This window comes from Lineus longissimus, chromosome 8, assembly GCF_910592395.1.
Source record: "Lineus longissimus chromosome 8, tnLinLong1.2, whole genome shotgun sequence".
NCBI lineage: Eukaryota > Metazoa > Nemertea > Pilidiophora > Heteronemertea > Lineidae > Lineus > Lineus longissimus.
The window spans coordinates 15,093,894-15,165,982 of record NC_088315.1 but is presented as its reverse complement, the minus strand read 5'-3'; the positions used below and the strand labels follow the sequence as shown (position 1 = coordinate 15,165,982).

Sequence of the window (72,089 nt, the reverse complement as noted above, 5' to 3'; positions counted from 1 at the left end):
AAAGAATGTCACTGGTCGATATCTTTGAGCTAATTGACAAGAAGAGGAAAGAGTCACAAATTCTGCCCAAAGAAGATGCCATGGTCCAGCAAGAAAATGGCCCAGACATCCTTGAATCGGAATTCCTCTTCATGTCATATACAGGTGTTGATCGGAAACACTTCTTCCCCGTTGCAACCATGGTCATCAGCAAAGGAATCCTTGATATTTCTGGTGAAAAGCTAAGAAATGCCTATGATTCCTCCAGATACGTATCTTGACAAAGAAACAGAAGAAGTGGGAAAGCTACTTGTAATCAGATATGCAGGGTGTAATGGACTATTTGGTATGAGCGAAGAAGACATACCAGAGATAGGGACTGTCAGTGGTCCTAAATCACTGATACAGAAAGTGAGGAAGGCAGAAAGCACCACAATCAGTCGTACAAAGGTCAAAGCCACGCAGAAAACCAGTCAGGCTGCAAAAAAGACGAACAGGCGTATGAGAGAGGTCAGAAAGGAATCGAAAATATTAAACTCCCACAAGTCAGATTATAACAACTGTCAAGCCATTCTTACTCCTGATGGAAGTAAACACAGTGTGGCCAAGCACAGTGCCACTTCAGCTGCTATTCTCAAGTTATTGACCAGTACATATACCAACGAAGATGATCATGACGATGTTCAGCTGGATATGAATGCCGTCAAAGACAAGAAGGCCAGACAGAAAGTCTGTGAGGCAAACAGACTAGTTTACACTAAAATAAAGCTGAAAAACACACCAGCTGATCTTGCATCATCCATAAGCGCAATCACGATAGAATTTGCAGGGAAAAAGTTTTCCTTAAAAGGGAAATCCGGCAAGCAGTTTGTTGACGGTGTGTCCACCCAGGTCATGCGTCCGCTTCTCCGTACATTCAAGCATGCCTCACGCGTGGTCGTGTGTTAAGAAAAGTACAGTTACATACCAGATGTACTGAAAGGACCCACCAGAAGCAAGAGAACTGCAGCTACCAAGAAGAAAACGAAACTGACCGTGTCACACCTGAAGGCTGATAATGAAATTATCAGTAGAGAGAAAGCTGATAAATTTGCCATTACAAACACCACTGCCGGGAAAAAGCTAATCAGCACATGGCTTGCTGCAAATGTTGAAGAATTACAAATCAATCGTGAACTGCTATTGGACATTGACAGTGAATATATAAAAAAAGGCTGCGAGTGTGGTGCGCAGACAACCTGCTCTTGCGTAACATTCTCAATCCCAATTCGAGTTTCTTTCACGCCAAATGGATTCCAAAGAAAAATAGAATTGCCAACCACTCAAACAAAGGGTGAAGCAGAACTCGCGCAGATAGATTGGTTGGAAGATATTCTCCCTGGTCTGGAAGAGGGTAGAAGGGTGATGGCTGTTGTCACTTCAGGGGACATCGATGCTGTTGTACTTCATTTATTATCTCTTGCCGTTTTGAACTGGCCCCGAGACCAAGACAGCAACTTTATCCATCCTCTGTTTGTCCTGTTAAGGAAGCCCAACAAGCGCTACGACATGTATAACATTACAGGAATTGCTGAAAGCTTGGAACAAAAACTCAAGTCTAGGGATGCAGCAACTATAGTCTCCTTGGTCCTTTCGCTAGGAGGGAATGATTTTCTCCTGAAGTTCTTCGGTGTGCAGCACGAAACCTGGCTTGACATGGTTATACGACAATGCTTCAAAACGCTTTTCAGCATTCAATGCACCGGTGACAGATTAACATCAGTTAAGCTGAATGCTGATGCGTACAAAACATTGGTAAAATCCATTTACTGCCAAAAGATCTCAATCCTGACAAACTAACATTCGATGCAGTCAGACAACTTTCCCTGCAGCAGAAAGAAGAATTCAAACCCAACTGGAAATGGATGCCAGCATCATCAGTCCTAGACCAGCTGGTCACCCATACAAATGGGGCATTTGAATATTTACTCATTATGGGCAAACCGAATGCACCAGTGCCGCCAGTCCCCTGCATTAGCATTGATGATGAATTCAACTTAACATACAACCTTGGTCCAGAAATGAAATACGACACGAAAGAGGAGTTATTAGTTCTTTCAAGGGATGCATTATCATTAATGGTGGAAGGAGCTTCTACAAAGCCAACAACAAAGAGGAAGCAGCCTTCAAAGCGAAAGGAGATCACCAGCACTCCAACAAAGAATGAACAATTTAAGAGAAGAGACAAGAAAGCAACACCAAGGTTATACATTTCGCCCATTCAGAAAAAAAGTTTACATTGCACTTCAATATTGTACATGATGTAACACCAGAAAATATCATGTAGTTTTAAGACATAACAAAGATGCTTTTACAACATTCAATTCTGTCTAAGTGTGAGTAGCTCCACACAACTCTGTCCTTGACAACCAATTCAACATTTTGTAATTTGACATTGGAATTTGGTCAGTAAATATGGTAGAAGGCACAGTTTCAATCAATTCTACAAATATTCCAAGTCACATAAATCATGCAGCAAGGTAGTCCTTGGGCATTGCAATGGATCTAGTGTGGGACCATGAAATGTCTTATTCTTCATATATTTTTCAGCCCCCCCCCCTTTACATAAAACATTCATTCATCCTTTCAGAAAGCCAGCAAAGCCATTGGTTGCGAGTTCTCCAGCTGTTCATGAAATAGACTGATGTAAGAGCTGAGGCTGCTACACCAAGAAAAGGTAACCACGTTGATTAAGAGGAACAAACGATGGGCATCGTGTGATGATATCATATAGAACACTCTTTTTATGAAATATTTATTTTCATGGGAAGTTTCAAATTCGTTAAACTTTTTAAAAACATTTTAGTAAGATGGGATTAGAACTACAGTACAAATTTCGTGATACAGACAATAATGATAAAATTTGATGTCATAGACAATATGATTGCATCCTCAAACTGATATTAAATAAACTGCAGATGTGGTCGAAAAGTAATTAACCAAATTTTCAAAGTGTCTCTGAGCATAGATTTTAGAACTGTTTGACTTTTCAATATCCGAGAGGATACGAAACTATTAAACCAGCCGAGGATACCTTTGTGAGAAGAGTTTACTTCCCATTCCTTCAGTTAGTTTGAGGGTGTTTTTTAAATCTTTCTGAACGTGTAAATCTGGAAAATCAACCTACATGACGCCTTTTTTACGTACGCAGTATAAGGATGTGCTTCTTAAGTTGATGGATCAGCTTTGGTCACTTTGCAACAAACCATTTGGGTAGAATTACTTATTTTAGGAATATCAAGTTAAAATGGCCGAAACCTCTAGATATTTTCAACTAGTGACTTGATTTGATTTTTTGTCCATGAATAATTCAAAATGTATCTTTAATCACCAAATATTTCATTGTATATGTATATTATTATAGTGTACTGATATTATGTTTCTAAGTTTTGGAATGCCTCTGCTTACGAGGTTTTGTCAGAAAAGAACCTCCTACTCTGGAATCGTTGCCACGGTGGATGTTGATGAGCTGGATATGTTGAACTAGCCCATCATTTTCTTTGTGGTCAAGGGGGGGGGGGGGGTTCTTTTGGTCTCTGTTGGTGTATTAACAAGACGATTAACATAAATTATCATATGTTTGGAAGTCATGTGCAATGTGGCTCCTTGTCATTGGTCCCATGTTGCTGAAGCATTGGTTGTGAATAGCCAGTCTGCATGAAAATTTGGGGTGTTTTTTTCCGTAACCTTGATTTTGAGGGAGGGTTTGCCCCCTGCCCAATTGAGATATGGGCCTAATCTATATTCAACTTACTGGTACCAACACTTCATAAGGAAAAAAAGATGTAACTCATGATGATCTCCTGACTGTTGCATAGGAATCTGAAATTAATGAAGACAATGTCTTTTTTAAAAGTCTTTATTTCTTAATGGAATTGAGCTCTGATTTAAAAAAATAAAGGAGGTAAATGTACTGAAATTCTTTTAGTATTGATTTTTTTGTTCAATTTGGTAAGGTCAAGTCATTCAGGCCTCACCATGTGTGTTTGGGAAAATAAATATATGTCCCTGCCTTTCCTAATCTTTTCCACAGGTCAATAAATGTAATTTCTATACGCTGTTGCCATTTGTTCCCATATGGATGGTTTGATGATGCTGCTTCTGAAGTTAAACCCATACCTATCTATACTATAATGCGCGTTGTGGCCGCTATTTAGGAGGCGATTTTTGTTTCAAAATTGGGCTTTGGAAATGCGTCGAATTCTTGCAACCTTTGGCTTCGTAGGTCTGGATCATATGTAAGAGTGTCACTGAGGGTGTCATACGTCGAATATCTTCGTGGTTTTAGAATAAATAACAACTTTTCAGAGAGCACGTCGACTGGAGAGCTCCGCTCATTCTCAAAAGCATACACAAACTTCACGCATATTCTCCCTGCCACATCAGTATTAGCTTCCAGCACGTATGTAGTGCTATACAACCTGGTCCATGGTGCAGGGTATTAGCAGGGAGATTAATGATTAGCCTGTTCTATTTTAGTTCTATTCGAGAAACACTGACCTGAGTGATAAGGCAAATTCTGGAGAGTGGCCTACCGGAACATGCAGTCAGGGTATCAATAAAAAGTTATGCCAGGATGGACAAAATATGTACAGTGGCCAGCGCTTGCTCTTTGTTTTATTCTTTACTGACTGATGTTGTCAGTTTGAATTGCGTTCTGCATCTCTCCATGCGCCTGGCTTTGGTCCGACAGTGGCATTGGGTACGGGAGTGGGTAGGTGATATGCCTAATATGTGAGGGCCTTATTTGGAACAGGACCTGCTGTCACTGGTCTCAATGCATTGTGCAAAATAGCGTACTCCAATCAATCTATTGGGGGTTGCATGTAGATAGCGGCAATAAGTCCCTAAATGCAGTTAATTTCGTGTTTAACCTTTAATAAAACTTCAGTAACGTTAGAAATTTAATGTAGCTCAATCATCGTGCCCATTTAACTAATGTATATTACATTTCAACTTTGCCATGGGTATATGCTAGTACTAATAATGTACACACTGAACATTGTCAGTACTTAAACTTCAGAAGCCCTATACATACATACCCATTTTTGGAGGCAGCATGCATTGCCAGACTCTGCTATGCTTGCTACTACATGCCTATTCCCTGTAACATAAACATTCCAATCTCCCAGACACGCGGCAGAGATAGATAAGGTGTCACGTTTGACCTCAAATGAATAAACTGTTCTGGGTTCGACACGTGGTTGTCATCAAGAGTGTCCTAGTTGGCTCAAGTTGAGCAAGGCCTCTGCATTGCCATAATACATTAATTTACCAAATCACGTGACATGCCTGTGGTGCTGGTTCTTTAATGCCTTCCAAGTCAGAAGAATATGTGAAGGATATTTTCAATAGTGATTAAATTTTGTGCAGAATTAGAACAAGCCTAACAACCTTCGAAGTAACCACAGTATCAGTAACCACAACAGATAGAATACTGTCCTCAACTCTCACACCATTCCGTCAACAATGACCACTGCCATCCCCTAGAGGTCAGCAGCTGCTATTGACATGGTGGCCCTGCCACCACCAATGTCCCCAAATGTTTCATTTGTGTAACTGTCTCAATTAACCCTTTGCAACACAGGAGCATATGGGATAGGCCATAAAATGCTACCACACCCACAGTTGTACCACATACGCTGATAAGAGAAAAGAATCATTTTTTAACCAGTAGCGATTGTCGTGCCATCTCCAGTCAATGTCCACCAGATGAGGAATAGAGGTATCTTAACACACAACAATCATCCGATCAAAGTGGCCAGGGCAGGGCCGGGGAGGGGAGTACACAGAGAAAACCCCCAAAAATGTATTGCCATCAAAAAGCTGTGAAAAAATTGAAAAATGTACTTCTATTATTCAGTGCTCTTTTCCCAAGAGCAAACAACCCACCTGCAACATATCTTCTATTCATAGCTGTACAATATTTCTTTTACTTGTGACTTGGGCATGCATCCATCTCGGCCCTCTGTCGGTCTCAGCTTACTTAACCACCCTACCTCAAATTGCTGGCCACCCTACCTTGTGTTGCACACTGGTAAAACGTCATGAAAATCAAGGTTATCACCCTACCTTGAGAAAACCCTGTGGATATCACTGTTGATGTATCCTTGCTAGGAGTACCTACCCAAACATTTTCATGAAAATCCGACCAAAATCACGGGTCCTATTTCATGTTTTATATTTGGCCAAACCAAGAATAATTTTTGAACGAAATTTGGTGTGAATCGCCCCTGGGCCCAAGGGTACATGTGTACGGAGTTTAATGACGAAGACGACGGACGCTACGTCATCGCATAGGCATACAAATGAGCCATAGCCGTCGGTGCCTTGCTATCCGTAATCTCAGACAGGACTAAAAGCAGAATATCGTTTTGATACAGAGTTCACCACTATGTATCAAAATGTCTGTCACCAAAATTCTGTCGCACTGAGATTTTTCATATATCGGTTGCTTCGGTTAAAACTAACCGAGGGTAGTAATTTCACGGCTAAGTGACGTGGTAGACGGGTACATGTATAGTATCAATACGCTTGCTACTTGCCTTCACCCATATAGCGCCATCAATTTCATAAATAACGAATCATGCTATCAAGCTGTGGCATGTTACCAACATTGAATAGTTCATTCGTTTTCCTACATCCGGATCCGCTAATTATGATACAAGCACAAAATCCCAACCCGCGTTTGAACAGAGTTTATGCATTATCATAAAGGTACACCTTAGATTCGAAGAGCTAAAGTTAATGGAATGACAAGATAAAGACGCTATATATGACGTGGCATCCAAGTACCATAATGGAACCTCATTGAAAATCTTTATGATATAGGCGCCTGATATCAAACTGATTCCCGCCGCAACGCCTACAGTAAACGAAATAACAACTGCCGAAAACAAAGGAATGACGATTTTGACATGGCTGTCCGTAAAAACACTCTATAGATTTGACTTTAAAAAAACCGTAGGCGCACCCGCGTTTGAACAGATTTATGCATTTTCATAATGGTACACCTTAGATTCCAAGGGCTAAAGTTAATGGAATGACAAGATAATAACGCTATATGAAAGTATCTAATGACGTGGCATCCATTAAAGTACCATAATGGGACCTCATTGAAAATCTTTATGATATAGGCGTCTGGGCCCAGTTGTTCAAAAGCACAAAAGTCACGTTATCTCTAACGGTTACGTCAAGTATCCTTGAAGAATCCTTGAAGAGGACGTTATTTCTTTCAGTTGAACCAATTAACATTTTCAGTCACATTAAGACTTGACGTCTCCGTAAAGCTAAGGTTGCTTTGAACAACTCAGCCCTGATCATCAAACTGATTCCCACCGCAACACCTACAGTAAACGTAATAATAACTGCCGAGAACGACGATTTCAACATGGCTGTCCGTGAAATCACCCTAGATTTGACTTTAAAAAAACCGTAGGGCTTTCGATCCAAGCGGGAGAGCTAGATGGCCAAATAATTCATCAAGTCATTAAATTCGATCGAAGCCGATCTTTGATGTTCAGATTTATGGTGGAAGTGCACTATTTCAAATCAATTCCAAGGGGTTTAATACATAGAATAAAAGGTTTTATGTCTGAACTTACATGTTAGCTGGCAGCAACTTCAGGATTACTAACAAAAGTTGTACACTGTAGACCCACCGGTTTGCCGTATCCATAAAACACAAATAAATGTATCCTTTAGCCTCTTCTTTGTCATCGAGGGCTGCTGCATAAGCAAGACATAAGCGGCTGCAGAGAGGCCATCCAAACATGGCGACTGGCTTCTATGAAATGGCGTGCAGACTGTGCTTTCTCAACAACAGGCACATGTCTTAGCAACAAGAAGGTTGAACTAAAAATACGTTCTCTCACTGCAATCTATCACTCGCTATCAACTTATATGATAGGTTAGACATTTGGAGTTACTGTTTACCTGTAGTCTGTAACAGATGCTGCAGCCGCACCAAATTAAAAGCACACGTGTCCTGAATGCTCACCAGATTACTCAGTAATGTCATGTTTTGTTTATATAAAAAAAGCAGTCTGGTCAGATCAAAGCAATCTCTTCTTGCCGACACCGTGTCCTAGTTTTTCATAAGCATGACCGATTGTTGACTGCCTAATTGATAACATGACTGCCTGTGGTGAAGTTGAGACTGGGGTGAACTAAGTACCTTGGCCGAAGTTGACTGTATCACGGTCTTTATGCTAACTTATCAAACATGGGGTTGTTCAAAATCCCTTTTGATACGCCTACACACAACATGAACTAAACCATTTATCATATAGGCCTACCCTAAGTGAAGTGATCCGGCAGACAAAATAGTTGCAGGCTTTATTTTGAGAGAAATGTGCGAAAGATGCATTAAACATTTATCGCCTAACCTGAGCGTGCAATACAAACGTTCAATAAAAATATTTTATTGGGCTTACTGGACTTTGCGCAACGAAACGAAACGAGCGAAATGGGGGAGCGACCATTATGTTTTACCCCGGTACTCTAGCCTTCGATCGAAGAAGGTACGACAAACAATTAATTAATCAAACCCTTATGAGGTTCATTCATTTGAAGTAGAGAGGGTAACGTACATTGTGTACACAAATCAAACACACACGCAGTGCTTGCATGCATTGCAGAGAACGACTTTTGAGTGATGACCCACACCCACCCAGGCAGCTGAGACACATGTCTTGTTGGACATACCTACCCATTTTTACTAAATAAAAGCATAACTTCATCACACTTTTCGGGGTTGAAAATGTACTCACGTAAATTAACAAAATTATTGGAAGCTCAAATGTCTGAATGTGATGTATGCGCGTAATGTATACTCTCAGCAAGCGAATAGTTGTGATCGTCGGTTTTGATACGAATCGTTTCCTGTATGGCCGTTACAAGCCGTTGTCTGAATATGATGTGAACGTGTTTACCGTTCAATGCTGCTCCCTGTGACGCTGTACCCGCAAATGTTCAATGAAAAAATGCTGGATAATGACTTACACGGCTTGTTCGCATCGTAAACATAGTGGTACCCGCGTAAACTGTATTTGCGTTTGGCCTAATTTTAAACGATTACTCCCCATGTAACCACGATCTAGGATGGACAGGCTGTGTATTATGAATAGGAAAAGTCACCTAGGTACCGTTGCGTAGAATAGTTTTTTGGCGAAATATTGCGCAAAGTCCAGTAAGCCATTTTATTGCACGAGAATGCTCGAGATCATTTCTCGTGCAATCCAGACTCTTACTGTTGAAAGACCGTCGACTTTTACGTCATTTTCATTGGCCACGTTTTTCTAGATTATTGCATTGGAATTCAGCCAAGCCGCGAAGTCGCGACATTTTTTCGCGCCCTAATAGGGCCGTTTAGACGACGCGAATAGGGCCGTTAAGACGACGCGATAGGGCCGTTTAGACACGCGAAAAAATCCGGATGCGTCCCGAATCCGGATTAATTTTTCGTCGTGTAAACGCAAAAAGATCCGGATCAATGTGGTTGCATCCGGACTAAAAAGGTATCAGGGCCGTTTAGACGACAGGCGAAAAGACCGCATTCGGATCGAATCTGGATGAATCCGGATTAAAACCACCCAAGGCGATGGTACCTTTTTAGTCCGGATGCAACCACATTGATCCGGATCTTTTTGCGTTTACACGACGAAAAATTAATCCGGATTCGGGACGCATCCGGATTTTTTCGCGTCGTCTAAACGGCCCTATCATCGCCTTGGGTGGTTTTAATCCGGATTCATCCAGATTCGATCCGAATGCGGTCTTTTCGCCTGTCGTCTAAACGGCCCTGATGTCATGAGATCGTGACGTCGTCAACTCAAGCGTTACGTCTTCTTCGACTTTTTCACGTCATGAGGGATTCGCGTCGAAAATGCCAAAACTTGCCCTTTTATATTCATTTTCTTGCTATTATGGCAATATTTGTGGTATATGATAAATAAACTGCACTCGTGTCTGATCATCGTCATCAGATCGCACCAGATGATTTTCTACGGCCTGAAAGCTCTCGACTTAGTTTCAGGTACAGTCCTACAAGAAAGTAAATGTCCACCGTTTAAAAAAAATATCACAGAGATAAAGTAAGATAATTGAACGCAGTTTTCAGCATGGAATGGTATATTCAGTTGGTCATATATCCGTTGTATTTGGGGACCAGCTTATCCTGTTTCTTCATTATGTAACATGCAATTTTAAAAACATCCAAATAATTTGGTTTTTGGAGAGGCGAGTTTATATTACGGCACAGCGTCCGTCGTCCGTCGTCGTTGTCGTCCGTTATAGCAAGGCACGTTTTATAACTACTGGAGCTATCGACTTGATGTTTAGTACGTATGTTACCCTATGTAATGACACCTGGACTAAATTTCCTACTTTGGCCACCAGGTGGCTTAAACCGACAATACAGAAAGTGCTATATCTCCCTACATGTAACTAAGGGCTCGATCAGCGCCATTTTTTTATCAAAGGTACATGTAATGACGATACATGATATACCACATGGATTTTTGCTTCTCCTCTGTAAGATTGACACAAAATTCATCCTATTGTGGTCAACAAGCCAAATTTCATTCCACTTGCAAGGCTATATTCAGTTATATTGTTATGATAATGCACTAAATCACGAGTGTGTCCATGATTGTGTTCGTTTCCGTCTTGTACAATCAAGGGTCGCCAGTGACTTGCCCATACGACACGAAGGATTCTGCTGCCTTGGTGTAGATGTCCGATGGGAATTCGCATGCGATGTAGTCAACCATAACCCTTAGTGGGTCAAGACGGTTTCATGACTACTGCAATCAATCACACAAGGAAATCACTTTGGAAAAGGCAACCTTTGTATTCGTCTTGCATGTTGCAGCAACGGTTTGGTATCAGCGGTTGGGGGTTACATGTTGGAAATTAATCCTTTACCTAAACCATTAACTGTAAGTTAACCTACAACCTGCATTTTTATATCAAATATCAACCTTTCTTGCAACACCGACTAGGCTTCGTATCTATTTTTGGACGACCATTGCGTTGGAACCGGTGCCGAGCAATTTATCTTCCACGTCTTCACCGCAAATAGCGGTACAAGTGTATGTGCTGATGTGGCATGGTAGGGTATGGGGTTTTTTTATTTCTATTTCTATAATTCCAACTTGTATCGTTTGTTTTTTCAGGTTATCGGAACACACGCACGTACATGCATGTACATTCTAGGCCGCCCGCATGTTTGGACATGGGCTACGTGCATTTGTTAATAGCCCTCATGATCCAGCACTTCCGGTGTTCTGCTATAGACCGACGACAGCGCCACTGGTTCGCCGTATGCTATTAATAATGTTTCTGGCAGACTTCTGAAGGGTGTTTCGGACGTTAGCATTTCTCTTTTAAAAACATGGACGCTTCTGTTTTTGTTCATGCAGTTCAGCTTTAAGTGCCCTAAATTGCAGACTGTAAAATTGGAAGAGGTGTCACCAAGCACTGAACCCGGTCACGATCCGAATTCGTTCGATTCGGATCATCCACGGATAACTCCAATGCTTCCTATAGTTTAGTACACGGCCCTTACATAAATATAAAACAGCAGATACTGCCGAAACCAATGTGTTACCCAGAGCAAGTGTGTGACGGCTTGAGCAAATTATATCCATCCTTCCCCAGGGAAATTACTAACTATATTGTAAAATTTACCAATAAAATATCCCAATCCAAGTTGATAAATAAATAGATAAAACCAATGCTAAATATTCTCAATAACCCAAACAAGATCTCGAAGTATGAATAGAATTTCAAGCCGTCTGTAAAGCCCGCAGCACACCAGCCGCCAACTTCGGAGTTCACTGGCGTTTTTTTGCCGCAAGAGTCCTGAACGCCTGACAAATCCCTAATCTGCTACCAACGGCGTCGGCGAACGCCACTTGCCGCCACTTGCCGCAACTAAACGCCAAATATCTAACATGTTTGATTTTTGACGCGTGTCGCCGCGTTTGAATGCAAGAAGAAGCCAGGGCCCAGTTCCTGAAATAGCGCTCGACTAAGCGTGGCGCTACCCCTAGCACCACGCTAGCCAGTGATAGCTGGCGTGGCGCTAGATAATGGTTCCAGCATCAGCGTTAGGCCCAGCGTTAGGTAGCGCTGGGCCTAGCAGGACTTGGCGCTCGTTGCTAGGGATTTTGATCATGTGACAGGAGGTAGGGTCCCCATCTTTGTAAATTCAAGATGGCAGCCATGGAGGCAAAAAATGATACCAAAAAAGTTAGATTGCCAAATTTTAGTCAAGCTGAGATGGTCACACTGACCCAATACGCAATAGAAGAACTTTCAAGCCTCAGGGCCAAGTTTGGGCCACTCATCACACATGAGATTAAGGTTTCACGACGGGAAGCCATAGCAAATGTCATCAGCTCTCTTGGAGTGGCCCAGAGAAGCTGGGAGAAAGTAAGAGAAAAGTGGAACAAGATGGTTTCTCAGGCGAAGACCTATAATTATGAGAGAAAGAAGCATGCATGAGGCACTGGAGGGGGCCCTGCATTAAAGATCGACCCAATTAAAGAGCGAATAGCAGAGGCTTTTAAAGATGATCCGAGTTTTCAAGGAATAACTGGAGGCACTGAAAGTGCCATGCCAGCACCCCCAGCAAAAAGACAGGGTAAGTTTGTCATTCTCAGATTCCATTTCTAAGCAGCCACAACAATCAATTGGCTTGGCCTACAGACAATTTCTACTTATAATTTTGTTTGCATGTTGAATTAAGGCTAGCATATCATAGTTATAGTAGGCACAGCGAGCCAGATTCCATGTTTTATATGTGCGCCTAGCTCGCACACATTTTGCAAATAATCATAAGAAACAACTAGTTTTAAAACAGTGCTGCATGCTCAACAACATCAAAGAAACCCCAGGTGTGTTACCTTATTCGAATCTTGGTTATTTCAAAAACCTAAATGTATCCTTGATTATGGGTGTCTTTTTCAGATTATTCTGAAATGAGCACTTTAATCACAGCAATATCACAGAAATAGTATTTTTTTGCGTTTTTGCGTTGTTACTGTCGTTGAAGAATAAACTTTACTTGAAAAGACTCAAGTAACCGATCCATTGCGAGGGGCCATCTCAATGTTAATCTCCCAATGCTAATTACATTATTATTTTTCCAGACAGAAGAGAGGTGGCCCATTCCCCTAAACCAAGTACTAGTACTGGTATAACATCTGAATTGGCCCTTGAGAAACCAGAATGCAACCTTGAACTATTTCCAAGTTCATATGGCAAAGCCAAAGGTAAGGCTGCATGCTGTGCCTGTGAGAAACTAATGACTTTTAGCCAAGGGGATAATAAATAATAATAACTGCATGTATTTCGAGTTAAAACATAAATACTTTAATGTAATCCATCACAGATCTATCACAGTTATTTGCTTTCAAAATACATGTGTATGTTTATAAGTCAGTAGGCCTACCTTCTGCCATCTAGCTGCCATCATCATGACTATTTTATGTAAACTTTTCTTTCCAGTTGACACCATCGACAGTGACTATGGGCAAGGATCTCTGTCCCTTTTTCACGCTAATATTAGACCACTGGATGAAATCACAGGTAAGCAAGCAATCGGTTTTATCTTACTACAAGTTATAAATGTCATAAGGGACCATCTCAAAAGTATTTTGAGCCAAGAAGCCTAAAGCGGCTTAGATTTTAGAGCCATTTCATTTACCCAGTACATGAGTGGCCAATTCATCAATACTAGACATCAAGTATATATGTGCATAAACATTGTTTTTGAGGTCAAGCAAGAAGTGCATCAAAGAAAGAAAAGGAGACTGTCACAAAAGAAAGTAAGTTACACGTCCCCCCCCCCCCCCCCCCCCCATGCACACACACGCACTCCCTCTCCACGGACTCATTTGCAATGCAATGAAGTCTGCGGGCTAATAGGGCCTAAGCCATTTGTTCATTAATTCAAGAATCGTGGTTTTTGCTCTATATAGGAACTAGGTTTTTGGATCCAAAGTAACTTAGTTTTTGAAGTTAAAACCATAAGGGCCCACCTTGCAGCCTTTAGTGTAAACTAAACTATGTTGAGATAGTCCCCTCACTTATTTTGATCAGGCATTTGCAGGATTTAAATCCTTCTTTCAGAAAATGGGACCGCCACTCCAAAGAAGAAGAGCTATGCTGATGTTCTTTCTTTACACATTGATGTCCTGCAGACGACCCTGGAGAATGAAAGGATGAAAGGGGAGAGACTGAAGGATGAGATGGCAGCGGCCAAAGTGAGAAAACTCGCCATGTGAGGAGTTGGAGGCCCTCCAGAAGAAGAAGCTGATACTTGAAATCCAAATATTGCAGCAATCTATTGAGACAGGTGTGACATGCCGGCCACAAAGTGAAATTGACAAGCTTCTGGAGTCAATTTGTACGCGGACCAATGAGCAATGAGGACAATGTACTATGTGTTTTATTAGCAAGTTAGCAGGAATTAAACAGGTTATGATTGTAAACATTGTCTACATGTTTCCTTATTGTCTCTTGCAGCCTAGAAGAAGGTATTGGCCAAGTGGTCTCTTGCCAGGCGCCCATCCTCTGGTCCATCTTAGGGTTCATCATCCATTTCAATGCGAGGGAATCGATCTGCTGGTGGCAACCTTTCATTCCTGTCAATGGCAATGTTGTTTAGGATGGCGCAGGCAGTGATAATCCTGCACACTCCATCTGGCTGCATTCGCACTTCTGCATGAAGAACATGAAACCTTCGCTTTAAAACTCCGAATGAATGCTCAACCTTCACTCTTGTCCGTTTGTTGGCCCGGTTGTATCTTGTCTGATGTTGATTTGCAGGATGCAAGTAAGGAGTCATCAAGAATGGTCGGCATGCATACCCACTGTCTCCCAAAAGTACTCCATTCTGTCCCAGTGCATTGTAGGTTTCCATGTATCTGCAGATCTGTGATGTCCTGAATATGAATGCGTCATGGGTGCTGCCAGGCCATCTAGCCACAACATTGGTAAACTTAGAAAAAAAATATTCATTTTTATTTTCCTCAGCTTCAATTGTGATCTTTGAGCTGCCCCCTAGCCCCATATGCTTGATGTTGTTATAGGAGATAGTCTCGCACAACCAGACTCGAGAAATTGATTGGCCTTGCTGCAGAATGTACTTTTAACAATGTAAACACACAACATGGCCGGTCATGTCAAAATTTGAGCATTTGCATCCAATGTTTTTGTTAATTTTGGCAAACCTACATCATATGGATTGGTAAGAATGGGTTTTAGTGATAGCTTTATATAAAATCTACATGGTAAAACATTTAGGCCTATGCAAGGCCTATGAACTTACCCAAGTGGTCACCGATGAAGTGACAATTAATGGAGTGGTAGTGGTTCCTGTTCACATAGGCTGCTTCATAGTCATGGCCATCACCTGGATGTATGTCTGGCAATTGTATTTCAACGTGGGTGCCATCGATTGTACCAATGACTCTTGGAAATCTAGCCTTTTGGTAGAAAGAAGCATCACGGCTGCTTCTGCGTCTGTGGGCCAACGAATAAACTGTTCCTTAAGCTTGTTTAGAGCATTTGTAACACCAAACAGTCCTTGAAGCTCTCGACTTTGACACCCCAAAAGAATCGCCTACTAGCTGCAGGAAGCGAATAGCGAATGGCCATTAAGACTGGAGTCACAGGGGAGAGGCCATTTTGGAAATCTGTGGAAGTTAGCGCTCACTAGCAGAACTTAGAGGAGGGTCCTTGGGCTGATAACTTTAGCGTCGATTCGTCACAAGATAGCACCAGCGCTAGGCTTTGGAACCCATCTGGCGCCACGCTAGTCGTAGCGTGGCGCCAGATAGGACATAGCGCCACGCTAAGGCTTAGCGCTGGCCTAACGCCATTTCAGGAACTGGGCCCAGGTGTGCTACGGATGGCCGCCCGACTTGGCGTCAGCGGCGAGGATATGGCCGATCAGCTTGCGTCTCGATTCACATGATTTCAAAATGGCAGCCTAAAGTGGCGGAAAAGACGGTACTGGACGCCGATTCTGGGCAGGTGTGCGCTGACCGAGATCCACTGGCCGCCAACTTTGGCGTCGAGGCGTCAGCTTAACGCTTCTTGTCGCCAAAGTTGGCGGCTAGTGTGCTGCGGGCTTTACAGAGGTGCCACTACAAGATGCAGGTCGGCTTTTAGTGAATCTGCCTGGAAATTTCTTGCGGAAACAAAGTTATCGGTGAAAAGGGGCTACCACATGTTACCTTACATTGTGAATACATTGTGAATATCTTGTGAATATCGATTAAACTTTAATCAATGAATTGCTTGTTACATAATGAAGAGTCCGGATGAGCTGGGCCTAAGTACAAATGATATACGACCAACTAGATATACCATTCTCTGCTGAAAACCGCAATCAATTATCCTTTTCAACTCTAATCGACGCCCTTGAAAATTTCAAGTCCTAGATTTTGTCGAGGCATCAGCCCTTCGTCGGATTGCCTAAATATTTGTAGATTATTTTTTTCTCTGGCACGACTGTTCTCTCTGGCACGACTGTTCGAAATGGATTTCTACCCAAGTCCGCACATGCAAGGCTGGGAAAAATAGTGGTTTTCCGTTGTCTATGTTCTGCCGCTGCTCCGCTCGTCACTTTCGATTTGGTTGCAATTGTTCTCCGAATTGTAGATTCGGAACTAGTAATCACAAGCATTGTATCCGTATCCAGCAGTAAACTAGACATACAAAAATCCGAATACGATGATCGGTTTCGTAGCTTTTATTTAACCAGCAAAGATTAAGTGTCGTAAAACACCGGAATAATCAGAAGTGTTCAAAAACCGTTAAAAATACATGAAATCGGTATAACACACATACAACACATTACAAATTAACAGAACTAAATGCGAATCTGAACTGTGGCGGGATCAATTGTTTTTTTGGCCCAATTGACAAGTCACAGAACCATTAACAGAACTAAACTAAACACAACTTTTAACATGTAATTACACATATCAACGGTACACAAGTGTAAACTTAACTGTCAACGTCATTAAAAACATGTTAGATGGGTAGTTTTATAACATGGTGAATCCGAGCAAACAACCTTTTAACAAAATTATAAATCTTTAAGTAAACATCGTCCTCGATCTTAGATTAGAGATATCTGAATTTTCTTGCCTTGCATAAGCCCAGACCAAAAAAAATTGACGACACGATTTTTTTCAAAGGATGGGGCATTCTACGCAGTCATATTGCAATGCGGTAGGCGTCGACTTTGAACTAGAAATGTCAAGAGCAAGAACGAACTTTACATGGTTTCCTGGCACTGGACTGATACTGCATTCCTTGGGGCTCTCCGCCTGCGTGATCGCATCGTGACTAAAATTGCAGCGGCAACAGCTATCACGAGAATCATGGCTCCTCCGCCAATGCTGATCAGAAGAAGATATTTGCGAGGAAGGGCAGCTGGAATAGAAAATGGAACATGTACCAAAGTGAATACGAAAATTGAGCAGCCATCAAGATTAAAAAACACCCGCGAAATAATTGATCATGGAAGATCAGTTTAAGGCAATGTTGACCACATTGGGTAGAAGGAAAACACATTGAACCTGATGAAAATATATTAGGAAGTTGTGAACGAAGTTTAATAAATAAATTCCTGTCGCGCCAATGCCAATTTCCTTCACGAAAGGTTATGCGTTGTATCGGGTATAGTTTACTATCATTTCTACATTTTGGCAATAACATCCCTCAATACCACTCAACATCCAGGAAGGCGACTTTGCAGGATGAAATCAAAATTGATAAGCATTGTATCCCTTACATTCTTTCATATTATGTGGAATGGATACCGCAATAAGCACTGGCAAGATTGTCGGTCTCCCGATTGTGGAATGAAGGTATTTTTTGTTCCTGGAATTGGTCAGCGAACAGAAACCGAAAACTGAGCGTCACTTCGAAAAGGATTAACTTGAGTAAAAAAACACATTCAAAAGCGTTCCAGGGAGAAGTTTGAATGTGGAATAACCATCTGATCCGCTCGGCTCCAATACAGGCGCAAACTGCTCCAGTGTAGTGTTACCATAGCACTGTAAAGTAAGCGGTCGTATGGTGTTTAAATGATTGTCGGACCGACTGCACAACCCGCAATGATTTCTGTACTTACAGTCAGATTTATCAGTTCTCACGGAAAGACTTCCTCTGGAGTTCGAATCTGCAATAATCTGTACAGGTCCAGTGTAAAGAGCTTCCAATCTAGTCGACCCAGATTGCAGTTCCCGGACTTCACGCTGCAGGATAGTGTCGCCTTCCAATGATGCAATGGCTCTTTTCCTTCTCTCAACACCACCGGAACAGTCAACCTGCAATGCATTATTTCAAAAAAATAAAAGCTTTCACTCGGTTCTATATCAGACGTGAAACATCACGACACACATTACCAATGCACAGTCGATTGGTCGATTTAAATTACAGCTTATTATCATCAAGGCAATTGCTAAATTTACAACAGCGACCCTTGATCCACATTCCAGGGAGTCATAAATCTTCAAAAATAATCGCCGCACCAACGTATGTTACTTGCCATGATGCGCATACGGGAGCCCTGGCAAGTGCAATTGCCGTTGGTTTTCGGAGGGCAAATCTATTCCAGTGCCTTGCGACCAATTACAGCTAGCCATACAAACGCGTGCTATTTTGGAAAAAGGCCGTCTACGTTGATGACCAACCTCTCCATCCGGGCACCAATTGTTTAGCAGTTCAAAACGGCTACCTCAGCCCCTTGTAACACCCCTACGCCACAGGCCGCGTCACCTCCAAAATCTGGGCCGACTTGGTATGTCGGACATCCGACCCGTCTAGCTGGCCATTACGTGTCACTGTTTCTACAAGAGCAACACTAGCATTTCACGGTCCAATGCCCACCACACAATACACCTTCGCAATGTAAACATCCGTCATGCACGTACTCCAGTTTCACCGATCTGAACAGCGACTAATGATTTTGAAATCCGAGCGGAATATACAAAAGAAAAGCTTGTTTTTGGTGGCAGTTTGTCGTTTGCCAAAAAATCTGTGTAGGTATGTGTAGGTATCCACGTTTAGAAACGCGATAATGTAATCGACTGTGCTGATCGATGATGATCAATGACGACATGATTAATTCAATGCTGTCATGGGTTGATTCGATGCAGAAAAGAAACCACAAAACAGGTTTTCTCAGTCGTGAGTCAACAGCCAAAGTCTTCGCGGCATTTTAATCGAGGCTGGAAGATTCGACTTATGTACAAGACGGGAAAAAACCAGTCCCACATTTGATGACGTATTCGACAAAAAATATAAGTATACGTACAAGTTTTGCGTTTCGCATCCCAGACTATAATGAGAATGCAACTGGAGACGAAAAAGGTCATGGAAGCCGAAACTAACCAAGACGAGCAAAACAACTTACCGGGTCACAATCTTCGTCATTCCTGCAAACCTCGACGGCACAGTGAAAGAACACAAATTGCGTATCCTCGAATTGAAGCATTGGGAAGTAACCAGTTCTAGATACCTCTGCATCAGCTGGATCGGGATAGAACGTGTTCTTCGCGTTAAGGTAGGAGTCCACGACTGGGCAACTGAAAGAGAAGAGTTTCCTGAACAATCTTTTTTCTGTAGTTGGTATGTTAGGTTTTACCCATGTATCGAATTCAACAGTGCTGGAACGTCCACCACGTTTCAAAACTCGTAATGTCACACAACTTGCGAAGGTGTAACAGGTAATGTGGTAAAAAGGTATCAACTGGGTCCTTCAGTCACACATTTAGAATTTATCCAAACAAGATGCATACCCTTCATAAAGCAGCAGAATGGACGATGTAGCCGGGTTGGACAATTCTGGTCGGTTTGAGGCAATGCAAACTTCTGGCCTGATGGAGTGGTACACGCTCTTGTCTTCAGTCATCTCTATGATGAGCATTGTTGGCTGGCCTTGTCTGATGCCCTGCACGGTTGCGTCCCGGCCGAATTCATCATGAACATCCATTGTTAAGACAGGGTGCACTTCATCTCCCTCGGACGCCATAGAGGCAAACCTGAAAAGGACAGAAGGTCATTGTAACGTTTGCAGAGCGACGAGTCTTGCTGCCTGTACACAGGCATCACGGGAGAAACAAACTTCGGCATTTCGCAGTTATATTGCAGGATTCTCTAATATATGGCCTCTATGCCGGTAGAATTTAACGTTAGATTACTCACCCGACAACTTCCGTTCCGGTTTCGGTGAACACATGCGAGATAATGTCGTATTGACAGTAAAGATGGACGCTCTCATCCGACATACTCCTTCCGATGGCAGTAGTTTGGAGGACCATCCAGTTGTTGTAACTGATGTGGCGATTCTGCAATATAAAAGAAGCTTGAAGTGATCAACAGGTATCGACACGTATTCGTAAGAGCAGTTTTACAGAAGGGAATTAATAGCGTGTTCGATTTCACGCGCCGCGCTTTGTTAAGCGACGGATCTCCCGTATTGAAGCGCATGCCCAGTATGAATTGAGCCCGCACGCTCACGCACCAGGCTCGAGGAACTCTCGGGTAAAGTAGCGTAAAAAAGAATGACCAGATACCAGACCGGGTGTGCGTCAACTACAAAAACTACTCCCCTTATTAACCATTTTTTATCAAATCATTTTTTTTCAAATCCTAACGTCAATTTCTTCCAACACATATTCTTTTTTGTCAAAGAACTGCAGTCTGTTGCAATACCGCACATTTGTGTACATCGCAAAGCTGGCATTTACAAGATCGTCCGCCATTTTCTCAAAAATCGGCCCTTTTATGCAGATGCACGTTAAGGCCCCCAGCTCTACTAATTACCTGTTCGTAAAACATGCCACATCTTAGCCAGTTACGTGGCAGTTTGTATTAAAATTACAAATGTTTATATTGGAATGGTATCTTTGATTTCATGATTATGTGAAGGTCATTACAAGTGCTGTAAACGGACGAGCATGAATAACCTCCGAATTACAAAAAGCTTCTCCTGAACAGTTCACCCGGGAGTTGGGTCTTTTAACGTGAAAGAGAAACGCGACTTTTCCCGATCAACTTGTTTTACCGATCAACTTGTTTTAATGAGGCTAACTTACGACACTGGGATTTATTACTATTTATTTCAGTTGGGGGTCTTTTGTAAGTGGACCAGAAGGGACCCTGGCCTGTTACAATTGGCTAAATTTTGTCCGTCTTAGGAAAGTTTACAATGATTAGCATTGGGAATAAACTGATCACTTGTTACCCAACCACTAAGACTTTTATCGATCGATTTGGCGATACTTTTATGTCTAGGTCTAGGTTGGTAACGAATCCTCAAAAAAGTCTCTTCGACGAAGTGAAATCCAATTGGGCCTGCCATTCTGAAATCTTTGCATGAAGGCAAATGGCATAAACAAATTGGTGCCGCCAACCTATTATGCTCTTCAAAATTTTTCAATCGTGCTGCACAACGACAATGAGCATAATATCTACATGGGCTTAGGTTGCCGATCCAAGACGTTCCTGAAATTGCAAGTCTGGAGTATATTCCATTTGTATCTACACCCGTACACTACCAGATGTATATTTACCACTGCAAATCGATATAGAGCTTAAAGCAATCGGATTAAACACTGGTAAAATCCTATTGCTTTGCAGCATTTTCCTACCGTTGGAAAGGTAACACGGGTATCACAAGCATCAGTCTGGTCGGAAGCAAGGTCGAGGCTCACACACCAGTCACTACTTCCATCGTATTCAAATCGACAAGGATCTTCTCCAAGGTGGCGTTCGATGTAAACGTACGCATCCCCATTGGTTAGTTTGGTTGCCATGCCAGGGAGGCGAGTAGTGTCGTGGGGAGTGTAGCATATGTCCATTCTACTTGCAGTACAGGAAACGGTCACTGAAACAAAAAATTCCAAGTGTGTACTAAGGCTCAGCAGTTAATGACGGAAAACACGTGGTGACGGAAAGCACGTGGTAATGTGTCAAGTAGATAAGTCCAAGCAATGCACCTTTTTTGGGGTCGTCTTGAAAAAAAGTTTCCTTTCACGTAACCATTGAAACGCTTCATGACCTCGCGTCACTTCCTCCGAATAGAGTGTCTTTAGAATAAGAAAGTGACTTGGTTCTTCTATCTTAAATCAAGCGTGGTTCAATAAACATTTCAATGTAAGCATCGCTGTTGTCGACATATCGGACAGGTAAAGCCTTAATGGCACCCACGATTAAGTGCTCATGTTCAATGAAAGTGTAGATCACAACCATTGATGTAAAAGGCTCCAGTATATTACTAAATGGCCGATTCCAAAAAGAAATTAACAGGAAAAAGATTTCTTAGTGAAAATCTAGTAGGTCACGGGTGTAGCACAATGCTAGATGAGGTTCAAACGCGTTTACCATGGTTTACGTCACAATCAGTGCTGGGATCATTGGGATCTGAGGTACTCCTAGTGGCTGGGCACATACACCCATCACGAACGCCATCATCGTCAATATCATAACATATGCCACCGCGTGACTGGCACCACATGCAGTTACGATCAGTTTCTTTGGCAATTGAGCGATCTGAAAAAAAAGTGCGAAATGAAAAGTGAAATGAAATAGTGCCACGAATTTTAAGTAACCAGCCGATTCAACCAGAGAAGCCTATTCAACCAGAGAAGCCCTTCACACATGTTACACTCATTCACCGAAACAAGTAAATTTCTGCAACAGACTCCCAAAAATAGCAATATTATCACAATTTAGTTGAATTGCAAGATATTAATGCTTTCATAGGCATACAAATTCCGACAGGATATGCACACGTGTGGGCAGTCTGCCAAAACTTTACAGCTAAAAGTTCTGAAAGATATTTTGTGCAGAAGCCGGTGTATCAGTCTAAAATTCCTAAGGAAAATGTTTCTAGGACGTGTTCTTACTTCTGATACTGTACATGGTTCTTGAAAGACCACGGCAGTCAACCCTTCGAGCTCTGGAATTTCACGACAATTCAAATGACTCCAAAGTTAATAGGTCGGTTTATTCCATTTCAGGGCAATTGACAGTTGATGGCCTCTACCAGAACCATACCTTATAGGGTCGGACGAGTTTTTTCTCCCGAACTATTGTACATATCCATGGCCCAAACATATTTCCATTTGGACTTTTGTAAACTTTTAAGTAAAGAGACTACCACGCACAGTGTACCATGAGAATCGAATTTCTTCGATTATCCGGAACGATTATATGCGCGCCCCTCTATATAATAGAAGAGCTAGGAACGCTACGAATAACCATTGCAATGGATATCATGTGGTTTGGGAAAAAAGCTCGCGGGCCGGACACGTTTTCCAGGGGTTATTTTGTGCATTAGGATGTGCAAAGACTCGAACCTCATGTTTATTGCGCTGGGGATATAACATTGGAAATTGTCCCAGGCCTACAAAATAGTTCATTGTCATTTTGCCAAAGCAGTCTTAGCATGTTGATATTGCTACTTCATGAAAACCGAATTAAGCTGATCGAATTGGCAATATAGAAACTCGGCGCGACAATACTAATCAAGTACAAATATTACTTACAGCATTTCCGTTCGTCTCCAAATAAACTTATGGCGTGATACCCAGGGTCACATTGACAGGTGAAGCGACCATTTAGCGCGCCTGCGTGAAGACAACTGGAGTCTTCTAATTCACAATCCACTGCAGGTGTTCCAGTTGGATCGCAATAGTCGCCAATCAGAGCTAAAAAAGATTTTAATTAAAACTAGCTGTGAATAAATGTCGTTCAGTTTTCTTGCCGTCAATATTATTTCTTCTTACTGTGTAGACGCTTTAACTGGTTGAAGGGTTCCTGTACAACAGGCCTACATTACGTGTAATAAGCATGTGAAACTGCCTCCCGAAGCCGGCTATATAAGTCTCCAACAGGATAAATGTAGTCTACGCCAATTACATGTAGCCAGTTTATGGTACGCCTTCCATTACACGTTCAGCCCTAGTGTTGCGACTCTTAAAAATATCACAGAAATAAGATATTTGAATGCGGTTTTAAGCCGAGAATGGTATATTTAGTTGGTCATAAATCCGTTGTATTTGGATGCACCCAATTCCATCCCTTCATTATGTAACAGATATTTCGAAAAAAAAATTCGTTTGGGAATCACTTTGACTAATTAAACCATCAATTGTGTTGAAAGTTAGGGTTTTTATGAATGGGGCCAGACTGAGAACTCCCCTCATGGTCAGCAATACAAAGTTGTCTGAAAAAACAATCGCCTATAGCGAGCTAAAAGTAGTCTTCAAAATAACGGAATTTAGGAGGAATTTTCTAATTAAAGCGAAACAACCTTCGTTGCATCATAGTTCATCCATACATTGTGAAAAAGAACAAAAATAAAAAAGTTAGTTTTTGGACATTTTTAAAATTGCCAGTTACATAATGAAGAGCCCGGATTAGCTAGGCCCAAATACAGATACAACAACAGATACATTACCAAATATACCATTTTCTGCTGAAAACCGCATTCAATTATCTTATGCCATCTGCGATCTTTTCAAAAACCTATGGACATTTATTTTTGTACAGGAGCCCCTCGATCGGCAGCGTCACAGTATTGTCAGTGACAGCAAGTGACAAGTTTGGTTGCGGGTTCAGACCAAATGAGCGAATTATTTCCATGAAAGCTATGCATTTTCTTTTGACACGGCATAATTGTATTAGTATTTGCATCATTGTATTATCGGTGTTGTTTGCCATTGCACTACCGAGACTTAAATAGTTATGGTAGCTTGCGAATACTTTAGAATCATCGGTAGACATCTGCCGAAACTTCGATTATGCTTACTAGCACCCGACAGAACGTAAAATAAAACCTTCCGATTCGAAAACTGCGTACTTCTTTTTTCATCTTTCCTTTTTTCTACTTCGAGTACTAGGTGAATCAATACAGAAATACAGATGATATCTTACCGATGCCAAGGTCACATCCTACAGTTAGGGCCACGCCACTGCTATCCTTAGATGGAGGACAGACACATCCAGTGGGGGAATCGTCATCCTCAATGTCATAACAATGTCCGCCAGTTTGTCTGCACGTTGCGCATGTGGCATGGAAACTTTCAGTATGGCAGAGATCGAGGGACGGTACATAGGTCTTTCCACTGGGACATTCACATGTCTGCGTTATGACGATGCATTCAGAATCTGCAGGAAGGCCCGTTCGACAGAAAGCATCACCACCAGCCGAGGAGTCGCATGGAGTTCCGACTGCGACTGTAAAATAAATTACTATTTGAAAAAACGAGCGTTAAAGGGCTCGAGACGTGCGCGCGTGAAGTGGCATTACGTATTGCTCAAGTATTATATCAATATTTTTAAAACTTTCGAGCCTCGGATACATGGTTGGTAAAGGCATTACACAGATGTTTCTGGCAGTCGGACACAGAACATGTTGCATTCAAATTAACTTTTTTGAAAACCGTCTTCAATATATCGGTTTTGTTAAAATGGCTACCAATTCATGACCTAACAAAAAGGTTTCCAATGACTTGTACAACAGTGCCGGATCATTTCGAACTCTGCAATAGTATATGCATTGTTCAGTGTAAAGCCTTTCAAACCTTGCGATTCTCAGTTGTTCACTTACCTTTAGAGCAATGCGTGGTTCCATCAAGTAAACTTTCAGTTTCGTAGAATCCGGCACTGCAGGCACAGACGTCGCTGGCACACTCTGCATCAGGGTCACTTGTTGCACAAAACGCAGCAGCGTCCGTTTTGCCAGCACAACTACCGCCGAGTGAAGCTGCCATAAAGAAAGTTCATTAGACGTATAATTTATATGCATGCACTCAAACTTGGGGCAAGGTGAATTAACACCTGAATCGCCATGTTCAGAAAAGTTGTGTACGTGTGTATTTAAATGGATCGTTCGATTTTCAGTACTTTATTTGGTCCTGCATGGCACCCCACAGGCAAGTGAAATCTACCAAGCCACGCCAAGTATATTTTATTACAACTGTGTCTACCCGACGACTTTTCAACGTTTGGAAACAATGACCATGACCAAAACGGTCCAAAATGTCATGATCTGCCCATTGTAAAAAAATGGCCGTTATCGTTCATGATGACCATCAGGTCTTCGAAATTCAATTGGCCTTTCCAAGCATGATTTTTTGTTTGGGTGTAAACCAATCAAGTCTGCATATCATGCATCAAATAAATCCATTATTTCTTGGGATTTGAAAAAGAGAAACCCGAAAACTACTTGCCGATATGATTGCCGATATGATTGATCAGATCGGCAGCGACTACATTATACTTGGACATTGTTGGATACTTGCCTTGAACACAGGTCGTATCGCCAGCCTCTCCATAATACAAGCTCGTACATACACACACAGAGCTGTCACATTTCGTGTGATCCATTGGGGAGTCTCCTTCATAGTTGCAAAACGCGTTGGTCGAACAGGCGTCGTCAACAGCTGAAAAAGCCATTACAGTTAGTTACACACAGGCTGCTTGCATCGTTTTTGCCCCTTACTTCACGCATAGCCCAATAAACTGTCGACTGTCTACAAACTCCGCACGTACCAATGCCCAAATTCCTATTGATCCGACGTCTTATTAAAGGGTCATCTGGCACATCAACCCCCCCTACAAGACTTCTTTAAAGGGCGTCGATAGGCCTAAACCGTTAAGGGCAATTAGACGTGATATTTGCTTGGCCAAATACAACTTTCAGGCGCAAAATATTCGCTTTTTTGAGATTCGGAACTATCGGGAAAAATCTATCCTACTTTTAGGATTAATTTCGAGGAACTTTCAGAGCCATTCAAAAGGAATTCGGGAAAATCTTGTCCAGTAACAACATATACGACTCGGCTGGACTAGCCGCCATTTGACTCACCGATGCCCGAAGTTGCGCCGGTGGTACACAGCATGGCAGCGCAGACGATCACAGCCAGTAACAGCATTTCACTGAAACAGAAAACATGCAAAATTCAAAAAAGGAGGCAAGATTCAAACGGGAGCCAAAATAAACCAACAAAAAATAAATCACTTTCAAAAGTACCCACAGAAATGCAATGAAAATTTGACGACAATCACTATAGATCCCAGGATTAATCATTAATTAACTTAAATTAAAAGATGCCGCTATTAAATGAAATTTATTCCTTTGCAAATTCCGATTATGCTTTCAAATCTATGGAACAAACCAAAACTGGCATGCCCAACACGAATTATCTGGATGATGACCGTAAACCAAAACTGGCATGCCCAACACGAATTATCTGGATGATGACAGTTTTACGGTGGGACGGGAATGTCGTTCCCACTTCATGCATGGGCATTTTGGGCAAATAAAATCGCTTTCGAGCGGAGTTAAAGTGTCTGCCAATGTGCGAAAAAAAGCAATATTTCACCCCAAAATGTATACATACCTCCTATGCTCTCCGCTCGAGAGCATCGGGGTACTGAAGCACAAGTCAAATGCAAGAGGATAAATGATTGGCAATATTCTTTCCTGAAGACGGCAGAAAAATACTGAAAACATTCAGATGTGCCTGAAATTTGCTTCAAATCTGCCTAGAATTTTTTACCTTAACTGGAGATTTATCCAAGCGCAAAAATTATTACCCAGTCCTTGCCAAAAAAGCCATCAACTATAGTGGTTATATCTTGACTGGCATATTCCGGCCTAAAACCAAAGATTGGGGGAGGGGGGGGGGGGAGGTGTAAATATCATTAAAAACAAAAAATAACCATACGTTATAGTATAAAAACGCGTAATAGGTCAAAAGCAAAATCACTCATTTGTCAGGTGCCGCTTCTCATGGAAGTAAATCTAGATGGCCAAGGGTTTGGAATCTGCAGCGACATTGGTTCATATTTTGCCGAGGAGGAATGATGCCTACAATTTCTTTCTTGCATTGTTTTTGCACTTCAACACACCAATGGTCCGAAGCAAAGACCATGAGAGGCATGCGAGCACATCTTGGGGCGTAAATTTGCTTTGGAGAATCATACATATCAATTACAAACATGCCAGCGCTGTACACATTCTTCAAGTGGGTTAAAGATACGGGAGAAAACTATTATTGTCAAAAATATTGCCAAAATGGGACCTCCTTTGATTGCAAAAATACGAAATAAATAAATCTTAACCGCAGTAGTCTTCCTTGGTCTGATGAGGTATACGCCCAGACGCTAGAGCACAGATTTCCGTAATGATGAAGAACCGAGTCCACGGCGCCTTTTATACAAACTTTTCCCCTTTATGATGACATAATTCAGCCGCAAATACGTCAACTAATCACAGCAAGATCCATTCCGAACAACCAATCGCAGTCGCCCCGCACGCTTATCCCTGCTAATCTATTTCAGTCTGTGCTGATGTCCAGACAAAATGATTTGATGTAATCAGGCAAAATGGTATTCAGTCGTGCTTTTCATGTCTGGCACTACGAGTTGACTTGGCAAGTCTGTTTTCTAAAAAACCAACGGGCCTGGGTGTGCTCTCGCAGTTTTTACTAATTTGTAAGTTATTTAACTGTATTTTAACAAGCCCGTTGCCTTCGAGGGTCGCAGCTGATGAGGCTGATGATTGCTGAGGAGAGATGAAAGGGGTAAAACACCAAGGCAAATAATCCCATCACGTGGTTGAAACTTGGAAGGGGAATCCCCAACAATGCAATGCAAAGCTTGTTAGACTGAAAAAAATTGTGCTCTAGATTTCTGCCCTAGTTTACTGTAGACTGCCAAGGCTCATGCACGGTCACAATGTACACTGTGATATAAAGGAAAACGTCAAAAAGCCTCTAAGATTTCGTATAGAAACACTTCATTCCCTCTCAAACTGAGTTATTCGCATCAACACTATACACTGTGATATTTAAACGTTTACAAGTCGAAAACCTAAAACATTATTAAAAAGAAGAATGTAACTGATATCAGATGTGAGGTCCGTAACAAAGAAATCAAACTGGCTTTTAGGTTGGGAATAGGTACTACCATTTAGGCTAGAACCTGAAATCCAAAATCAATTAGAACTCCGTCAAAATGAAGTGAATGCCCATTTAAAACCTAGAAGGCGGTTCTCTAGAAAAGGGTTCTCTTTGTTTTGAAAGGGATTTAATTGCTTTTAGACTTCAAGTTCTAGCAAAAATGGTGGTACGTATGGTCAACCCTTAAGTTATCTTCCTAATCATGAGATACATGTTTGTTTTTTTTATGAACAGAATAAGCACACCTGCTTGTTTTTGCTTGGCCGAACTCCTAGACAATGCTTGAAAAAGGTTCATAGAAATCGACTCTTATCATACTGGTTGAATTTTAAAAAAACCTTATCAATGCGTGAATAAGGGTCATTGCTAGGGAAAGCCAGTATTTTTAAGAAAAAAATCACTAGTAGTTTATGAGTAAATGGTGATTTTAGTTACAGTTTTTTCAATTTCTTCCTTGGCAAAACTACCGTCTTTGCTGTGAGGTTTTGTCCCCAACTTACACTATCTTACACAATTCTGGTAGGCCTAGTTAGCTATATAAGTGGCATAAAGCTTTGCAAACCATCGATGAATGGAAAAGTTATGTAATATGAATAACATGTCATTTCACCAAGCTCTTACATCGCTGTTTCTGGCCGTGCTGGCTGTCACCATAATTTAGGATAATGTAATCAAATGCCTGGAAAGACCATAGATTTTTGTCATATGCGTAGCGTACAAGTTTGTAGGCCAATGCGCACGGCTGTACATTAGCCTGCAGTGCAAGGTTGGTTTAAAACTGGTTCCTTTTAAAACCTCATGATTAAGGGCTGGCCATAGGCACCACTAATTTGGCTAGAATTTAAAATCCTAAAGCAAATAGAACTCTTTCCAAACGAAGTCGATGCCAATTTCAAGGTTGGGAGCCTCTGCTTTGTTTTTCAGACAGCATCCTCCTAGGTTAAAAATGGAAATTTACTTCATTCTGAATAACTTGATTTGATACGGTTGACCACACCCTACTTTTGGATCGACTACGAAATAGGATTGGATTGACTGAATCTGCATTCGATTGGTTTAAATCCTACCTTGAGGACAGACAGCTCTCGGTGACAATCTGTGGTGTTTTTTCTGATCGTGTTTCATTGGAATTTGGCGTTCCACAAGGTTCAGTTCTCGGCCCGGTCCTATTTACAATCTACACAATTCCTCTAGGCGACGTGATGCACAGGTGCAGTATTCCGTATCAGCTGTTTGCTGATGACAATCAGCTGTTGAAGTCGGCTCGCCGTGGTGACGAGTCCCAATGTACAGCGTTGGTTACAAGCATGGAGGATGGTATTAGGAATATTAAAACGTGGCTTTCAAAAAACATGCTTGCCCTTAATGCGCCAAAGACCGACATGGCTAACTTTGTCAGCGCCAGGGGATCGGGCTCTATACCGGGGATCAACATTGACGGTGTCTGGATTCAGTGTTCCAAGTGTGTTAAGGATTTGGGGGCATGGTTGGAAGGGGACATGAGCATGCGCATGCAGGTAAAAATGACTTGCAAAGCCGCCGTCGCCAGTCTTTATAAGATCGGCCGCATTAGGAAATTCTTGGACAAACGCAGTGCTTCCAGCTCAAATAAAAACGAAACGTGCAAACTATTGGTGATAGGTCGAATCAAAAACCTGGAGGATATATGATGGACCCTTGCTAGAAGTAGCAACATTCTGATATTAATGTGGAATGTATCCTCAAACAATATACTATTACTGAGCCATCGGCAAATGCAAGGTTGATTTCATCTAATTATAAGTGGTTAGAAATCAGCATTCCACACTGAGCAATGGATTTTCAATGGGTAATATGTTAGATTAAATCACTGTTCAACATGGTAAGTGTTCGCCATGACTAGAAATAGCATAAATCGTGTTGGAAAAATTCATCCTTTCGCGGGTTCAAAAGGACACCATTCTTGCGCAAAGGTATGTCCTGCTGTAAGGTTAACAATTGAATTAATTAGGGTTTGTAGCTATAAGACGGCTTTGATGGAAGACTTCATTAAAATTGAGGTTGAAATTGAAGTTCCATAAACCAAAAACTGTGACAGCTTAATTGGTTTATATTGGCCATCTATTGTACGCACAGAGTGAAATGTACTGATTTGAATAGGCAGAGGGCTGGCTAGTTTAACCCACTAACCGTCAATCGTAAGAATTTGAAGATTTTATAAATAATAATCATAGACACTTACCCTTTCAGCAGAGTCGAAGGTTTTTTGAGATCAGCTGGACAGTTGGGAACTGCTACACTAACAGTAGCATCAAGTGCCGTGGTTTGGAAGACATCAGACACAGTTGGTGCCTCTAGGGCGTAGGGAGGTTCTATAAAGAAGATTTTATAAAAAATGGGTTTCTATGTTCCAGCAAACAACCTTTGGACACTACAAGTGATGAATAGAATATTGTAAAATCATGACCTTTTTATTAGGTGTGTGATTGATGTGGTCATTGAGAGCTTCTTTTATGACATCTGACTAGACTAGATGTCACAGGACCACGAAACCTTGGCCATAAGTATCAAAGAGGAAAATCAACTATCGTTTGCCATCAAGACCATTGCTCACAGTGCTCCTTAACTTGCAGAAAGTTAAAATTGCATGGATGAGCCCTGACCCATGCCTGGTTCACTGCTGCATCCCTCTCCCTCCATGTTTGGTCACCAATTTTACTCACTGTGCCATTTCACCAGGCCCTACCTCTGAATTTTAAAGCCATTCTTTTGTTGCCATGGTAACAGATCATCAAAGTTTACAAAAAGTGGAATTTCTCAAAATTTTCCCAACGATTTATTTTTTTTCATTCTTTCAGTTCCGTAAACTACATGAAATACTTAGTAGGCTACAATATGGCACTGGTTTCATTTCAATGCAATTTTTTAACCTTTCTGCAAGTTAAAAGGAACACTGTGTGCTGTCAGTGGAGTGGCATTTCAAAGAATGATACAACTTTACTTAACTTAGGACTCATCAAGGGGCCTCATTTGAGGAAATATCCAGAAAACAAGGTCTGTGAAATTTCTAGGTCAGTAAATAACTTGAGTACAAATAATCCCCTTTTGTCTGATACATAGCTGGTTTGTTAAATCAAGCGTGTTATGGCTGTGGGATCTATCATGTCCCAAGTGTCTGTTGGAAGCACTTTCAGGGCGTTTGCATTTCTTACAACTACTGGTGATCTGGTTTTGTTCATGCTGATATCAAGGGAGTACACGTATGTTTCCCAGGTGGCCGCAGAAAAGGTTTGAATAGGGTTTCAAATGAGGGAAAGAAAATAAGCCCTATTTTAAATAGAAAAACGACGACATTGGAAAAAACATATATCTGATGTCATTTGACATGTATTCATGTTATTCTTGCCATTTGAAAACAAGATGCAAGATGAAGATGAGCGTACTTATGGCGCAAAATGCACAAATGATTTCATCTTTTCACAGGAGAAATTCTGAAAATCATGCTTTTTTTCACCAGGTTTTACAATTAAACAGTGTTACGTACTGTGCTTGACCTCCATGAGAAAGGGGCTGTTTTGAGAACTAGCTATTGAGGGTGGCCTGACTACCTGCTAAAGCATCAAGCCTCCCCAGGGATGAAGTCTGGCTAACCTTGACCTCAAATAGTCAAAAATTTACCTTTCAATCGAATGCACCAGATTTCAAATCAATCAGACCAATATCATGAGAGATCAGAGCAAAAATGTGCAGTAAGGTCAAGTCTCTACCCCGTGTTACCGGGTAATGGAACTGTAAGGGGTATTATAATGGGTAATTGATAAAGTATGGAATTAGTGAAACCTTGGAAACACTGATAAACCTTGGAATATTCAATGTAAACCATGGAATCACTGTGCAAATAGCGCGGGAAATCGGGTGCGTTCCTTCCACGATTTATACCCTCCCAACTGACAGTCTCGTCCCAGCTGACTTTATTGATAGCAATTTGCCAGTTAGTTCAGAAGCCAACATTTTTAATGTGGAGGATGACGTCATCAATTGGCAATGCGCTGTGGTCGTTAAAATATTTTATTTCTCTTCAATGGAAGCAAAAATTAGTTTTTATGATTGTTTTGTATTCCATAGACGATAAAGTATTATGCTCGGTACTAGATGCACGAGATCATAGGACAAACCCACACGTCAATAAAAAAACCGCTTAGAACTGGTGACGTCACAAAGATCTCTGCATCCCTCGATGCGTACTGGAAGATGTAAGAAATCGCTCACTGCGAAGGAAATTTTCATCCGCAAACTTCGGTAATAAACATACATGACTAGGCTTCTTTTATTCATCGTTTGTTATAAAATATCAGTCAATCATAGACAATTAGGCCTAGACATAGTCGTCAACCTTATCCATGCATAATGCATGACAGGCCCCCAATTTTCTCTGTATCACCCTGTATGAACAGACCGATCCGTAGTTCAAATAGGCCCCGCGTGGTGGTGGCGTATTTATAAGCGGAGCGCTATTGGTCCATATTATGGGTGTGTGGTGGGCGTGTCTTCCCTTTATTGGGAGATCAGTACTGTACACTGGAGGCGAGGTACAACTGGGTTGTTCTAAAATATAGACTATTGAATCGGATATGCGACAGATTTCTAAATTACCATAAAATTCCGATCTGATCATGTAAGAATAAGCTCCAAATGTTGATTCGTAACCACGTTAGGTTCGAATGGCATTATTTCATGTTTTTATGCATTTTTAGGACTGATTCCAAGGTTTATCACTGGTTCCAAGGTTTCACTGATTCCAAGCTTTATCAACTACCATTATAATGACATCTTCTACAAGTCAGTTTATTGGCAACTGGCTTCTTAATTGTAGTTCTTTAGAATGAACACCTACCTGGAGAAATGTTGTTGCTTTTTTCAACAGCACTGACCAACTCGGAGATTGCAATAGGCTGTGATGGTACATGTTGCTCCGAATCATTCGACTGAGACACTTGTGCATTTTTGTTAGCCAAAGGGTTGGTGGCAGGTTGTGCAGAACTGGAAAAAAATAGCAGGATATAGTCCATTGAAGGACGGTTTTCCAAAACCGGGCAGTTGTGGCATATTTTTGCTCACTTTCAGTTTGAGCACCTGGGGCTGGTCAAAAATGACAAAAAAAACCCAAGGGACCATGTGCTCACCTCGGGTAATGTTAATGCATATCATTTGCGGTGGATGTACATGCCACATGGAAATTGGTAGACATTGGCACTGCCTTTGGCTTATGTTTACATCGAGTGTAGGCCTACAGTGTACATGTTTTGGGTGGGTTGTTTTGGGTAGCTGCCTTGCGAATAGTAGTAGAAGTTCGTTTGGAGTGCTTGAACAGGCCGTGTGGCGGGACTATTTTGGGTTAGGTTTGTCAAGAACATTATTTCAGATATGGATACGGCAGGGGATTATTTAAGGTTAGGGATGAATTCAAACTTTTTAAAACGGTAAGATAATGGCCTATTTATATGCAGGTGTTTCCTCTCGAATATTGCGCATCATTCTGTTGCGCTACGAAATGATACATTGTATAAGTTTTGGACGTTCTGACGCGAATTCGCTACGGAAATCGTTTTGCGCTAAACGATTTTTTGGCTGCGATTTTGAAGCTTTGAACTTGAAACGAAAAATTCGTTTCCAAATGGAAGCGATTCTGCAACGATTCTACAATGAATTCTTGATCAAAACGAAGTTCGTTGCAGTGAAAACTACTCCAAAACTGGATTCGTTACAATTCCCTAAATGAATATCTGCGAATAATTTGGAGATACTCCCGAGTTAGTTAGAATATTCTAGCTCAAATAAAAACGAAACGTGCAAACTATTGGTGATAGGTCGAATCAAAAACCCGGAGGATATATGATGGACCCTTGCTGGAAGTAGCAACAATATTCTTTTCAAAATTTTCCGCCCAGTATCAAGGGAGACCTTGCATATTTTCATTTTCAACATTTGGCTCCCTGGTGGCCAAACTGTTAATCAGACTGGACCAAAACTTGGTCTCCAAGGTATCATTACATAAGGGTACATGTGTACCAAGATTCAACTCTAGCTCTATAGCAGTTACGAAATGTACCCTGCTAACAGTCGTCGGACGACAGACATCACCTCAAAGCAGAAGCTCACCTCTGAGAGGCGAGCTAAAATCAGGTAAGAAACTTTTCACAAAGAGCTTAACAACAGCAGGACTGTCGATACTTGATGATGTTATTTCCTCGGTTAAGTTGGTTTAAGCAGACAAAAAGCGGGTGATTTGAATGACTTTGCCTGGACTGCATTTATATTAGTGGTTGAGCATTTAATGGTTCAAAAGTTCATCTCTTGTTGGTTAAGTAGATTGGCACCTAATGTCCAATTTGTTCTATCTCGCTTGGAACCATAATAATAGTTCCTACTACCGTTAAAATCTTCGGATGCCAAAATAATTAAACAGCTGGGCTTGGGCAGCACAGCAATCACTCACTATATCAAGAGTTCCTACGATCATTGACACCCCATCAAATCATGATGAATAGGTCAGTCTGGGGCTTTCTGGATCAAAAGGCTATAGAATCTGCAGCCTAAGGTCACAGCAGGTAGGTGAAATTTTTGGTAGTTGATAAAGCTTGGAATCAGTGAAACCTTGGAACCAGTGATAAACCTTGGAATCAGTCCTAAAAATGCATAAAAACATGAAATAATGCCATTCGAACCTAACGTGGTTACGAATCAACATTTGGAGCTTATTCTTACATGATCAGATCGGAATTTTTTGGTAATTTAGAAATCTGTCGCATATCCGATTCAATAGTCTATATTTTAGAACAACCCAGTTGTACCTCGCCTCCAGTGTACAGTACTGATCTCCCAAATATGGGAAGACACGCCCACCACACACCCATAATATGGACCAATAGCGCTCCGCTTATAAATACGCCACCACCACGCGGGGCCTATTTGAACTACGGATCGGTCTGTTCATACAGGGTGATACAGAGAAAATTGGGGGCCTGTCATGCATTATGCATGGATAAGGTTGACGACTATGTCTAGGCCTAATTGTCTATGATTGACTGATATTTTATAACAAACGATGAATAAAAGAAGCCTAGTCATGTATGTTTATTACCGAAGTTTGCGGATGAAAATTTCCTTCGCCGTGAGCGATTTCTTACATCTTCCAGTACGCATCGAGGGATGCAGAGATCTTTGTGACGTCACCAGTTCTAAGCGGTTTTTTTATTCACGTGTGTGTTTGTCCTATGATCTCGTGCATCTAGTACCGAGCATAATACTTTATCGTCTATGGAATACAAAACAATCATAAAAACTAATTTTTGCTTCCATTGAAGAGAAATAAAATATTTTAACGACCACAGCGCATTGCCAATTGATGACGTCATCCTCCACATTAAAAATGTTGGCTTCTGAACTAACTGGCAAATTGCTATCAATAAAGTCAGATGGGACGAGACTGTCAGTTGGGAGGGTATAAATCGTGGAAGGAACGCACCCGATTTCCCGCGCTATTTGCACAGTGATTCCATGGTTTACATTGAATATTCCAAGGTTTATCAGTGTTTCCAAGGTTTCACTAATTCCATACTTTATCAACTACCGAAATTTTTAACTTCAGAAGTCAAATTAAAACACCAAACTCCGAAACTGTACTTTGTAAAACTATAATAAAAATGAGAACAGGTGAAGATGCGGTAGCGACATTTTGTTTTTACAAACCGCCCCTACCAGCCTAAGGAACAACCATTTTGGTACAATTTTCAATGCTACTTTATTCTGGCTATCAAGCCACATGACACTAGGTTCTATGGGGGAAATCTTTGTAGGAACTTACCATATTATCTCAGGAGATTTTCTTGGATGAACAAGGCAACCAGGAAAAATTTCCTTAGGACTGACTACTGCAGCATCATCAAGCACCGTGTCTATTGCAGGCACATCATCGACAAATGGAACCTTGATTGCAATGCTAGGTGGGCCGAACGGTCCGACCCCCACCTTGTTCACAGCTGCAATGCAGTACATGTACTCCATGCCTTCAACTAAGTCTTCATCTATGAAAGTCAGATTTTTGATGATTGTTTCATTTACTTTGGCCGAGCAGGTGCTGGAGGTCGGGCAGCGTTGAAGACATTTAACGTTGTAGCCAACGATTAGAGAGCCTCCATCATCTCCTGGTGGTTTCCATGACACTATGGCCGAGTCCCTAATGAATTGTGAGACAGTTGGCGCATCAGGTACTCCGGGTTTGTCTGAAAAAAAATAATGGTGATGGTGGTCATTAAATTATCAGAAATGACCTAAACTTCACACGGTCATAATATCAGTCACATTAGGAGCATCCGTTGAGGGTTTTTCCTAAACCTTTCCCAACTATGTTAATGAGAGCTTTCCCCCAGCCCCATATCAGTGAAAGATGTGGGTCAAGTCGGCATATATATAGCATGACGATGTATTGAAAATCAGCAAAAATGGAATGCACCTAACACACTCAAAAAAACTCAATCAAATTACTCCTGTAGAACAGCATCATTTTGGGGCATGTAATTTTCGCGAATTGCAGATCACAGGCATATTCACGACAGGATATATTTGCGAGTCAAGGGCTCACTTTTTTTCAATTGCATTGCAAAATTTCCAGATAGGTGCTGTTTAGAATACCCTATCAGCCCAACTTACTGTACTTCAGCGCATTGCATTTCACGCATAATGGATTTTTAAAAACTGTTGTCAATTACAGTTTGGCGTCCCTCATCAAGTAATCAACTGAATAAAAAACCAAAGTAGCCGGCAATCAGGCAAACAAGCTACCCCGCAAGTTGCTAGGATGGCCAAACAATGGCTTCTGATAGCCGAATCAATCTGATTACATGAGCCACAGCTGAACGAAAATTTTGCCCAAGAAACAGAACATGTTCGCGGCATGAAATTTTCGCGACCTGGACCCTCTTGCGAAATTCACAAAAAATATCCAGGACGAAAAAATTTTCTGTTGTACAGTAAGTACATCAAGTCATCATTCATGCCCTATACAAACTTGTTCAGCAACACACGTAGAACCTCAATAAATGTTCATTGCTGCCATACTTGGCAGCATTACATAACAATCTTCTTGGAATGGATGAGATCTGCCAACAAATGCTGCCGGTTCATGTGAGACCGAAATGGAATTTGAACATCACTAATGTATGAAGCTGCAACAACAATTTAATTTGCTGAAATTATTCCTGACCGCTGGAAATGGTGAAACTATCTCTCACATTTCCAAACTGGTCGCCACAATGTATGTATATGAAATGCATGAAGGAGAGTGTGAATACAGCACAATAGACATGAAATTGACATAAAACACAGTTTAGATATGAGTCATAATTACCTAATGGATCATCCTCTGCCAACTTAAAAAGATCAGCAGCAGTTGTATCTTGAAAATTCTGCCTAACCTTTGCCAGGTTTTCAGCAGAATCCAAACGGCTGAAATACAAAAGGATTTAAGTTTTTTTGCAGGAGTCTTGGTCATAATGGCATTAGTTTTTTAGCCGCTTTGAGCGCTGGTTCATAAAGTACTTGGAACCAGAGAGTGACAAAATATTTAGTTGTCACTGAGACCAAGAGGAGGGAAAAGAACTTCGCAACAGTAGAACCCGCGTATAACGTCTGCTATGAATGGTTGATGAACGGACAAATGGATGGACAGTCATATTATTACCACCACAGCTGACTTCATCATCTGAGCTAATTAAGGCAAAGAATCTTACCAATTTTCGAGAAACCTATTCAGTGTCAAGTCCTCGTTTATTTGAATTGACCGGACTTGGTGGTTTTGACGCTGCACATGCTGAAAAATTAAGAGAAGAAGCTCTTTTAAGAAACAGAACAATGTCGTCATGAAGTTAGCCATTTTGGCAAGAAGGGAGCACCAAATGCCAACCCCCCCCCCCCCATCTCTTTCTCAAAGCAAAGACCCTACTAAAGAGAAACAATGGCAATGTCTGGCAACAGGAACAAGGAGTTTACAAACCCAGAGCCAACCTTCATATAGACAAGAGCAACGCAAAGCGTGGCAAATCCCACCGAACGAACCGCGAATAGTGTATAGTAATTTTCATTGTTGTCTAATAATACTTTTGGAAGAAAGGGAATATATGACTGCTTATGGTGGAGTAATGAAGAGATTTGGAGATTTGAAAATGGGTAGTGGACAAACTTTTTGAGTAGCGCCATCTATATCAGCCACGAAGGGTTAAAATGAAAAAATAATGGCGCAGCACACAGGCTCATTGTTGGATGCATCTACCCTGTTAATATCAGAAGGCTGCTGTTTGATAGGTGCCGAGCAATGGACCTGACAAACTTTTTGAGAAGCGCCCTCTATATCAGCCATGAAGGGTTAAAATGAAAAATAATGGCGCAGCGCACAGGTTCATTGTTGGATGCACATACCAAAAGCCTCCTATTGATAGGCACAGAGCAATGGCCTGGACAAAGTAAGATGGACGGACAGACGGCCCGCAAGACGGACAGACGCGGAGAAGGACAGACGCCGTCACTGACGACAATACCCCCCAAGGCCGACATTCGGCCTCGGAGTAATAAAAAGGATTAACCTGGAATAGGGAATGGTCTTCTAATTCATGCAGCGGTCAATGAGATGTCTGTACCCCCGGGGGTCAGACACTCGACACCTATTCACCCCTTGGAAAAAAAGTGAGGGTCAGAACTCGACACTTTCTCACTATTAAATTGCCAAGCATCATTTCATCAGGTTCTCACTTTTCACCAAATCAATTGAGATCAGAGTTCACTATTTTTTCACCATGCCCGAAGGGGAGAACAGACATTAAGTCTATTCACATTTCATTGTTAGAGCAACATATTTTGTAACGCTAGCGGAGGGTCGAGGGGGATGCGTCGATTCACTATAAAGAGGGAAGCCCAATGTACAGCTGATGTACACTGCACTGAGCAATACTGAACGCTCTGGTATTCTGTAGGCACAAGGATTTCTGGGAATCCCCTTCTCATTTTCAAAAAGGAGTTTGTTTTGACAATAAATATTTGGAGTAAGTACTAGAGTTTGGTCGATTTCATCATTACAGATTAAGTAAGCTAATATTCTTTTGTCGAAATCGGTTTTGAAATTAATGTTTTATTTGAAAAACTCGATAAACCACTTGACCAGACACCGGAAGCCAACGCCCCCAAATCTAGTTCGTGACGAGAGAAATATCGTGACGTACCAGTCTCAGAAATGTGAATGAATGAGACTGGTTCCGAACGAAAAAATCACCAGCAACCTTTTGCTGCCGGCAGCCATCTTTCCGGTTCTGTGCGTAACATGTGCGTCAGCCGACGATCCGCATTTTCTTTTAATTTTTATTTCTTGCGGTTTATCGCTCGACAGAAACTCGACATTTGCAAAATCCGGCTACCCCAGACATTCGTCGAATTTTCGACACCTTTCCCAATCCCATTCGCCAGAAACTCGACGTTTGAAAATAATCAGGCACCACAGCACTCGACACGCACTCGACGTCGAGTGCGTGTCGACCGCTGACCCCGGGGGGTACAGACATCTGATTGACCGCTGCATCATTGTGCATATGACTGTATGTTTAAAGTACCTTGAGCAGAGACCAGCTTACATGTAGTTATGAGACAGTTGGACTGTAGAAATAGAGCCTGCAGCACACTGGATGCCAACTCCGGTGTCCAAAGGAGTTTGACTGAATGCCTCTAGATGCCTATGGATGCCAGAGCTGGCGGCGAGAGGATCACATTCAGCGCACACTTGATGGTCCGTGGCATCTTCGGCTGCCACTTTATCCCGGCATCCAGTTGGCCACCAACTCCAAAGTTCATCGGTAGCACACTGAATGCCAACTCTGGCATTCAGGCACTGGCGGCAAATAAACTCCACTGGACGCCAACTCCGGCGTCCAGTGTGCTGCAAGCTTAAGAAACGTCTACAGAATAGAACGCTAGAAGTCATACACCATAAAGACTAGTATAATATTGTCTATAATTACTTCTGTCTGCTCATGATAGATGAGAGAGTGCTATTCCAAATACAGCATTTTCATTATTGTGTGGCGTTATGTCTAATGCACACCACTTCGAAAGAGGCTAGTCGTGGGTTCTAACAGACCTGAGCTGCACTACACTGCATGTACTGACCATTGGGAGCATTATTACCCCACAAAATTTGATATTATCTGAGTTTTGAGTCCAAATCACAAATCAAATAACATTACATATGCAAATTAAGCTCAAATCAAGGCAGAATAAGTAATAAGGACACCTCCGTCTCACAATGTCAGTCCCAAGAGTGTCCTCAATAGTGCGGTTCTACAGAAAGTTAAAATTCAAAATATTCTAACCTTTTCTTTGTCCCCAGTGAAGTTCGCGTTTTCTTCTGGTCGACATGGCTGACTGCAAAAATTGGAAATGTGAATACAGTGTTTACGGAAGAAGTCTGCATAAAAAAAGTGAAGTTGCCCAGCAGAAGTCTGCATAAAAAATGGCCAGGGCCATTGTGCTCACCTCATGTGGAGGAAAGATGGATAAAGAGCATGGTATTGTGTCATGTAGTGTTAGGTTTGATGTAGGTCCAAGCAATTACAGTTTTCCCAAAATGGCCAATTTACAGTACATTTGACCTCTGTGACCTTGAAAAGTAGGTCAAATCAAAGAAGACCCGGGTGACACATTGAATGGTTGTTAGAATTAGATGTACCTATGATATAAAATTGGTGCCAATCGGGCAAGTCATTACTAGGAATAATGGCATTTTGAAGAATTTAGGATTTGGCCCCCTCCCTGGAGACCAAACGGCAAATCAGATCGCACCAAACTTCGGTACCCGAGATCACCTGACCAAGGGGTACATGTGTACTTAATTTGTGATCAATAGTCATTGCAGTTAAGAAACGTGCCATAGTTACGGCCTGACGGCGAATTTACGCCATTTGACCTTTGTGACCTTGACAAGAAGGTCAAATTAAAAACCTGTGTGACATATACTGTATGGTGGTTAGATGTACCCATGATATCAAATTGGTGGCAATCGGGCAAGAAGTTAAGGAATAATCACATTTTTAAGGTTTTTGGATTTTGCCCCCTGGTGGTCAAGTGGTGAATCATATTGGACCAAACTTCAATCCCTGAGATCACCTGACTAAGGGGGTAAATGTGTACCAAGCTTGGTATCAATAGTCATTGCAGTTTAGAAACGTGCCATCGTTACATCCTAACGGCCAATTTACACCATTTGACCTCTGTGACCTTGAAAAGGAGGTCAAATCAAAAACCCGGAGGATATATGATGCACCTTTGCTAGAAGTACCTACCATATTTTTTTCAAAAATTCCCGACTACTATTAAGGGAGATATTGCATATTTTCACTTTTAACGTTTGGCCCCCTGGTGGCCAAACCATGAAACGAATCAAACCGAAACTTGGTCTCCAAGGTGTCATTACATAAGGGTACATGTGTACCAAGTTTCAACTCAATAGCTCTAACAGTTACGAAACGTGCCCTGCTAACGGACAACGGACGACGACGACGACGACGACGACGACGACGGACGACGGACGCCACGGTATGGGATAAGCTCACCTCTGCTAAGAGGTGAGCTAAAAAAACAGATGCCCAGAAGGAATTGATCGATTGCTTCAACCCTTTTGCTGCCGATTGATTTTTATTTTTGACGGAATGACTTACACCTCAATTCGGCTAATAAGATATTTTGTTTTCAATAAATTATTATTCAATTCAGTGTACATTGCGTACATGGACGTTCTTCAATATGACCTCATCTTCAATGTAAGAATGAGAGATGAAAGACGATGGACATGTTTATAGCTTGGTTTAAGTAATCAGTATATACAATTCCTATAATGGTGGTGATGTATGTTCAATAGTGATGTCATTAGAGGAAAATAGGCCTATGACGAGGACTGACCAAGGTGTAAGTCATGGTTGACCACCAGCCTTGAATGTTATTATGACGTCAAAGCCTAGGAGGAAAATGCTAGTTCCAAAATAAGCCGAGGAATTATACTATAGGAAGGGTGTATATGATAGGGATTACTGTGTGCAGCATGGGTGTATATGATAGAGATTACTGTGTGCAGCATTTGACCATAAACTATTCAGAGACACTTTTCTGAAGTTGGTACGCTTGGGGTATTCGCATGCCGATCCACCATCGTAGTGCGTATATCCATCCTCCACGCCGATAACAAGGCCCCTGCTTAGTCGTCAGGATGTTTGTTACAAAATTATTCATTGTCTCCAAGTATTCCCTTCCTTCCCCACACGTCTGTATCGCAACAACACTAACATTACACTTGTAAGTGTCGCAAGAGACACGCGCTAAAAGCTATAATTGACCAGGTGTTCAATTGTAATAGTGGTTATTGCTTCCGCAATTCCAGCCGCTGACCTGACACAAATGCATTGCGCGTGTTATATAGAAGTAGGATAACCTGATCATAAAGTTAGGATGGCATTATTCAGGACCTCGTTCAATTACTTTGTTTTGAGCAATTTGATTGGCCATCTGTTTATGAATGTGTGCCTGACGGCTATCCCGCCGCTTGATGTCGGCAGTGTAATGAGATGACTTTAGGATCGATATGAGCTGCCGGAAAGTCGGCATATGTATTTGTAACCCATTTTAAAAATGGCTTCGCTATAACTTGTCGTAAACAATAAAGGTGTGACTGTGAGTTTTTTTTTCATACATTGACTTGAAGTAAATTGTTTTCTGATATTTTGGTGGAAATTTTTCTGATACAGATCCAGTGTCCCTTTCAACGCCAAATATGGTATTACATTTTCCACAAAATGATTGGAAACACCTATTAACGTTCTTCAAGCCGCATACGGTAAAAGCATGCAAAGGGTACATGCTGGAAGAAATTCATTGGAATTGGTAAAAAAGGTCTAAACCACACATACTGTGCATAAATTGTCTGAGCTATGGATATTGCCTCTCTGTATTTAGTGTATGGTAAAACGTTATGGTCTAAAAGGGTTAAATACAACATTAGCTATGGGTTGCCCGGGCATTTTGTAGTTTGTACTGTAAGTTTAAAGATATCAAAGCTGCATCCTTCACTGAGGTTTTTCGTGGGGAGCAACTGTGCTGGAATTGCGGGTGGTTCATAAATGGGTGTGGTCGCCCAACACCCATAGTCTGAGCTCCTTGTTCTCCTTGCAGAATAAAACACCAATGGTTCTCAGCAATCAGTATTATTATCCTTAATGAAAAACAGTCATAAATTCCATTGAAACACTATTCTGCTGTGAGTTAGGGTCATGTTCAGCTGCACAATTCACATTTTCCCACAATGCAGGTGGTGCTGGCGTCAAGCAGAAGCATATACCCATAACTTTTATTGTTGGAAATGGTACACTTTTGGCCATGATAGTGCCATTACCAAAACCACGGGCCAACAGTTCTGTCGAAAAAATGATGAAATCGAAATGCTATGGTTGTAAAATGACCCGAAAAAATGGGCGTGGCCCACTTGGGCGGGATGGGGTCAATCAGAACAGAGATTACAGATTTTCCTATTCCAGCCACAGTACCAAAAAACTGTGATATGTAAAAAGATGATATGTAAAAAGATGGAGATGGTGAATTTCCACCACTGTGTTGATCTTTAAAAAAATTGCCTCTTAAGAGTGGAAATACTGTTATAGTGGTCTACCAACCCAGCACATGTTGCATGTATTTGTATTTCAATCATTAAATTTTCAGATCGAAATTAAACTTAACCAGCAAGAAATTCACACAGAAACAATATAAGACAGACTGCCTATTTCATGTAGGCCTATTTTCCTCAATATGAACGTGGAATTTAATGAAACTTGGGACTTTTTTTATATTTAAACACATCTTTCAATGACATGAGACTATGAGTGAGGAAAGCACATGGGGCAAATATCCACAGAACCATGACACAATCCTGAAAGGTTATGGAGTTCACACTGAAAATGGAATGATACATGTAGATTCCTGGAGAGATTGTTATTCCGGCCTTGCCAAATCATTTTTTAGAATCATTCCAGCTGGAACAGTTGAAACCAGGGAAGCAATGGTGGACTCTACACACAAAGCTGGGACACCTCCCCTTCTAACCAGTAACCTGATCAGAGGGTGTTGTGAATATTATTGCCTGGCCTGAGAGACACGAATGCTGATGTCATCTCCATTTTCAAATGCTGTTAGGGAAACATGGCACCTGCTTGCAAATTGAACACATCATAAAGGGGCTAAATCAACTGGCAGAAGTAAATATGCCAAAACCCATAGAAGGTTCTACAATTCACACGTGTCAGATCATATTGGCAGTATTAGTCACTTACCTGTCCCTCTGATTCAAATCTGGCCATGAATCAAATTTCTGATACAGTGGCCTGTAATTGTTTGAGGTGTCCTCCACCTTGATGAATGGCGTCACCAGACATTTTTTTCCCAGTTCTATAAGACAAAATAATACATGTTCAGGAGGAGAATGCTATTTGACAATGAGGCGACGAACCATCAAGGCCAATGCTTAGTGGGAGATGTAGAAAACATTGTCGATTAGTCATGCCCAATATCAAGCAGATTTTGTCTGTCACAGCATTTGTCTCTTCGCCGATGAGAGGCATACTCCGTTATGTCTCCTAGTCTTAGATTGTCGTCTCTAGCACTATGGTAACCAAAGTGGACAGTGCATTGCCGACAATAATCAAAAATACTATCACTGATGCTGAAACGGCCTGGGCCCAGTTGTTCAAAGCTCCGCCAACTGCTAACAGCGGCTCGGCGGCCACTAAACCACTGTTTTCTCAGCGTGCTGCAAAGTTCATGCCGTTAGGCTTATAGCTGCCGCTATCTCACCACTAAGTTAGCGGAACCTCAAGGGCTCTGCCATGGGGTACCAAGTTTGAGCGGCACCCCAAGGGTTCCGCTAAGTTCAGTATGTAAATAAAACTTGGCAGCCGCTAAACTAACCAAGCTTTTAACAACCAGGTCCTGCAGAAACTAGTACAACAGGGGTGGAGCAACCTTTGTTTTATGTTTTGCCTAAATGCAATTTAAAGGTGTGATTGGCTTTTTACCTCAGTATGTTTCTTCTGTCTGTTTCATTAGTAAATTAGTAAACTATTTTTTTCTTCATGAGACTGAGTTTGGTGTTTTTCAAGTTTTGTTTTGACTTTTGAATAGAAGAAAAACACATTTTTTATCATTTTTAGCACGCACAACTCCTCAACACAACTCAAAAAATTTTTTCAGAGTTCAGATCTTGACGTAACCCCACTATTATGACGTAACAGCTCTTCCATTGCTGTCGCAGTAGCGGGTTTTTGAGCACTCGGCAGTTTGACATCAAATCATCATGCTGATTCTCGTCTCCATGCATCGTGTCATCGTCTATTGATCTGCAGGAAAATAATCTCTGGAGGGAGGCTTCACTCCGGTCCAGGCAGACGTGAAATAAGAACAGCGTAATGATTCAGTCAGTTTTTGAATTTCTCCATTTTATGTGATATTAAATGATGAGAACTGCTGATGTAAAATGGAAGGCGACTTGGCCGCCGACAGTTTGATAATAATGCCCTTAATATTGAAAATGGTCCTTTAAAACTCTTGAGACATGGAAGCGTTTCATCTCTACTTCTAGTAAGAAGACTGTAACCCCATATCTAGTTGGGAATTTTAATGGTAGCTCCAACCCTGACAAAGCAATTATCATAAAAACTGACCTCTAAGGCCAAACAAGACTAAACTATTACCGGTATGTTCTTTGTACATTAAGGTTGAAATGGTTTCATTGCATTTTCTCACATTGCAGTGATACTACTATAATTCTTGCTGGATCAAGTTTATGACAACGGGAGACATGTCCAATTGTCTTCATTTCATCTTTCAATCATCAAAAAGAATTCAGAACTCAATGTTCAAGTCTTTTTGCAGGAGGAAGACACTTAATAACTTAGTCTTATTTGGCTTTAAAGAATTTTTAGATGCGATGTATTTCTAACACAATAAAAGAAAGTTTTTTAACATTACAATGTAGGAAAGAAAAGACATATACATGTATCAATGAAGAAATTAATAATTGGTAAAAATGAAACCAACTGATTTGCTATACATACCATATGTTTTTTGTTTAGTATTAGGATTATGTGCACCCTAAAAGGTTCAAAAATAAAATCAGGTTTGGAACCAAGTTTTCAAAAAGACAACGTGCTTCTTCCTCCTCCAAGGTGGGAAAAGCATTCTTTACGTGCCACTATGGTCAGGCCCCGATTCAGTGCATTTGCCTAGTGACTCTGGCCACACTGGCCAGAGGGAGTCAACCCCAGCTACTCATGTTTCGCAATTGACACAAGTTACAAGGAACCTTAATTTTAAGTCTCATACGAAGGACTGTGAAGGGCCAGGAATTCTCTGAAAGCCAGGCTAGTTAATCCAGTTATACAATATTGGTTCTCCTCGATCAAACCCAGGCCCTATTGTGTAGGGGCCGGCAGTGTTATTGTTAACCACTAGGCTATGAGGCTCCCCACAAGGGTTGGTGTCCTCTGGCTCTGACATCCAATCATTTTCCTAGGTGTGCCTTTCTCAAAGGTGGCTTGCCTCTCACTTGACTGCCACTGTGCCAGAGGCCTGGTGGATTGTTGTGCCATTTGGAGCATTTTAAGGTTGAAGAGTGAATCTTCTTGGCCAATCATGCATGACCATGGCGCAAAAATCAAGAGAGTGTAATGTCCTCTCAAGAAAGTCGATAATGAAGAAAACACATACCTTTCGTCGCCATGGGAGACCAGGCACACCATAATCATAGCGTAACTCCTCCCCCGATTTAATGTCTCTGACGGCAAAGAAAGCAAGGCGTGGTGTGTCAGAAATTAAGATTAGTGTAATTCTGCAGTTACGGACTCTGGCCCTTTCGCCGTCATTGACCAGTCTCCCCAGCCTGTTGGACGATTTTGTTGAATCAACACTGAAATGGACAAGGTTGATTTTACAGTCTAAGCCAAGTTAAAACTGGATTTATTGTGGATATGCACATCCACGTCCGCTACGTTGTACCCCCACTCTGAGCACAACTTCCTGGAGCTTCAACGCCAACTGATGAAACCACATCCCAGACAAGAAATGAAATGTCCTGGGGACATTGTGCTCACATGGGAATGACTTGGTGGGAGACAAAATAACAGGGATAGGTTTTGACTTTGAAGATGCAGAATTTTCAAATCTTCTCCTCGGGAACACCCGGAGGACAACAAGGGAATACCATTTAATTCTAATGGAGTGAATGGTTCTGGAGGACAAATTTGTGAAGGGATAAATCTTCTATATATGACTGTGGAGAAAATTGTCTGGGTATAACTGCAGCATTGAAATGAAATGTCCTCGGGTCATTGTGTTCACATGAGGCAATAAAAGACAGGTGCGAACGGATGAATGGTCCTTACCATCACCATCAGTATTGGTATTTCCAATTTATTTTTATTCAAGTATAAAAGACATGAAAGAAAGAGGGTTGTCATGATTAACATTAACCAGCGAGACCTTGAAAAGTAGGTCAAGCGATTCAATGTTCATCATCACTACGTTGAGCTTGATCAGATAAATCTAAGGACATTTCAATAAAAAAATCACACAGTGAAGGTTTCACTGATATAAGACCCACATCGGATTTTATGACCTGAAAAATAGGTCATTATGTACCGTATTTTCCTGCGTATAAAACACACCGGGGTATAAAGAGATGCCTAATACGAATAGGTGTCTACCAAATTTTAACAGGCTAAGACAAAATGACATTACCGTAACATGCCACCATATAAGTGAAATTTTCGAGTTTGACCTTTGTGACCTTCTTAGAAAAGTAGGTCAAGAGGTCAAGGTCATGTTTCAAGCATTATGTTAAGATTGATCCGAACAATCCATGACATACATTTGAAGATCACAAAGTGAAGGTTTCTTGATGACCCACCTTGGATTTCATGACTTTGACCTACCTTACCTACACCTGGAAAGTAGGTCACATTGTCATTGACCAGATCTTTGCCAACACGTAGAGATGCCTAATAGGTGTCTACCCACCAAATTTGAAGAGTCTATGACAAATAATGATGGAACGTGCCACCTTCGATGAAATTTTAAGTTTGACCTCTGTCACCTTGAAAAGTATGTCAAATCAAAAACCTGTGTAATATGTCATGTAGTCCTAATGAGGTGTCCAAAGAAAAAATTTCATGCTTCTAGCTATCAGCGTTCATAAGATATTGACAAAATTCGGTTTTCAAAGATGGCTGCCTATAGCCAAGGAAGTAGGTCAAATTGCAATGATTTTTGGTATGTCATGTATGTCAAGTCATTGTCATAAGACATCCTCACATAAAGTTTCAACTTTGTAGACACAACAGTGAGCAAACGTGCCACCATTGTTGACAGACGACGGACGGACGGCAGATAGACGGACGGACTGACCGACAGACGACGGATGTGACAAGACGTGATGACATAACTTGTCATAAGCTCACCAAGGTGAGCTAAAAAACATCTATTACAGTTTTCAATTTTTTCGAGATATTTTTTTGAACAACACAGCATTTTCAAAAAGTACAGCCAAAGTAAATATTTTTACTGGATTCTGAGTGTGGAGAAAATCCAGAGTCAACGATATCAGAAAAACTACAAATTAGCAAAGAATCTAAAATTTTGTGTCTTCACATTCAAGTTTCCTCTCAAAAATGGTGAAAAAATATTAACCCTTTTAATAGCTCCTAGACGCCCGGAACCGCCCTGCCCGTTTCTCACTGGACGCCCGCAACCGCCCGACCGCATAAATTATAAATGGAAAAATACATGGGAACTGTGGAGTGAGACCAACCTCGTTTTCAGGTACCAGGTAGTATACTGCATTGAATGCATGCAAGTTTTTATCATGTTGCTGTGTATGGATAGTGAGTAATTTTCAGTTGAAGTTTGGGACCAAGGTTTGTTGACATTTTGCAAATCACGCCATTGTGGAGCTATTGTGTGGGAGGACAATGACTTATTTTGGAGTCGACGATGTGTTACAGCAGCTGGATTTATACAGCGAGAATTCAGATAGTTGTGTTGATGACTTTGGAGGTTCAGACTTAGATATTGGAGGAGGAATCGAGGAAGGAGGGGGTCTGGAAAAGGGCCTAGGGTCACTTGCAAAACCACTAAGCACTACATGCATTGCAGCACTGCTACGTGCATTGATCATTGGTTTATGTGTTGAAGCACTGCTATGGTGTACATTGTCCATGCTGCGATTATTTTAGCGTCTTTTTGTCGTCTGCGTGGGGGTACACGTGGTCGGGCGGATCTGGGCGTTCAGGAGACATGATATGAAATATTATTTGACAGACTTCTATGACCATTTTTGTGAAAAAAAAACCTCAGATGTGTAGAGGACCTTCCATAGAACAAAATAAACACAACTTGTAGCACATTATCTTTTAGTTTTTCTATCTCTTTTTCCAAAAAACGAATGCATGTAATTTTTTGTGAAAATGCTCCAGGGAACCACGGTATTTAAAAATAAAATCTCTAGGAGCTAAAGGGTTAATCAGATCAGCACTTCTATCGACAGATCTCGTCATGCTCCACCATGCCATCTCTTTAAAGGCCTAGCAGGAGTGACTCAGAATGGCCAAAATTTGTGTGGCCAGAAAAATAGTCAATCTCACTAAAATGGGAACTGGGAATTCAAAATTAGATTTGAGTGTTCCACACTGATCTATCCTAAATGAAAAGGATTCAAGTTCAACAAGAGGCTGAAACCGATCTCCATAAAAAAAACAAAGGAATTTGGAAATTTTTGAATGCCCAATCTTCAAAGAAATCCAGCGCATTTAATACTGAATAAGATACAGTTTCTCATCATGAAATTCTGGATATCAAAACAACATACCTTTCATGACATCATGCTAGCAATTTTTTTCCTGGATATCAACCCCAAATGATCTACATATAGTACCTTTTTTTAGTTGGCCTTTGACAGCAAACATAATATTTTAATACTGCTATAAAAATACTCACCAATATTCAGTGCCGTTCACCTTAAAAAAGAACATGAAGTTCCCCTTCTCCTTCATCTTGTATTCTTCCTCCCTCTGCAGGACCTCCTTCTTTGAGATTAGCTCTCCAGAGTACTCAAGCAGGAAGTCACCTTTTTTTATATCGTGGAGGGTGAAAACTCCACGGCCTGAAATAAAATATGATAAAATATGAAAATGTCCAAGCAGGATCATGTACTCATCTGTGTCTACAATCTTCATGCTAATTTGCTGTAAACCGGGTATTGTTGGCAAAGCCAAAAGGTCGTGAATTTGCTCATTTTTCATTTGGCGTAGACACAATTTCTGCGTTTGGTGCCAAAATTTAATGGTTTTTAAAAATGCATGCCATTAGGGTTAACATTTAGCACGTTTTATGTTCGTGTTTGCCTCCCAAATCGCAAAATTAAACAGCTTTTCAAAATTTAATGTAAATATAGTTAGTCAAATTGGTCTCAATAAAGTGATCTCAGCATGACATCAGATTGACACTAACATCATGTTTATTTAAACCTTTAAAGTGTAAGTACATGTAGATCAGAGCCACACTGCTTTTCATGAAAGTAGTCACAGCCAGCAGTTTAAAACAACCCAGAAACTTCAGAGTGGATATCAGCTCGTATATCACATATGGGCCCATTTACGTTTGGCAAGCTGCTACTTTTTGCAAGTGCCCGACCGTCAGCCACACGAGGAAGTTCTTCTAGGATTTTACATGGTATGACATCATTTTTCAAAACATGGCCAACGTCTGTTTTTGGCGCCAAGATATTTACCCCTTGAACAGCCGATTTGAACCCCCCATACTGGTCATGCAGCAATATTTCAGCACGGAAATTTGGTCAGTTGGGTTTTTTTGCGTTATGTCTCACCAGTAAACTGTATTTGGAACGATTTTGAAAAACATTACTAATCCCTTAAAATTTCCAAAATACATGGTGGAGAAGCAGGGTATGACCCAGCATTATGCCCCACACTATCTTGAAAAGACCCCAAAATGGGGAGATGGTTACATCACTTTTCGATTCATTCTGTCACATACAGTGATGCCAACAAAGACCACTGTTTCCTGTATATTCAATTCTAGGGAGGCTCATGCTCTTAACTCATGTATCTAAGATTGCATCCTTCATGTCATTGGCCATAACCACAAATAAACCGTCGCTTTCTTCTAATCGGTGGTAAAATTCTCTTCTGGTTTAGGAGTGTAGAGGATCCCCAGACATTTTCACACAATATTAGAACATTCAAGCTGACATACTAACAAAATCAGCCAATAGCCCCGCCCTGGTGAGCAGAAATCGAATCGAAGAGTGCTAAATCTTCTGTCTTCTGTTTACAATGGCCAGATTTTAAGTGCCTTGGCCTTAAGGCTTACACAATGCCAAAATTTGTCCGCCGACCGATGGAACTGGATAGGTGTGGATGGATGGATGGAAGGACGCACACATTTGAATAGCAAATAGCCTAGCTCAACAGACGTTCGTTAGCTGAGCCAAAATGCATTGCGTTATTCTAATCTCAGTGCGCCAAATTCATGTACGAAAAGCCTTCCGTGCTACGCTAGTGCACCACAAGGTCAGACCTGTGGCGTTCGTAATAGAGGGGAAATCTAGTGGTTGCAGCATGATGTCATACGGCTCCAGACAGCGCCTTATACTGCATCACTCCACATGGAGAGGATCGTACTTTAAACTGACTAAACTTACCTATCTGCTCATCAATATATCTGGCTTGAAACCCAGAAGGATCCATACCCTTCTTGAGCCAGTACTGGGCGACAGCACTGGGGCACGTTGTACTATTCAGACTCAGAGTCCCCCTGGCATTCTGCCTGATTCTTAAATTAGAAGCCATCCTGAAAAAATTGTCCAAAAGTTAAAACATTACATTTATTTGAGGGGAAATGAGTGTTTATCTGTCAATGTCAATGGTCCGTCAGATCACACATGTCACTGTCAGTGCATGTGGTAAAAATTATCATGTAAACAAAAGCTACGCAAAGCGGGGATGGTGTATTACTAGTGGTGTAACCTAACCGTAGTGTATTGACATCCTAATCAGGGTTACTCGGGGTCAGGGTTACCTAGCCCTTGCTACATTATGCTAGTCACCAATCATTCCACATTTTAGGATGGTGCGATGGCTCCCTAGTGGCAAAACCAATAATTGCATCGCATCCGCTATCAATCAAAAGGAACCTCCCTCCTCCACCCAATATTCTAACAAAAAATAGAATCAGTCCCAAACTGTTTTCAAGTTATCATGTGAAAATGACGACACCCCCATAGCCCTAGTGGCAAAACATGAATCGCATTGCACCAAATATCAAAAGGAGGCTTCCCGGACCCGACAGCAGTACCAAACCAATTGAAATCAATGCAAAAAGCCGTTCTCAAGATATCCTATACTACTTGACTTCACCCTAAAGTTACTTGGGCCTGGCGCGAGAGCGTTCGGGCTCAATAGATAACTTCACACCAGGCAGAGAGTAACTGGGAGCCATAACAAACCTAAAAATAGGCACAACGAACAAAAGAACACATGGTGTGCGACCATGAAGTCCTTTTTTTGCAGCTGGTTTGTTGTGGCTAGCAGTGACTAGCTCCGCCTGGTGTGAAAATATCTTTCCATACTCGGCATGCGTTTCAAGGCGCGAGATCTGGGGCTCACCAAAGCGCTGCGCCAGTAATCGAACGCGCTATAACAACTGAAAAACATATCGCTGGCACACTTATCACTACTACTGGGTCAGGGAGCTAAGTGTTCTGATAACAAGCACAGCTGGAGTTCCTAAAACTAAAAGAATCTCCCTAGGGATCGCTCCCCATGTCATGTGCATGCATTATAATTTATCATGCATTCCATACATTACATTCAGACCATCGATCGATGTCAAAGTACGAGGCCTATGCCGGCCGTCCTGTCGGCCTAACTACTTCCTAAACGCCATGGAATATAAGTTCGGCACATCAACTTTGTACAGATCTTACCTTTTGGCCGGGGGGATCAATGTTTGGCGAGGAGGAGCTGAAATATTCTTTTCCCGCGTCAGGGCTCCGACTTTGACGCCATTTGTATAAGGCAGACGGTAGTTGCGCGAGACTCAGGAGATTTAAGTACCGCGCACAGTTTTCTTAGCGTTTCATTTCGCCTTTTGTATCGCTAATACGCAAACAATAGTGGAGAAAAACATTTAAACAAGAATCGGTTTATGAACACGTTTTTAAAATTCGTTACACGAACTAAATTTACTATAAACGGAAAAGTTTCATTGCTCGAGACTCCTTTGGTCCGTAGGATTCCGAGCAACCGGGATTGGAGTGTATCGGGCCGATTTTGAGCTGAATATGGACATAGTTTTCTTACGCATCTTTGATGAGTACTATCCGGTTAATTGGGGACATCCTTAAATAATCGAAATTTATTCATTTTTGGGTCCTAGAAGGCATTCTGGACCATTTCAAGCTATCTTGTTAACCGGGGACGTCCCCGGTTGACACCATGTCCCCGGTCTGTTGGTGTGTATTCATGTCCGAGTCCCCGGTTGACACCTTTTACATACGCACCCACACACACCCACACACACGCACACACGCACACACACACACACACACAGACACCATGACCAGAAACAATATGGTTCCCGATCTTACTGGATCGGGAACCATAATCACAGTAATGCTGAAACAAATGTCAAGCACCAGGAGGCCAAGTCTGAACTCCTTGGGCTTGTCCTGCATCACTTCTTGGGGTTACTGGACGACTTGTCAAATAATTATAGTCCAATTCTACATTTCACTTCATCCTTTTTCGGTATCACGTCTGTTGCATACGCGAAAATATGTTTAAAACTTAAGCCTGTAGAGGTACAAATAGTAACACTGGTACTTAAGGTACCCATGCGTGGTTTGGTTTTGTCAATATATTGTTGCCTTGGGCATCAGCTTTCTTCGGTAACTATAGGGTTACGCAGTGTGCATCCGAGAATAATATTGGCCTCCATCCAGACAGGGGCATAAACATCATGCAAACGAGGTGCAACGGGATTACCTGTAATTCCGCGATAGATCAATGCACCACACATGAAGAGGAATGCTGAAAACAAAAAACAATGAGTCAAGACAAATGATAAAGGTAGTACAGGTTGATGGAAGGCTCACTTTGTATGAGGGCAAAGGATACCTTCCCGGTAAAAATGTATTATTTAAAGAAACTTATATATAACTGTGTGTTGTACATAGTCAATTTGAATGGCTAAGGTCGTGACGTTCCCGTTACCCTTAAGGTACGGTGAATTTCAAACTTGGATTTTTGGATAAAAAATTATTGATCCTTATGTGTGTGTTTGAATTTAAAGAGTGTGTATATAGTCAATAAGATAAGACGCTGTTCCGAAGACTTGTGGGTATGCAACACAAGATCTTCCATTTTTTAATGCTGCAAATGTAAACTCTTCAATTGGCCAGAATGACTTGTCAAGTATTCTCCCTCATGCCTTGATGCCCATTACCTCTCGTTAGCTGGTGTGTCGAGTTGCATCGTCAGGGAACAAGCGAGAAGAGGCATAATGATTGGAGAGGCCATAGTCTGAAAGAAATTATCAGATAATGTTAAATTGACAAATGGGCTGGAAATAGCTTAGTGAAAAATATACGCCTACCCCATTTGACATTGTCCGGTCTGAGTACGATTATATGGTTAGATAGTCGAAGGTGACGGTCCCTTGCAAACATCAGATGAACTATATGTGTACATAGCATGTAATCTTTCATATGATTTAAGACTGGTTGAAAGTCTCGTCCACAGTATAGTAGTGGTTCCCTCAACTTGGTTTTTTTCTGGTTTTTGCTTCGTGTAACGTGTAACAAAAGTTTCGGTGTTAGTGTCCGTATAACGACACTATCGATATAACTTACGGGTTGCTCAGAAATGGGGAAGATAATAATGAGCGTTATAAAAATAAAAACAATAACTACAGGTAGTTTAACTGAGACAATCTACACCTCAATTAAAAGGACATGCGCTGCATGTTGGTATCATGAGTTACGAAGTGGTCTCAAGGGTATCTCTCGGTACAACTATTACTCAAACGTATTATAGGCGTATCAACTTAGCTGGTGTTATCAAATAATGATAGGCAAAATAGAGGACGTCAGGCATTCAGCCGAAGTACTCAATAAAAGTCAGTTACCTTAGTTAAAATTAAGACGCGTCCATGGCCGTCTCATGATCGTCATCGCTGTGGTTCAGATCGGTTAGAACCTCTGCCACTGGCATAAGCCTCACGGTCGCCTCGGGAGTGAAGGCGTCCGCGGCGGTGACGTCCTCAATCTCCACACCAACCATGACTTGTAGGTCTTCTTCCCATATGGTTGGGCGGAACCTCTTCTCGACTTTATCGGTCCGAACCATCCTGATTTTTAGCCGTGGCTTCGACTCACAGGGCATCATGTAGAGGTAGGGGGTGTACGGACTCTCCGTAAACTCCAACGAAACTCCGTGGAGAAAGGTTCCGTCCACCCCCCACATCGCATCTGTGAGATGGCGTCGCACGCGTCCGGTGATATCGAACCACCACATGGTTTCGCTCGGGGGTTCCAGGAGCTCTCCTTTGGGAGGACCCAACGGGACAAAGTCGTCCAACTTCTCTTCACTGGAGGAAGCAACGTTGGGCTCCCGATAGTTCCGTGAACACCCCGGCTGTGGTTCGGACCTTTGGGGGCTGGCTTCCTTGTTAGCCGTCGGGGATGTGACTTGGCGGTCTCCCGCGTGCCGCAAGTAGGTGACCCCTCATGTCAAGGTCACGGCACCGCGGTAGTGCGACGCAAAGCGTCGCCTCCCGAGACCGCGCCTCCTCACAGAGTTCCGCGTACTTCAGTGCCTCAGATCGGTAGACACGGTACCACGGTACGGCGACGCAAAACGACGCCGCCCGGGACCGCGCCTCCTTGCGGAGTCCTGCGTATTCCTCTGCCCCGAATCGACGACCTATAAAAATAATAAAGACATAAACAATGTTTTGCATATGGGTTTCAAAAACAAATAACTGTTTATCATATAAAAATGTCACCCAACTTTAGAACACTAAGAATTCAAACAACACCTTAAAAAATGTTGGTAATCTGTGTTTCCTAGAATGACGACTGTCTCGCCTGTAATTGCTTGTCAAAATCAAACAGAGTTACACCTCAGCGTACCGAGGGTTACCCATTCCGTAAGTGTAATGACAAACCAATATATTGTTTAACTAGTATATGTAGCTTAGCTAAAATCGTGGCGTAAAACGGACTTGACCCACCAAACCTACATTTTATCAGTAGTACCTAAGTTAACCGCGGTAGCACCGCATGGTGCGCGGCTGGAACATCGTTAACGCCAATCATAATGTATATTAACATTTTCGCCTCGTTGGCATAAATGAATATAAATACCAGCCTCATTACCTGGATAACCGGTGCATTAATTTGAAGTACCAATAACTAGTATCTCTCCATTCATAGGTAAAGTTATTCCATGTGTCCGAGTGTATTGCAATAAATTCAACAGGTAATGGCCAAACCTACCTAAATCTTTGGGACCTGGGAAAAACGGCCTCGGGGGTAGCTCGTGATGATCCTGTTCATAGATCTGTTCCGCCCCCCCCCCGGCCAGTCCTTGCGGGCGCCTGTATTTCCGTGCAGGTTGAGCACGTGAGGCCTAACGTCCAGGCACCCCGCACAACGATAGGCGGCTATCCACCGCCTCATATAGGTCTGGAAGCTGCCCCTCCTTCTCATTGTTGGTATTGCACCCCCGCGCCTAGGGTGTTCGGCGAACATCCGCACGAGTGCAGTAGGAGCGTAGGGGGCGTCGTTCCAGAGGTGTCTGTGTACCTCTACGGCCCGTGTCATCCGCTCCATGACCCGGCGGTTCGCCCGACACTCCTTTTTTGAGCGGTGACATGCGGCTGGGCACATGCCACAAGCGACTTCCGCCAGACTGTATAGGTGGGTTGTAACCACCGCTGCTGTACTTAGCCACTTTAGGCTAGGCGGCAATACAGCAGCTTCCCATGGCTCAAGTTTGACCTGAAACACAAGGCCAAACATTACAATTCTCTAAAAAAAAGGGGAAAGGTCGTCCATAAACAATCTTAAGTTACCTATTCTTCAATTTTTATTGTTCTTGTTTCATTAAATGCATTATTCCTTCATAAATAGTTATCACCATTTCACTAATTTAAAAAACAAATAATAACCTCATGATTCACATGAGAAGTTGAAGTCACCACGTCCGCCTCCTATTTCCCAGGTACCGTGATGTTTAACATAATTCACACCCTAAACAGTTGTATATAGGCTGGTTCCGGCTCTACGTCAGATTCCTACAGGTACACCTTCGCCAACAGCTATAACAAGTCTACCTTAACCAGTGTATCATGCCATGCCAAGATAACGCTACATTACTATGCTCATAACTCAACTATTAATGGGTAATTAGTTGTTTAACATCTTCACTTAGCAAACGTCAGCATCTCTTACCTATTTCTGATGGGCGGTTTTACAACATCATTCTGACGTGCTCATTAGACATGCGGCATCAATTCGTTACACTCTTGGGTTAGTACCTAGTTAGAATATGGCATGCCACGGTTATCAATAAGGTTAGCGTTAATATAGTTTATATTAACAAATCAACAATAGGGCGAATGGAACCTAGGCTATTAATTACCATCCTTTTTCGTATTAAACACAAATTGTGCAACTGGTGTTATGAATGTTGGTTGTCGTGATTCCAGCTTTATGATGGGTACGGTTAGTGTATGAATTTTATATTGTGTTCCTCCACAAACGGTTACTGTTTTTTCAGGTGGAGAAAACGATTCATTATGGTAACAAATACGATTTTTCGTAAAGATTAATATGTTCAGCGAATAATTTTTGTTCTTCCATATTTCATATTGTAACAACGTTGAAGGTTCCAACAGTCAAAACACCGTGAAATGGGCTTCTCGACTTGAAATCTTAACCGTGGTCACTTATGGTTGTTGTTCGAACCAATTGTTTACATTGATAACTTGTGGTCGAACATAAACAAACCAGACAACCAGCTGTAATTAGTCAAAATTATTTTCCCATTTGTCTAGTCATCGTTGCGATCCAGAAAAAAAAACCTAACTAAAACAGACCCGCAGCTGGTTAGTAATGGTACTCAAGGTTATCCTGCCATCATGACGTTATCGACTGAAATTTCACTCCCAGCGTCGTGGTGCCAGGCAAAAAAGAAAACAATTGTCCCACACTCTGTCTTTATCATCAAATTAGTCATGGGGCCATGACTCTTAGATTTAGTCGAGGGGAGCGTTTAATTGAAGCGTTTTGTCCTTTTTGAACAAAAACAAAAGGAAGGCAAACAAATAAGGTGCAATCCACAGGCAGAGTAAGTAGCAGACCTCCTGCTACAGTTAATATATACCTTTGGTGAGAAGGGAATTTGGCCTTCAACGTCAGCGGACAGGTCGGCGCTCATATTATTCATAGTGGGTGCTGAAAGTTGAGTTATTAGTATGAACAAATGATTTCGATTTTTGAAATTGCGGTTATGTGAAAAGGGTATCACGTTATGTTATGCACTATATATATATATATACTGTATATGATTACTACTTAGAAGACAATGATACGGCCTGCAACTTGAACGACTATACGAGGAAGGAATCATCAGAATCGAGAGCAGCGGTACACATAACGATCGGAGTCAACTCAATTATACGTTGCAGATCGGAATCAAATCGAGAAACGATCGATAACGTCGATTAACGATACATTTTACGTTCTTGCGTCTTTTATGAACTAAGTATGAAAAGGACATGACACTATTTGGGCGATGGACTTGATCGTAAAACTTGGACATATTTACATATTTATTTTAGTACAACCTTACGGACAGGCAGGAAAGTACGTTCCTGATTCACTTCAGATTATATTTGAATGGAGAGGTAATGGAAATTGCAAAGTGATGCACGCGGCATAGAAGTTAAGATAAAACCTTTCAGTTAATGCATGAATGTTCATAAAAAAATTGTATATAAATTGTATAAAAAAGGTATTTTAGGGAGGTCTTCTATAAATCGAGTATTTTAAATCGGAAGAATAGTCGAAATATGAGTAGGGAAGTGTTAAGTAACTTACCTTGAAAGGACAAGATCGGTAAATTAAAATGGGATTGGAAATTGATAGTCTCCGTTGTGATCTTGTCGGCTGGAAGTTCCCTGGGTATCTGCATGCTCTCGGAAGAACCGGTTTTTATACCACAACTTCAGGTAGCAGGGCGGCAGAAGATTTATGACGTTCCTTCCATTGACAGGTGACTGAGCTAGTACAATTTAAAAAACCAGAGTCAGGCTACTAGACATGACTCCCTTTGTGAGCATGTCGGCCCTGGCTTATTTTTTGAGGAACTTTTGTGTTTTATAGCTCACCAAACGGTGATTAGTGGTGAGATATGAGGTGGGCAAGTTTCGCAGCGGTTTTGCTGGAAAGTTATTGGCCTATTGGAACGAATCGGTTGTGGATACTATGCTGCCCTGATGCAAAAATTTAATTCCGGGTTATATTGAAATTGTTCTCTCTCTGGTCATTCAACAACATTCCTAAGTAAATTATAAATATATGTAACAATAAACAGATGGAGGTCCTGCAAGTCTGGGAACGTTTGGTCAAACAAAGCCATGACGATTCGGTAAATACCTCTTAAAATGTACATTATACAAAAATTAGCATACATCGGTATTGCCCATGGACCACCCAATTGATTAATTACCTGCCGGTTGAATTTTCCTCTTTAACATTGGGACAATGTTTTTATGTAGCTGTGGGGATGTACTGGTTCCCTTATAGTCCGCCGGGGTAACTATAGTTAACATGGTGGATTGTTCGTGGAATTCGGGCATCCTGCCGCGAGCCTCCCAAAACTAGAAACATCATGTGACCGGCTATCATTGGCTGGCCCTTATAGGGCCAAAATATAAACCAGACCACAGGGCGCCCATCTGGGAGAGAGAGCTAGGCCAGGAAGAACATCAGGGCTAAAAAGGGAAAACATACCAACGCCGTTTAAGAAGACCTCTCGAGTTTTGTACATCTTCCAAAATAAAGATCAAGGGTAAGTCCAAAAAAGCGTTATTATCTTCGTGGTCGGATGACCTTGCCATAAACATATATAGGGGAAGGATCTCTAGGACAGACGGTCGAGCATCTGACCTCTGGGAGGCCGTGGACATTTCCCCCTCCAAACGTGACGGCTCGGGGCGGTTCACGCCTGTACGTTACACTGGGCTGAACTGACAAGACGTGTATGCTATTTCAGTCACCATGGCTCTGCTAAGTTGCAGCAGAACATTCTTCCTTCTGATACTGCCCTGAAATTGCATTGTTCTCGAGGAACATACATAGCCAAATTGGCGCTGGACATGTCAGGGATCTCTGAACGTCACATAGATGTTGAAGATTATGGATGGTCAAAGAAAGACAATATCACAGCCATCATTTGGGATAAAAATGTGGAACAAAAGAGGAAAGAATTGAGGAAGAAAAGATCATCTCCTGGTAACAAATGTTCCTGTTCAACAGGATGCTCCATGGATGGGAAAGGCTGCAAAAACGGTTCTAAGGCGTGTAAACAATGCAACAATAGCTGCAAATGCAAAGGGCAGTGTGACAATCCACACAATAACAATGGTCATTGTCCTAAATGTAAAGACCGTAGGCCTGTCCCTACGATACATGTTGCTGTAGCTGGACAATCTCCAAATAATGACAATTGTGATGATGAGGAGAATTATAGCGACTCGTCATCTGACGAAGAATGTTCTGGTGAAGTGTATGCTGATTTTGCTGATTTCTTTGACGATAATGACAATGATGATGGAACTGATTGCCTCCCTTTACCTACAGAATCAAATCTAGTTGATGCATACAATATATTAGAGGACACGGATTATGACTCTGATTCTTAATAACATTATATGGTACATGTACAGGATGTGATATGGTACGAACTAGGATTGTGATGCTGTGGATTATTTTCAAAAACTTAAACAGTGATTAATAGTGGATTAACGAATATGCCTATAATTCAAGCACAAGAGGAATAATAGAGATTTATGCAGCAGTAAAGTGTCTGACCTCAGAGGACACCAGATATCAGAATTGGTGAGTTCAAAGTTTAATTTGATGCATTAAGATGAAAGTGAACAGCATAATTTATCAAAATACATGATATATATTCACTAGAAAGCAAAAGGTGAGAAAAAGGTTGAATACTCTCAGTCTCGGGATGCTGATTTAAAAAAGACCAAAGAGATCCCTTTCATCTTAATTAGCCGCATGTTCTAACTGCATCCAATTCCATCTCCCAGCATGAATATCTCAAACCTGCTCTATGTTAATGCCTCCAACCCGGAAATAGTTTATGGCTATATTGAGCGTGTCCTAATTAGAGTCTGACCTGCTTGCAGCAGATATGCCACTCACAGTCTGCTTGATTTCGCATCCACAGTAATTGTGATGGATGCCACAATATCCCAACCTGACAGCTCACCTCTTCCTTTTGGGGTCAGATTCAACTCCAAGGCTATGTTTATGTTCCATCAAATTAAGTTGTCATGTTTTTTTTAACTCCGGTCATAAAATAACATTCCTGGCTATGGTATCTATGCAGTAGGCTTGGCAAGTGTAGATAATGGTACATATGCATATAGGCCTATACTGCTCTGTTCTAGTACAGATGATTAGATGTTGGACGAAGTGTGAGGATTATTTCACTTTTCAGCACAATTTGATTGTTCACAGCCATTTAATATGTAAAGAGCAATCTCTGGTGAACTCACACAACTGTTTGACATGGGGAAGCCCCCCAAACCCTCGTCCTTCTGACATATATAGCCAGTACATTGGGGGATGAGTCCCCCAAACCCCCTCCCCCGTTCTATGAAAGTGACAGGTTTTAGTCAGTACATTGGGGGGAAGGCCCCCCCCCAACCCCCCCCCCCCATTGGACTCTAAAAATAGAATTCCTTGGAGACGCTGAACAATAAGGCCCCATAAAGAAATAGTCCCCGCCCCGGTAGCTGTCTCATATCTGCTGGAAGAAGCAGCTATTTGTGGTGAAATAATGATTGAATGCATGTCATGACACCCAGGAGCTTTTTCTCATTTCTGAAACAGTTGCATGGTTGGAATGAATTTCCAAATCAGTCCGTCAAATCTCTATGCAATGAAAATTGAAATGTCACAACTGTCTCCACCGACGTTCTCCTGTATGTCCTAGCAGACGATTTTTAAATAAATGATGTGATTGATATACTTGTAGATTGGACTGAATTATTTCTTCAATGATATGAAAATTGAAAACCCTCTGACATGCCTGAGTACAAAAATGCAGAGGCAAGACACACCATGCATGTCATGACACCCAGGAGCTTTTTCTCATTTCTGAAACAGTTGCATGGTTGGAATGAATTTCCAAATGAGTCCGTCAAATCTCTATCCAAATGGAACATTATGACCACTCTATATTTGTGCAGTAGTGTTAAAACTGACTTTTTTGAAGTAAAGTACGTAAATCGAGAAGAAGAGGACGTTTACTTCGTCTGCAATGAAATGTCACAATTACTGTCTCCGCCGACGTTGTTGTCCTGTAGGTTCTAGCAGACGATTTTTAGATACATGATGTCCCACACCCGCACTTCAGGACAGTGGCGCCGGTGTGAATAAATCTACTTGCGTGAATTGTCAATGGCTCATGACGTCATGAAATAATTGCGTCACGAGGAAGGAAACAATGGGAATCATGGTAACTGTGGTTGCGGTGCGTCGTGAAAGCAGGATCGGCAAGCGCGGCCCGTATGGAATCCGACAAACTGTACCGGAACCAGAATTGTCATGGGTCTGCACAAATTTTTTCAGATTCGATGGACATGATGGATATATGAATTTTGTTTACACTTTATACACATACGTAACCATTACACTCACTACGTTGTGTGAGTTATAACTTGATATTTCTATCGATTGTGGGAGCCATCGAGTTCTATGTGACTTTATCGGAAAAGCAATGATATCGGTAAGTCTTTTTTGCTCTGAAATTTATTTTCTCTTACAATTTTTAAAACTTTGGCATGTTTTTGAAGTGAGTCGTCTTACACTTTTGCTAAGGCATTTATAAACTTATGTATTTACCCACGGAATGATACTGCTACCATTTGAAAAGAACCAGTTGAAGCATATCATTGAACGATTTATTTCATATTGAAGCTGTAACTTGCTTACTGGGCCATCCATTTTTAGGAGAATGATGATATAATGTACATGAATCATGAATGATATATCACATTGTAGGTTCCTCATGTTTGAATCTGACTTACCGGAAGATGTTCGAATATGTCTTCGGTGTAAGCCCCTCCCCCATCTCCCTCCAGTCCATGAACATCACATTTGAATTATTCATGATTGAAGTTCAGCCCCTTTTGCTAAGGCATTTATAAACTTATGTATTTACCCACGGAATGATACTGCTACCATTTGAAAAGAACCAGTTGAAGCATATCATTGAACGATTTATTTCATATTGAAGCTGTAACTTGCTTACTGGGCCATCCATTTTTAGGAGAATGATGATATAATGTACATGAATCATGAATGATATATCACATTGTAGGTTCCTCATGTTTGAATCTGACTTACCGGAAGATGTTCGAATATGTCTTCGGTGTAAGCCCCTCCCCCATCTCCCTCCAGTCCATGAACATCACATTTGAATTATTCATGATTGAATTTCAGCCCCTTTTAAGTGCCTGATTAGGGTCCCCTTGGCTCTCCTTATGTCCAGTCGGGTCACATGAGGTGGTGATCTGTACCCTGACTTTGGATTTTTGAAACATGCATTATATTTCTTTACAAAATGTATCTTTAATCACCAAATATTTCATTGTATATGTATATTATTATAGTGTACTGATATTATGTTTCTAAGTTTTGGAATGCCTCTGCTTACGAGGTTTTGTCAGAAAAGAACCTCCTACTCTGGAATCGTTGCCACGGTGGATGTTGATGAGCTGGATATGTTGAACTAGCCCATCATTTTCTTTGTGGTCAAGGGGAGGGGGGTTCTTTTGGTCTCTGTTGGTGTATTAACAAGACGATTAACATAAATTGTCATATTTGGAAGTCATGTGCAATGTGGCTTCTTGTCATTGGTCCCATGTTGCTGAAGCATTGGTTGTGAATAGCCAGTCTGCATGAAAATTTGGGGTGTTTTTTTCCGTAACCTTGATTTTGAGGGAGGGTTTGCCCCCTGCCCAATTGAGATATGGGCCTAATCTATATTCAACTTACTGGTACCAACACTTCATAAGGAAAAAAAGATGTAACTCATGATGATCTCCTGACTGTTGCATAGGAATCTGAAATTAATGAAGACAATGTCTTTTTTAAAAGTCTTTATTTCTTAATGGAATTGAGCTCTGATTTAAAAAAATAAAGGAGGTAAATGTACTGAAATTCTTTTAGTATTGATTTTTTTGTTCAATTTGGTAAGGTCAAGTCATTCAGGCCTCACCATGTGCGTTTGGGAAAATAAATATATGTCCCTGCCTTTCCTAATCTTTTCCACAGGTCAATAAATGTAATTTCTATACGCTGTTGCCATTTGTTCCCATATGGATGGTTTGATGATGCTGCTTCTGAAGTTAAACCCATACCTATACTAATAATGTACACACTGAACATTGTCAGTACTTAAACTTCAGAAGCCCTGTACATACATACCCATTTTTGGAGGCAGCATGCATTGCCAGACTCTGCTATGCTTGCTACTACATGCCTATTCCCTGTAACATAAACATTCCAATCTCCCAGACACGCGGCAGAGATAGATAAGGTGTCACGTTTGACCTCAAATGAATAAACTGTTCTGGGTTCGACACGTGGTTGTCATCAAGAGTGTCCTAGTTGGCTCAAGTTGAGCAAGGCCTCTGCATTGCCATAATACATTAATTTTCTCAATTAACCCTTTGCAACACAGGAGCATATGGGATAGGCCATAAAATGCTACCACACCCACAGTTGTACCACATACGCTGATAAGAGAAAAGAATCATTTTTTAACCAGTAGCGATTGTCGTGCCATCTCCAGTCAATGTCCACCAGATGAGGAATAGAGGTATCTTAACACACAACAATCATCCGATCAAAGTGGCCAGGGCAGGGCCGGGGAGGGGAGTACACAGAGAAAACCCCCAAAAATGTATTGCCATCAAAAAGCTGTGAAAAAATTGAAAAATGTACTTCTATTATTCAGTGCTCTTTTCCCAAGAGCAAACAACCCACCTGCAACATATCTTCTATTCATAGCTGTACAATATTTCTTTTACTTGTGACTTGGGCATGCATCCATCTCGGCCCTCTGTCGGTCTCAGCTTACTTAACCACCCTACCTCAAATTGCTGGCCACCCTACCTTGTGTTGCACACTGGTAAAACGTCATGAAAATCAAGGTTATCACCCTACCTTGAGAAAACCCTGTGGAGATCACTGTTGATGTATCCTTGCTAGGAGTACCTACCCAAACATTTTCATGAAAATCCGACCAAAATCACGGATCCTATTTCATGTTTTATATTTGGCCAAACCAAGAATAATTTTTGAACGAAATTTGGTGTGAATCGCCCCTGGGCCCAAGGGTACATGTGTACGGAGTTTAATGACGAATACGACGGACGCTACGTCATCGCATAGGCATACAAATGAGCCATAGCCGTCGGTGCCTTGCTATCCGTAATCTCAGACAGGACTAAAAGCAGAATATCGTTTTGATACAGAGTTCACCACTATGTATCAAAATGTCTGTCACCAAAATTCTGTCGCACTGAGATTTTTCATATATCGGTTGCTTCGGTTAAAACTAACCGAGGGTTGTAATTTCACGGCTAAGTGACGTGGTAGACGGGTACATGTATAGTATCAATACGCTTGCTACTTGCCTTCACCCATATAGCGCCATCAATTTCATAAATAACGAATCATGCTATCAAGCTGTTGCATGTTACCAACATTGAATAGTTCATTCGTTTTCCTACATCCGGATCCGCTAATCATGATACAAGCACAAAATCCCAACCCGCGTTTGAACAGAGTTTATGCATTATCATAAAGGTACACCTTAGATTCGAAGAGCTAAAGTTAATGGAATGACAAGATAAAGACGCTATATATGACGTGGCATCCAAGTACCATAATGGAACCTCATTAAAAATCTTTATGATATAGGCGCCTGATATCAAACTGATTCCCGCCGCAACGCCTACAGTAAACGAAATAACAACTGCCGAAAACAAAGGAATGACGATTTTGACATGGCTGTCCGTAAAAACACTCTATAGATTTGACTTTAAAAAAACCGTAGGCGCACCCGCGTTTGAACAGATTTATGCATTTTCATAATGGTACACCTTAGATTCCAAGGGCTAAAGTTAATGGAATGACAAGATAATAACGCTATATGAAAGTATCTAATGACGTGGCATCCATTAAAGTACCATAATGGGACCTCATTGAAAATCTTTATGATATAGGCGTCTGGGCCCAGTTGTTCAAAAGCACAAAAGTCACGTTATCTCTAACGGTTACGTCAAGTATCCTTGAAGAATCCTTGAAGAGGACGTTATTTCTTTCAGTTGAACCAATTAACATTTTCAGTCACATTAAGACTTGACGTCTCCGTAAAGTTAAGGTTGCTTTGAACAACTCAGCCCTGATCATCAAACTGATTCCCACCGCAACACCTACAGTAAACGTAATAATAACTGCCGAGAACGACGATTTCAACATGGCTGTCCGTGAAATCACCCTAGATTTGACTTTAAAAAAACCGTAGGGCCTTCGATCCAAGTGGGAGAGCTAGATGGCCAAATAATTCATCAAGTCATTAAATTCGATCGAAGCCGATCTTTGATGTTCAGATTTATGGTGGAAGTGCACTATTTCAAATCTTCCAAGGGGTTTAATACATAGAATAAAAGGTTTTATGTCTGAACTTACATGTTAGCTGGCAGCAACTTCATGATTACTAACAAAAGTTGTACACTGTAGACCCACCGGTTTGCCGTATCCATAAAACACAAATAAATGTATCCTTTAGCCTCTTCTTTGTCATCGAGGGCTGCTGCATAAGCAAGACATAAGCGGCTGCAGAGAGGCCATCTAAACATGGCGACTGGCTTCTATGAAATGGCGTGCAGACTGTGCTTTCTCAACAACAGGCACATGTCTTAGCAACAAGAAGGTTGAACTAAAAATACGTTCTCTCACTGCAATCTATCACTCGCTATCAACTTATATGATAGGTTAGACATTTGGAGTTACTGTTTACCTTTGGTCTGTAACAGATGCTGCAGCCGCACCAAATTAAAAGCACACGTGTCCTGAATGCTCACCAGATTACTCAGTAATGTCATGTTTTGTTTTTATAAAAAAAGCAGTCTGGTCAGATCAAAGCAATCTCTTCTTGCCGACACCGTGTCCTAGTTAGCTCACCTCTTAGCAGAGGTGAGCTTATCCCATACCGTGGCGTCCGTCGTCCGTCGTCGTCGTCGTCGTCGTCGTCGTCGTCGTCGTCGTCGTCCGTCGTCCGTTAGCAGGGCACGTTTCGTAACTGTTAGAGCTATTGAGTTGAAACTTGGTAGACATGTACCCTTATGTAATGACACCTTGGAGACCAAGTTTCGGTCCGATTCGTGTCATGGTTTGGCCACCAGGGGGCCAAACGTTAAAAGTTAAAATATGCAATATCTCCCTTAATAGTAGTCGGGAAATTTTGAAAAAATTATGGTAGGTACTACTAGCAAAGGTGCATCATATATCCTCCGGGTTTTTGATTTGACCTCCTTTTCAAGGTCACAGAGGTCAAATAGTGTAAATTGGCCGTTAGGATGTAACGATGGCACGTTTCTAAACTGCAATGACTATTGATACCAAATTTGGTACACATTTACCCCTTAGTCAGGTGATCTCAGGGACCGAAGTTTGGTCCAATATGATTCACCACTTGACCACCAGGGGGCAAAATCCAAAAACCTTAAAAATGTGATTATTCCTTAATTTCTTGCCCGATTGCCACCAATTTGATATCATGGGTACATCTAACCACCATACAGTATATGTCACACAGGTTTTTAATTTGACCTTCTTGTCAAGGTCACAGAGGTCAAATGGCGTAAATTGGCTGTCAGGCCGTAACTATGGCACGTTTCTTAACTGCAATGACTATTGATCACAAATTAAGTACACATGTACCCCTTGGTCAGGTGATCTCAGGTACCGAAGTTTGGTGCGATCTGATTTGCCGTTTGGCCTCCAGGGAGGGGGCCAAATCCTAAATTCTTCAAAATGCCATTATTCCTAGTAATGACTTGCCCGATTGGCACCAATTTTATATCATAGGTACATCTAATTCTAACAACCATTCAATGTGTCACCCGGGTCTTCTTTGATTTGACCTACTTTTCAAGGTCACAGAGGTCGAATGTACTGTAAATTGGCCATTTTGGGGAAATTGTAATTGCTTGGACCTACATCAAACCTAACACTACATGACACAATACCATGCTCTTTATCCATCTTTCCTCCACATGAGGTGAGCACAATGGCCCTGGCCATTTCATTTTTCATAAGCATGACCGATTGTTGACTGCCTAATTGATAACATGACTGCCTGTGGTGAAGTTGAGACTGGGGTGAACTAAGTACCTTGGCCGAAGTTGACTGTATCACGGTCTTTATGCTAACTTATCAAACATGGGGTTGTTCAAAATACCTTTTGATACGCCTACACACAACATGAACTGAACCATTTATCATATAGGCCTACCCTAAGTGAAGTGATCCGGCAGACAAAATAGTTGCAGGCTTTATTTTGAGAGAAATGTGCGAAAGATGCATTAAACATTTATCGCCTAACCTGTGCGTGCAATACAAACGTTCAATAAAAATATTTTATTGGGCTTACTGGACTTTGCGCAACGAAACGAAACGAGCGAAATGGGGGAGCGACCATTATGTTTTACCCCGGTACTCTAGTCTTCGATCGAAGAAGGTACGACAAACAATTAATTAATCAAACCCTTATGAGGTTCATTCATTTGAAGTAGAGAGGGTAACGTATATTGTGTACACAAATCAAACACACACGCAGTGCTTGCATGCATTGCAGAGAACGACTTTTGAGTGATGACCCACACCCACCCAGGCAGCTGAGACACATGTCTTGTTGGACACACCAACACCTGCTGTAACTCCGTCGGAGGCGGCGGCGGAGGCGGCGCCGCGTGGACCGTAGTCTTTGGACAAGGCCATGGATTCAGAGAAGAGAGGATAAGGGGGCCTATGCAAATCTAATTGCTGAATTGCGGGAGGAGGACCCCATGAAGTATCGCCAGTTCCACAGAGTGCAGGTCGAGGAACAGATGGAGTAACAGCAGGAAAATAAGGGCAATTTGGTCTTCTTGGTCCATAATACTTCTCATAGGATTTGACAGTTCCCGGGCGCTGCCATTTTGGTATCATGTGACTGACCTATAAATCATGTGACCGATCTGCTTGTTGTGATTCGTCGAACTCGCGCAACATTGCTGCAGGTAGCCCCCACACGGTGATTAACTTCCTCGCGTGTCGAGAAAATATCAAACATGCTAGATCGGCTGCGTCTCGACTCGCGAGGGAAGATACGCAGCAAAAAACGACCCCACACAGTGAGAATTTGCCTGTCGCAACATGCACGCGTGTCACTTGCATCACGCAAATTTTCACCGTGTGGTGCAGGCTTTATATTCATTTTCTTGCTATTATGGCAATATTTGTGGTATATGATAAATAAAAAACTGCACTCGTGTCTGATCATCGTCATCAGATCGCACCAGATGATTTTCTACGGCCTGAAAGCTCTCGACTTAGTTTCAGGTACAGTCCTACAAGAAAGTAAATGTCCACCGTTTAAAAAAAATATCACAGAGATAAAGTAAGATAATTGAACGCAGTTTTCAGCATGGAATGGTATATTCAGTTGGTCATGTATCCGTTGTATTTGGGGACCAGCTTATCCTGTTTCTTCATTATGTAACAGGCAATTTTAAAAACATCCAAATAATTTGGTTTTTGGAGAGGCGAGTTTATATTACGGCACAGCGTCCGTCGTCCGTCGTCGTTGTCGTCCGTTATAGCAAGGCACGTTTTATAACTACTGGAGCTATCGACTTGAAGTTTAGTACGTATGTTACCCTATGTAATGACACCTGGACTAAATTTCCTACTTTGGCCACCAGGTGGCTTAAACCGACAATACAGAAAGTGCTATATCTCCCTACATGTAACTAAGGGCTCGATCAGCGCCATTTTTTATCAAAGGTACATGTAATGACGATACATGATATACCACATGGATTTTTGCTTCTCCTCTGTAAGATTGACACAAAATTCATCCTATTGTGGTCAACAAGCCAAATTTCATTCCACTTGCAAGGCTATATTCAGTTATATTGTTATGATAATGCACTAAATCACGAGTGTGTCCATGATTGTGTTCGTTTCCGTCTTGTACAATCAAGGGTCGCCAGTGACTTGCCCATACGACACGAAGGATTCTGCTGCCTTGGTGTAGATGTCCGATGGGAATTCGCATGCGATGTAGTCAACCATAACCCTTAGTGGGTCAAGACGGTTTCATGACTACTGCAATCAATCACACAAGGAAATCACTTTGGAAAAGGCAACCTTTGTATTCGTCTTGCATGTTGCAGCAACGGTTTGGTATCAGCGGTTGGGGGTTACATGTTGGAAATTAATCCTTTACCTAAACCATTAACTGTAAGTTAACCTGCAACCTGCGTTTTTATATCAAATATCAACCTTTC

The 72,089-nt window shown here is 41.6% G+C and overlaps 1 protein-coding gene and 1 long non-coding RNA gene across 2 annotated transcripts; both read right to left on the bottom strand.

Moving 5' to 3' along the window:
* Nucleotides 1-16,771: 16,771 nt before the first annotated feature.
* On the bottom strand, nt 16,772-47,925 carry LOC135492043 (uncharacterized). Its single transcript, XM_064778150.1, has 20 exons — nt 47,844-47,925; nt 45,413-45,527; nt 41,414-41,465; nt 38,792-38,871; nt 38,410-38,507; nt 36,868-37,285; nt 33,898-34,043; nt 31,246-31,375; nt 26,927-26,997; nt 26,361-26,501; nt 25,667-25,822; nt 24,991-25,293; nt 23,601-23,762; nt 22,435-22,602; nt 21,702-21,937; nt 20,254-20,396; nt 19,848-20,090; nt 19,463-19,634; nt 18,179-18,374; nt 16,772-17,475 (listed from the first exon to the last, which is right to left on the bottom strand). Exons 1-20 carry the CDS (start codon nt 47,854-47,856, stop codon nt 17,318-17,320), a joined length of 3,201 nt encoding a protein of 1,066 aa, XP_064634220.1. The 5' UTR covers nt 47,857-47,925; the 3' UTR covers nt 16,772-17,317.
* Nucleotides 47,926-55,170: 7,245 nt separating this feature from the next.
* LOC135492040 (uncharacterized) lies at nt 55,171-56,376 on the bottom strand. Its single transcript, XR_010448015.1, has 3 exons — nt 56,337-56,376; nt 55,656-55,732; nt 55,171-55,240 (listed from the first exon to the last, which is right to left on the bottom strand). It is a non-coding gene; the product is annotated as an uncharacterized LOC135492040 (long non-coding RNA).
* Between the last annotated feature and the right edge of the window lie 15,713 nt (nt 56,377-72,089).

What these genes read in the sequence shown, in the direction of transcription:
- LOC135492043 (XM_064778150.1), bottom strand. An exon ending in CCTTCGACTCTGCTGAAAGG is followed by an intron (nt 26,998 to 31,245) that starts GTAAGTGTCTAT and finishes TTTCTGTTTCAG; the next exon opens with TGAAATGCTGTTACTGGCTG. An exon ending in ACCGGAACGGAAGTTGTCGG is followed by an intron (nt 20,091 to 20,253) that starts GTGAGTAATCTA and finishes TGTCCTTTTCAG; the next exon opens with GTTTGCCTCTATGGCGTCCG.